Source organism: Acinonyx jubatus, chromosome B4 (genome assembly GCF_027475565.1).
Source record: "Acinonyx jubatus isolate Ajub_Pintada_27869175 chromosome B4, VMU_Ajub_asm_v1.0, whole genome shotgun sequence".
Lineage (NCBI taxonomy): Eukaryota > Metazoa > Chordata > Mammalia > Carnivora > Felidae > Acinonyx > Acinonyx jubatus.
The window spans coordinates 42,036,449-42,097,396 of NC_069387.1; the positions used below are offsets into that span (position 1 = coordinate 42,036,449).

General features: G+C 44.1%; 1 protein-coding gene, 1 non-coding gene and 1 pseudogene across 2 annotated transcripts; 1 reads left to right on the forward strand and 2 right to left on the reverse strand.

The window, feature by feature from the left end:
- Positions 1 to 12,717: 12,717 nt before the first annotated feature.
- Positions 12,718 to 12,822, forward strand: LOC113603765 (U6 spliceosomal RNA). The gene has a single exon (XR_003425452.1). It is a non-coding gene; the product is annotated as a U6 spliceosomal RNA (small nuclear RNA).
- A 29,506-nt stretch (positions 12,823 to 42,328) lies between these two features.
- On the reverse strand, positions 42,329 to 47,305 carry DPPA3 (developmental pluripotency associated 3). Its single transcript, XM_015061505.3, has 3 exons — positions 47,162 to 47,305; positions 44,649 to 44,911; positions 42,329 to 43,739 (listed from the first exon to the last, which is right to left on the reverse strand). Exons 1-3 carry the CDS (start codon positions 47,244 to 47,246, stop codon positions 43,632 to 43,634), a joined length of 456 nt encoding a protein of 151 aa, XP_014916991.1. The 5' UTR covers positions 47,247 to 47,305; the 3' UTR covers positions 42,329 to 43,631.
- Positions 47,306 to 54,877: 7,572 nt separating this feature from the next.
- Positions 54,878 to 55,578, reverse strand: LOC106965427 (mitochondrial assembly of ribosomal large subunit protein 1-like; annotated as a pseudogene).
- Positions 55,579 to 60,948: the final 5,370 nt, after the last annotated feature.

The window sequence follows — 60,948 nt, forward strand, 5'->3', positions numbered from 1 at the left end:
ACATTTTCACTGTGATCATGTGTGAATAACAGAGACATGTGTTTGTTTTAAGGCTTAAGCCTTGAGAACAATTTTGTTTAGGAAATGCTATTTTCAAGAAACCGGTGTTTTGACTTTAGCGGCTCTAGTGCTCAAATCCTTGTGAAAATTTTCCTTCTGCTCTCCTTCCCTCCTTTCTTTCTTTCGTTCTTTAAAAAAAAAAATTTTTTTTTAATGTTTATTTAGTTTTGAGAGAGAGACAGAGTGTGAACGGGGGAGGGGCAGAGAGAGAGGGAGGCACAGAATCCGAAGCGGGCTCCAGGCTCTGAGCTGTCAGCACAAAACTGGATGTGGGGCTCAAACTCACCAACCATGAGATCATGACCTAAGCTGAAGTCAGACGCTTAACCGACTGAGCCACCCAAGCACCCCACTTTTTAAAAAAATACTCTCTACGCCCAACGTCTCGAACTCATGCCAGATATCAAGAGTCACACTCTCTACTGACTGAGCCAGCCAGGTGCCCCACATTTGTTCTAAGGTAGCTATTAGGGTTGGGTTGGGATCGTGATAGTCTATGGAACTAATAAGAAAATGCAACATACCACAATTTATTTCACTGTACATTGAGTTTAGGCAACTTGCAACAATATTGGGCTATTGCCACAAGTATTTAAACATGCTCAAAAGTCTCATCTGTTGAAAGTGCAATTCTCATCTCCCTCAAAGCACTGTAGCACTTTCTCCTTGCAATGCCCAGCTCCTCGGAGTGGTTTTCGCTCAGCCCCGCTTTTTCAGTTATTAGACTCGGGAGATTCGATTCAGTTTAGAAAGGTGAGTGAGGGATTTGGCTTCAAGGGGAAGAAACCCCTGATCTGAAGAAGATCAGTTAGAGGGTAATACTGAGGCTTTACTGAGACCAGGAGGTAGAAGGGATTGACAAGTTCGTCAAGAATGGAGGACAGGCAGAGATAAAGCACTGCACATCTTCTTTTCAATGAATGAATGAATGAATGAATGAATGATTTAGGCTCCATGCCTGAAGCGGGACTTGAACTCACCACCCCGAGTTTAAGAGTGGCGTGTTCCACCCAGTCAGCTAGCCAGGTGCCCTGCACTGCACATCTTAAAATAATTTGTGTTCTTTATTTGTTTTCGCATACCTTGATTCGTTAGAAAAATTACTGAAAGAAATAACTGCCTGAGAACTGGTATGCCCAGGTTGTGGCTGCAAAGTGGGGTGTGTTCAGTTATGGAATTATTTGAGGTAAAGACCAGGTCTAGGTCAGACAAGAGCTCTAAAAACAAGTAGTAACATATTTCTGGCTAATAAAATAATAAGTGGGTATTACAGGAAATGGGATTTGGAAATGGGAGGAACAAAAGGAAAAAAAAATTCTGTAATCACCTTTACCCCACTCAGATACAAAAATATTAATTCAGAAGTTCCTTTCTTTACATTGTTTTTATTATTTATCTATGTATTTATTTATTTTTAATTTTATTTTTTATTTTTAAAAATTTACATCCAAATTAGCATATAGTGCAACAATGATTTCAGGAGTAGATTCCTTAGTGCCCCTTACCCATTGAGCCCATCCCCCTTCTCACAACCCTCTGATTGTTCTCCATGTTTATGAGTCTCTTATGTTTTGTCCCCCTCCATGTTTTTTATATTATTTTTGTTTCCCTTCCCTTATGTTCATCTGTTTTGTCTCTTCAAGTCCTCATATGAGTGAAGTCATATGATATTTGTCTTCCTCTGACTAATTTCACTTAGCATAATACCCTCCAGTTCCATCCACATAGTTGCAAATGGCAAGATTTCATTCTTTTTGATTGCCGAGTAATACTCCATTGTATATATTTACCACATCTTCTTTATCCATTCATCCACCCATGGACATTTGGGCTCTTTCCATACCTTGGCTATTGTGGGCTATTGTGGCTTTCCATACCTTTAAACATTGGGGTGCATGTGCCCCTTCGAAACAGCACATCTGTATCCTGTGGATAAATGCCTAGTAGTGCAATTGCTGGGTCGGAGGGCAGTTCTATTTTTAGTTTTTCAGGAACCTCCATCCTGTTTTCCAGAGTGCTGCACCAGCTTGCATTGCCACCAACAATGCAAAAGAGATCCTCTTTCTCCACATCCTCGCCAACATCTGTTGTTGCCCCAGTTGTTACAGTGAGCCATTCTGACAGGTGTGAGGTGATATCTCATCGAGGTTTTGATTTGTATTTCCCTGATAATGAGTGATGTGAAGCATTTTTTCATGTGTCGTTTGGCCATGTGGATGTCTTCTTTGGAGAAGTATCTATTCATGTCTTTTGCCCATTTCTTCACTGGATTATTTGTTTTTTGGGTGTTGGTTGAGTTTGATAAGTTCTTTATAGATTTTGGATACTAACCCTTTATCTGATGTGTCATTTGCAAATATCTTCTCCCATTCTGTCGGTTGCCTTTTAGTTTTGCTGATTGTTTCCTTCGCTGTGCAGAAGCTTTTTATTTTGATGAGGTCCCAGTAGTTCATTCTTGTTTTTGTTATCCCTTGCCTCCGGAGACGTGTTGAGTAAGAAGTTGCTGCGGCCAAGACCAAAGAGGTTTTTGCCGCTTTCTCCTCGACGATTTTGATGGCTTCCTGTTTTACATTTAGGTCTTTCATCCACTTTGAGTTTATTTTTGTGTGTGGTGTAAGAAAGTGGTCCAAGTTCATTCTTCTGCATGTTGCTCTCCAGTTTTCCCAGCACCACTTGCTGAAGAGATTGTCTTTATTCCATTGGATATTCTTTTTTTTTTTTTTTAATGTTTATTTATTTTTGAGACAGAGAGAGACAGAGCATGAACAGGGGAGGGGCAGAGAGAGAGAGGGAGACACAGAATCTGAAGCAGGCTCCAGGCTCTGAGCAGTCAGCACAGGGCCCGACACAGGGCTTGAACTCATGGACTGCGAGATCATGACCTGAGCCGAAGTCAGCCGCTTAACCGACTGAGCCACCCAGTCATCCCTCTATTAGGTATTCTTTCCTGCTTTGTCAAAAATTAGCTAACCATACGTTTTTGGGTTTTATATTATTTTTAATATATATACACTCGTTGGTATGCACAATATAAGCAAAGTTCTGAAAACCATGTATATGCTTTTTTGTATACTGCTTTTTGAGAATATTTTCAATTCTTTTTTTGGGAATACTAGTGAGGGCTTACTTCTTTACTCTTTTAAACCCTCTAGCAATTTTCTCTTTTTTTTCACCTCTTACATCAAGTATATTTCCTATTAAACATTTTTCAAAATAGACGCGTTTTAATAGGAGCATAATAATTTATTGTGTAGATCTCTAGCATCGTCCATTAGTTCCTTATGATGACATATGTGTTATCTACAATTTTTAATAAACAATATAGTTACCTATCACATGCATTGCTGTCTATATTATACGAATTTATAATTCATTAAAAATTAAAAAAAATTTTTAACGTTTATTCATTTTTTGACAGAGAGCGAGCACGAGTGGGGGAGGGGCAGGGAGAGAAGGAGACACAGAATCCGAAGCAGGCTCCAGGCTCTAAGCTGTCAGCACAGAGACCGATGCAGGGCTCTAACCCATGGACCATGAGATCATGACTTGAGCTGAAGTCGGACGCCCAACCGACTGAGCCACCCAGATGCCCCTATAATTCATTTTTTAAATAAATATATATATATTTTAAGTAATCTCTACACCCAACCTGTGCTCGAACCACCATCCCAAGATCAAGAGTTGCACACTCCACTGATTAAGCCAGCCTGGCACCGCTATCTGAATCTGTAATTCAAATGAGAGGTGTTTTCTATGATTTGACAGCGTTCCTGGGCTTAACCATCACATTCTCTTAGACATGGTCCAAACTGACACAGGAGCGGGAACACTCCATACGCAGCTCATGTCATTGCATACCCTTGTTTCCCGGACTGAAGTGAAAACCTCAGAAAAGCCCGGGTGTAAACCAGATGCCAGGAAATGGCACGGCAACCAGCGTGCACAGGCCCTTGTGAGTGCTGCCTGTGTTGGCTGTATGATTATGACTGCCTTATGCTTCAAGAAGGTGCGGTCCACTGGGTTATCCTTGGTACTAGAACCTTTTTGCAGTGTCTTTGTCGTCTCGAGTCTCATTCCTGGTAGTTCGGGCAGGATAAGTCATAACGAACGCTTGCCCACGCAGTGAGGTTCTGCAGTTCATTTAGAAGAAGGCCTTGACTAGTCCTGATAGATTAGGACTGGGGACACAGTTGTGCAGGGCTTCACAGGAAGGAGGACGTGTTCTGTGAAATGAGTTAAAAATGGCAGAGGGACCCCTGGGGGGCTCAGTCGGTTAAAAGTCTGACTTCGGCTCAGGTCATGATCGCATGGTTCATGAGTTCAAGCCCCACGTTGGGCTCTGTGCTGGCAGCTGAGAGCCTGAAACCTGCTTCAGATTCTGTGTCTCCCTCTCTCTCTGCCCCTGCTCTGCTCACGCTCTGTCTCTCTCTCAAAAATAGAATAAACATTAAAAAAAATTTGAAAAAATGGCAGATAAGAGCTTGATAATATCAGATATTATCACTGGTTACTCATTCTATAACTTGATGAAAGTCATGGGGCAGGAGCAAGCAATTTCATATCTATAATTTAAAAAAAAATCTTAATCTCGTTTTCATATTTGGTGTGGCTCTCAAAATCATTAGTACAATAGTTAAGCCTTAGGGCCTTACTAACATTTGTGTTTATTAAGAGATTTGAGGGGGGCCTGGGTGGCTCATTCGGTTGAGCATCTGCCTTCAGCTCAGGTCATGATCTCACAGTCCATGAGTTTGAGCCCCGCGTTGGGCTCTGTGCTGACAGCTCAGAGCCTGGAGCCTGCTTCAGATTCTGTGTCTCCCTCTCTCTCTCTGCCCCTCCCCTGTTCATGCTCTGTCTCTCTCTGTCTCAAAAATAAAAATAAACGTTAAAAAAAATTTTTTTTTAAAAGAGTCAGTTAAGTGTCTGACTCTTGATTTCAGCTCAGGTCATGATCTTACGGTTTGTGAGATCGAGCCCTGCATTGGGCTCTGAGCTGACAGTGTAGGGCCTGCTTGGTATTCTCTTCTCTGTCCCTCTCTCTCTGCCCCTCCCCATGCACATGTGCTCTCTCTCAAAATAAGTAAATTAAATTCAAAGTTTTTTGGTTTTTTTTTTTTTTTAAAGTAAGCTTTACACCCAATGTGAGGTTTGAACTCACGACCCTAGGATCAATAGTCACATGCTCTACTGACTGAGCCAGCCAGTTATCCTGTCCCTAGTTTTATTTTTTATTTTTATTTTTTTTTAATTAAAAAAAGTTTTTTTAAAAAAATTTTTTAGAGAGAGAGAGAGAGAGAGAGAGAGCATGAGTAAGGGAGAGGGGCAGGGAGAGAGAGAGAGAGAATCTTCAGCAAGATCCATGATCAGTGAAGAGCCCACTATGGGGCTCCATCCCACGACCCTGGGATCCTGACTTGAGCTGAAATCAAAAGTCAGATGCTCTACAGACTGAGCCACCCAGATGCCCCTGTCCCCACTTTTTTTTTTTAAATTTTTAAAAAGTAGGTGTTGTGCCTACTTGATTTTGATAGATTTCCTCCCTTTGATTACACTCTCTTCACTTTTACTTAAAAATAAAGGAGGGGGGGGGGTGTTGGGGAGCTATCTCCCTTGTCTTTCCCAGCTTTGAATTCACAGAAGACAGGACCAGAAGCCTAGATCCCAAGCTGACCTAATTCTTTGAAAGGTCAAGACCCATTCTTTCCATCACATTTACCAAGGCCAACCTCACTGAAACAATGAGTGACAAAGTAAAAGAGCTACTTATCAAACACATTAGTTATGTTATTTCAATGTTGTTTTTATTCATTGCCTTAGATACAGTTAGGATTTAGAGTACACTTTTTATTTAGTATAAAAATGTTAATAGTTATGACTTGTTATAGACACATGCATTTGATTAAAAAAAAAGTGTATATATTTTGCTTATACACAAATTTCGTTTGTTTTATCCCACCAGGTAAAACTTGTAAAAGCAGACTGTTTAATGGCTCCTATTCCTTTTAATGCAGAGTTTCTCAGACCTATTGCATTTGCGCACCTGTCAAAGTTAATTTACTCCTTTGCGAGGAATCTCTCAAGGAGATAACAGTACCCGCTGTCGCGGTGACTTGGGAAAGAAGGTTTGCACACCTCAAGGAAGCTTCCCCACGATGTACGGATTATTATTGACTGCTGCTGTTTTATTTTTTTATAGTCATAAAGACGTCATGTCTTTTATTGCCTGACACCGATTGAATTTAGGACACAAGTTGGAGCTATCTTCCCAGAAATACCATTAGCAGAAATAGCAAGTAATGTATCTGAGAAGCAAGCCTCAAGCAAATTGATCTGCGGGTCTTCGTCAGTTCCAAGCAGCGAGGTTTGATCCCCTGCCCAGATGCTTGTTTTAGCCCAGAGAACACGAACACAGTGCCAAGGAGAATTGTGCTCGCGGAGGTGCAGAATCTTCCTTTTTTTCTCAATTATCGATAAATCGTCTCGGCATTCAGTGTAAAACGCAGAACCACCATTTTCTCGTTTCTCAGCGAGGGACGAACATTTTCTTTCTCCGTTCCGGTTGTTCAAACACTCTCTTCGATTTTAATTTTTTTTCCCTCTGGTCCGTTTTGAGTGTCTCAGAACTGCTTCTTTTCCTGCGTTCAGCTTGGAGACCGCAGGTCTTCCGAACAAGAAGTTAGGAAGGAAAATAGAAGAAAGAAAGAAAATAGAAATAGAAGAACGTATTCTTCTTCCCCTGAAACTACAAGAAAAGCTGCTACCGTTTGACATCATAAAACTGTCCTCGCTTGAAATATCCCTGCTCCTTTCTAAGGCCAGTACCTCCGAGTTTGTGCTTGATTTCATCTCTTGGACTGCTCACAGCTGTTACTCCGGGAATTCTTACCCTCTATTGCATCATTACTCTTTCTCTCAGTACTTGATCTTTCCCGTCAAGCCTGCAAACATACTACAAATGCAGAATTCTAGACCCGTCTGGGGACCTCTGATAGATCATTAAAACTCCTTAATCTATTTGTAAAGAACTTCCTCGTTGGCTCTAGAAAGCAAGAGCATTGAAATTCTTTTTGTTGTTGTTGTTGCTGTTTATTTATTTTTGAGAGAGAGAGAGAGAGAGAAAGAAAGAGAGCGTGTATATGCGCGAGCAAGGGGCAGGGAGAAAGGGAGACAGAATCCCAAGCAGGCTTTGCGTTGCCAGCGCAGAGCCCGATGTGGGACTCGAACCCACAAACCGTGAGATCAGGACCTGAGTTGAAACCAAGAGTCAGATGCTTAACCGACTGAGCCACCCAGGCACCCTGAGAATTGAAATTTTAATGGAACTGTGTTCATAAGAAACTCGGTCTCAAAATTGGCTCCCGTAGGGGCGCCTGGATGGCTCAGTCGGTTAAGCGGTCCACTTCGGCTCAGGTCATGATCTCGTGGTCTGTGAGTTCGAGCCCCGCGTCGGGCTCTGTGCTGACAGCTCAGAGCCTGGAGCCTGTTTCCGATTCTGTGTCTCCCTCTCTCTGACCCTCCCCTGTTCATGCTCTGTCTCTCCCTGTCTCAAAAATAAATAAATGTTAAAAAAATTTTTTTTTTTAAATTGGCTCCCGTCGAATAGCCACTGACGTAGAATCTACATTTTTTAGCAAGATCCCTATGTGCTGCAGAAAAGTTTGAAAAGCCCCAACGTAGACCAGTGGCTCTCAACACTGGAATCACTTGAGGAGCTTTAAGAGGTCCTGATGTCCAGGGCACATCCCAAACCAATTATTAAATCACAGTCTCTGTGGGAGTGGGTGGAGTCCATGGGCCGATATATTTTATAAGTAGGCTCGATGCCCAATGTGGGGCTTGAACCCCAAGACCAAGAGTTGTATGCTGTGCCAACTGAGCCAGCTAGGGCCCCAAGGAGTCACTATGTTTTTAAAGCTCCTTCCAGTGACACCAATGTGCAGCCAAATACGAGAACCACTGGAGTAGACAGAATTTTCTGTTTCCTGTGTGGTTGACTATCTGTGCAATGTCTTTTAGAGAAAGAGGATCCAAGTTGTGATGATTCCAGGAAAAGATAGAGACCTTTGTTGATATGTTAAATGATATTTCTTAAGATTGGCCCAGAGGAGGGTCAACAAGATTCAGCCTCAAAAATGAGAAGCTGAAAAACTAAACAAAATGAACTACAATATACTGTCATAAAGCCTAAGTATGCAATAAGAAAGATCTATACAGGGAAACAGATGACCAGATGAGGTGGGGAGGGGGTGGGGTGGGGTGGGGAGGAAGATCTCAGAGTAGATGGTGGCCACTGGGGTTGCAGAGGGGAATAACTACCCATCTCCTAGGGTGGTTTGCAAAGGTTAATAGATGACTGTTTCTCCTATGTCTATTTCACTTGCCCAAGAAATGGAGTGTTTCATGGAAGCTGCAGGATATAATGATTTTTTAATAACTATTCTACTTACTGCTCTTTTTTTTTTTTTTTAATTTTGAGAAAATGTTTCTTCACTTTTGAGAGACAGAGAGAGAAAGAGAGAGAGCGCGGAGGAGGAGCAGAGAGAGAGGGAGACACAGAATCCGAAGCAGGCTCCAGGCTCTGAGCTGCCAGCACAGAGCTCAGTTCAGGGCTTGGACTCATGAACCGTGAGATCATGAAGCGGACTCCCAACTGACTGAGCCACCCAGGCGCCCCTCTAGTTACTGCTTCTGACTCATCTGAAATATTAGTTTTAGTGAGTCAGGAAAGAATGAGAAATCGGACTACTCTTTGATCTTGAAGAAGATTGGTTGTTTCTTAGAGCTTGGCCTTGCTTAGAATCCTTGGTCCAGTAGCTCCACTACCCTGCCCAGTATCCAATCTAAAACCATGCATTGCATTTGTTTGTCACATCCCTTAAGACTCTTTTAATCTAGACCAGTCTTTTTTTCATGACACTGAAATGCTGAAGAGACTAGATCCTCTAGAATGTCTCCTATCCTTCTGTCTTTCTGTTCTTCTTTATAGATATTTTCTTCTCACCTCTCTTTCAGTGAACTAATTTCCTTTATCTTTTTTTTTTTTTTTTTTTTTTTAGGGAAGCTCTATGCCCAATGTGGGGCTCGAACTTACAACAGGGAGATGGAGTCACATGCTCTACCGACTGAGCCAGCCAGGCCCCCAATTAATTTCTTCTTCAGTTGTGTTTAATCTGTTGTGAAATTCATCTACTAAGTTCTTAATTTGTTGGGGTGCCTGGCTGGCTCAGTCGGTAGAGCATTCGACTCCTGATCCGGGGTTATGAGTTCAAGCCCCAACACTGGGCACAGAGTTAAAAAGAAAAGAAAAAGTTCTTTTTTTTTTTCAATTCTAAATATTTAACTTTTTTAGTTTCTAGTGCTCTGCTGAAACATAAAAAAAATTTTTTTTTAATCTTTATTTTTGAGAGAGAGAGAGAGAGAGAGAGAGAGAAACAGAGCATGAGCAAGGGAGGGGCAGAGAAGGAGACACAGAATCTGAAGCAGGTTCCAGGCTCTGAGCTGTCAACACGGAGCCTGACACAGGGCTCGAACTGATGGATCATGAGATCATGACCTGAGCTGAAGTCGGACGCTTAACCGACCGAGCCACCCGTGCTCCCCTAAAAATTTTCATCTTATTACTTATATTCTTAATTTTTTTTATGTTTATTTTTGAGAGAGAAAGAGAGAAAAAAAAGACAGAGTATGAGTAGGGGGAAAGGGGCAGAGAGAGAGGGAGACACAGAACCTGAAGCAGGCTCCAGGCTCGTAGCTGTCAGCACAGAGCCCAAAGCAGGGCTTGAACTCACAAACAGGAGATCATGACCTGAGCTGAAGTTGGACGCTTAACTTACTGACCCACCCATGAGCCCCTTATTACTTACATTCTTAAGCATATTAATCAGAGGTATTTTAAGTTTGATTCTAAAAACTCTAACTGCGCTTTATTAACCTGGGCTTTATTTTATTTTCTTTATTTTATTTTTTTAATTAATTAGTTAATTAATTTGATTTTCTGTTTTAGGTCAACTCTTGGTTTTTTTTGTATGTCCAATTATTGTCCATTGAATACTAGGTATTATGTATAAAAACTTAACTCCCCCTTCCTTAACTGTGGCTGTGAATGGTAACTTCTTTCCAATACAAAGGCGGAAAGAAGAGTAACTTTATAGTGGAGAGAACGGACAAACACAACCTCAGCGCCGTGATCAAGGTCTGCCATGACGGCAATGGCTTGTTGATGGTATGCACCCTTGATATGATATGATGAAAATGGCACTTTGCACCTGGCTTTGCTCCAAAAAAAACCCGCAACCCAATTTATCGGGAGAAATACGCCAGATTTTAATACAGGAACATTCTCCAAAATACATGACCAATATTCCTGGATGGTCATCGCCTGAAGAAGTTTAAGGAGACCTGATAACAGTGTCAGGTGGACAAAAATCTGGAACAAAAAAAAGAACGTTAGGTTACAAAATAAGAGAACTTGAATGAGGTATAGGTTTTAGTGAATAATAATGTGTCACTGGGGCACTAGGGTGGCTCGGTGGGTTAAGCGTCTGACTCCTGATCTCAGCTCGGGTTTTGATATCAGCCTCGTGGATTCGAGCCCTCATTGGGCTCCACACTGGGCATGAAGCCTACTTAAAATAGTAATAATGATAATGCATCACTACTGGGTCATTCGTTGTGACGAACGTACCATACTAACGTAAGATGTTAATAGGAGGGGAAACTGGTATGTGGTACAGACAGGGAACTCTCAGTACTATTTTCTCAATATAAATCTAAAACTATTCTAAAAATTAAGTTTATTTAGGGGAGCCTGGGTGGCTCAGTCGGTTAAGCGTCCGACTCTTGATGTCGGCTCAGGTCGTGATCTCAAGGCCCATGAGTTCCAGCCCCGTGTCAGGCCCTGTGCTGACAGCTCGGAGCCTGGAGCCTGCTTCGGATTCTGTGTCTCCCTCTCTCTCTGTCCCTCCCTCACTCATGCTCTGTCTCTCTCACCCTCAAAAATGAATAAATGTAAAAAAAAAAAAAAAAATTAAAAAAATAAAAGTTAAGTTTATTTAAAAAAAAATTGTAGAAACGTGTTGGCTCGTCTTACCTGTTTCCAGAGAAAACTTTACTTTTGTACCTGTGAGGTCAGAGTCTCGTTTTAGCCCTCCAACGTTCGTAGGGCTGTTCTGGGTGGGTCTGTCCCACACTCCAGTTTCCCCCTCTTGCCCTGTGAGTCTCCTAAAACTATGGAGCTTACCAGACGCCGATTGCCACTTTCTGAGACGAGACCCAGTCTTACAGGCGCTGCTAAGAGTCAGCAAATGTGTCCAAGCTTCCCTTCTCTGTGAGGTGTTGGCCTCTTAAATTCCCCACTGCATTGAAAGCTCTCTGATGCGGGGACCTGCGTGACTCAGTCCGTTAAGGGACTGACTCTTGATTTCAGCTCAGGTCATGACCTCAGGGTCATGAGATTGAGCCCTGAGTCGGGCTCCGTGCTGCCTCCTTAAGATTCTCTCTTCCTGTCTCTCTACTCCTCTCCAGAGTGCATGCACTTTCTCTCTTTCCCTCTGAAATAACAAAACATATTTTTTTTAAATTTTTTTAACATTTATTTATTATTGAGAGACAGAGAGAGCGTGAGCAGGGGAGGGGTAGAGAGAGGGGAGACACAGAATCTGAAGCAGGCTCCAGGCTCTGAGGTGTCAGCACAGAGCCCGACGTGGGTCTCGAACTCACGAACTGTGAGATCGTGACCTGAGCTGAAGTCAGTCGCCTAACCAACTGAGCCACCCAGGCGCCCAAACATATTTTTTAATCTTACAAAAAGTAAAACAGAAAGCTCTCTGATACTTCAGGTAGTTGTTTTTATGTTTATCTAGCTTTCCAGGTTCTCAGCAGGCAGTCAGCCTGACACAAGCTCTTCAGCCACAATCCAAACAGGAAGTTTCTGCTTCTCATTTTTGAGATTGCCTTTCGTTTCCTCACTGATTCCAAAATACTGAGACGCTCCTGTTTTCCATGAGTCCGGGTGCTTCTTCTTTGTGCTAGCCAATACTTTAGTAAAAAGCATTTTATTTCTTCTTATTTTTTTATTTATTTTTGCGAGAGAGAGAGAGTGTGTGAGTGGGAAAGGGGGGTGGGGCGGGGGACACAGGATCCGAAGCAGGTTCCGTGCTGACAGCAGGGAGGCCAATGTGGGGCTCCAACCCACAAACCGCAAGATCATGACCTGAACAGAAGTCAGATGTTTAATCGACTGAGCCACCCAGGCACCCCAGTAAAAAGCATTTCAAATATCAGGGAGATTTAAAAAATGACCTAGATGCTACAAATGAGTAAGAACTAATTAGGGAATGGGGCACCTAGGTGGCTCAGTCAGTTAAGCGTCCGGCTCCAGCACAGGTCCGACTTCAGTTCAGGTCATGATCTCACAGGTTCACAGATTTGAGCCCCGAGTCAGGCTCTGGGCTGACAGCTCAGAGCCGGGAGCCTGCTTCAGATTCTGTGTCCCCCTCTTTCTCTGCCCCTCCCCTGCTCGTGCTCTGTCTGTCTCTCAAAAATAAATAAATGTGAAAAAAAAATTAAAAAGAACTAATTAGGGAATTAGGAAGCAAAATAGGAAAAAGCCGAGTGACATTGACTAAAATTATCTTCTGGAAAGGTAACAAGTACTGTGCCTGCTTCAGCAGCGCAGACACTAAAATCGGAAAGATACAGAGAAGGTTAGCGTGGCCCCTGCTCAAGGATGATATGCAAATTTGTAGAGTGTTCCATATTAAAAAAAAAAAGAGTACCAGTAGCTGATAAATTCCGTTTGGCATATCCCGTTGTGATCTAGCTTTCTAACTGCACCAGCAGGAAAACAAAGTACTGAAACAAGAATTACCATGGATGGATTTACTTTCTGTAATTCCATAAATTATAGGTCAAGAGATGAGCCTAGGATATCTAGTGGTACCAGAAAGTAAGGAAACAGGAAATACTCAAAGAACGATGGCCACATGTCGAAAGGAGAGGGTATGAAGGTTGAGCTGGCTCTCACTGGCCACATGTGGGACAGTTTGAGTGTATTTCTCTAAATATTTTTTTTTTTTTACTTATTTATTTATATATTTATTTTTAGTAAATTTAACCACAACATGGGGCTCGAACTCGTGACCCTGCGATCAAGAGTCACATGTTCTTTTTCTTCTAATTTTTTTTCCCTTTTTTTTTAATATATGAAATGTATTGTCAAATTGGTTTCCATACAACACCCAGTGCTCATCCCAAAAGGTGCCCTCCTCAATACCCATCACCCACCCTCCCCTCCCTCCCACCCTCTAAATATTTATAAACTATTTATAGCACCAATAAATGATGAAGCTATGGTCTCATAAATTAAATTTCCTCCCAAATCAATCAGCTTTCTAGAAGCTGATACATTGGACTAACTTAATGGCTTTGCGTATTGTTAGAAGTCAATTCACAATCACATGATTATAAAGTTGATCGGTAATGTTATACCAAAACAAGTTAGTTATTTTAATATTACTTTTTTTATTGTGTTATTTTTTTTCCCCCAGAGTGAGAGTTAGGGCCAATAAAGTCTAGATCATTTCTCAGATCTATTTCCCACTCTCTTCTGCAATCAGAACATCATTAATCCTTCATTCCTATTTTCATATTAAGATTCTTTTTTTTTTTAATTCTTTTTAATGTTTATTCATTTTTGAGAGATGGGGAGAGACAGAGCATGAGCAGGGGAGGGGCAGAGAGAGAGGGAGACATAGACTCCAAAGCAGGCTCCAGGCTCCAAGCTGTCAGCACAGAGCCTGATGAGAGGCTTGAACCCACAGACTGCGACATCATGGCCTGAGCCGAAGTCAGACGCTTAACTGACTGAGCCACCCAGGGGCCCCAAGATTCTTTTTTTTTTTTTTTTTTTTTAAGTTTACTTGTTTATTCTGAGAGAGAGAGAGAGCAGAGCTGGGGAGGGGCAGAGAGAGGAGAGAAAGGATCCCAAGCAGGCTCCACACTGTTAGCGCAGAGCCTCATGTGGGGTTTGAACTCACGAACCTCGAGATCATGACCTGAGCCGAAATCAAGAGTCAGATGCTTAACTGACGGAGCCACCCCCATGCGCCCCTTCCGTTTCAAGATTCTTACATTTTGTATTTTTAAACACCAACTGAAGCTATCCTGAGTTATTTTAGGTTATTAATCATCTATCCAGTTATGAAGGCTTATGCTCTCAGTGCCTTTCAGAGATCAATGATTTTAGCTAAGTCGAATGATTCCATCCAGGGAAACTATCCTTGGCAAAGAAATTATCCCCAAACTCACACGTTTCATTGTGTTGGTATCTCATTCTTTGAACTGCTGGCTCTTTTCTAGTTTGCTTTAATTTTGCCTTTTTTTCCCCCCTCTCTCTTATTGGACCAGACCTACCTTTAACAGGAATATAATTCCTGAATTGGCAGCGTCCAGGAAAGAGAGTTCTATGTAGGTTGTGCTACACTGTCACAGCATCACGAGGACCAGCCAGTAACCCATCACCTTCGCCTGCAATTACAATTACCTGGTTATGAGCCGGTCATTCATCTTGCAGAAGAGCACAAGGGAAGACGCACAGGTCGTGCCCAGAAAACGGTCTGCAGCTTATGCTGCTGTTGGCCACCATCTGTGAGGAGCCTGTCCCCTTTGAAGTTTATACCTACATGTACTGGGACTCCCCAGCCAGAGAACATCTCAAACCTGTACTTGATTTTTAGTGGCAGAGTGGGGCTTTTTGCTTTAAAATGGTTTACATTTGGGGGGGGGGGGGTGCCTGGGTGGCTCAGTCGGTTGAGCGTCTGACTTCGGCTCAGGTCATGATCTCACGGTTTGTGAGTTCGAGCCCCCCGTCGGGCTCTGTGCTGACAGCTCAGAACCAGAGGCTTGCTTCGGATTCTGTGGCTCCCTCTCCTGTTCATACTCCGTCTCTCTCCCTCTCTCTCAAAAAATAAATAAACAGTAAAAAAAGAAAAGAGTTTTGCACTTGGGGCACCTGGGTGGCTCATTGGTTAAGCATCTGACTTCAGCTGGGGTCGCGATCCCAGTTTGTGGGTTTGGGCCCCACATCGGGCTCGCCCGCTTCTCAAAAATTGAAAATAAATAAATAAATAAATAAACTTTTACATTTTCTTCTATTTAAATTAATATTCAATTTATTGTGGTTGTACGTTTTTAAAACTTAGTTTTCTTACAACTTGAATCTCAAGGGGCGCCTGGGTAGCTCAGACAGGTAAGCATCTGATTCTTGATTTTTAGCTTGGGATTCTCTCTCTCTGCCCCTCCCCCGCCAAAATAAATAAATAAACTTAAAAAAAAACCCAGCTTGAATCTCAATGTACAAGTCATCTTATATTTATGTATTTGTTTATTTATTTTTAATCTTTTTAATGTTTATTTATTTTTTCTTGTATTTTTTTTCTTTTTAAAAAATTTTTTTTAACGTTTTTATTTATTTTTGAGACAGAGAGAGACAGAGCATGAGCACGGGAGGGGCAGAGAGAGAGAGGGAGACACAGAATCTGAAATAGGCTCCAGGCTCTGAGCTGTCAGCACAGAGCCCGACGCGGGGCTCGAACTCACGGACCGTAAGATCATGACCTGAGCTGAAGTCGGACGCTTAACCGACCAAGCCACCCAGGTGCCCCAACGTGTATTTATTTTTGAGAGAGAGAGAGGGAGAAAGAGAAAGCGTGAGCAAGTGGGGGAGGGGCAGAGACAGAGAGGGAGACACAGAATCCAAACAGGCTCAAGGCTCTGAGCTGTCAGCACAGAGCCCGATGAGGGGCTTGAACTCACTAACCGTGAGATCATGACCTGAGCTGAAAGCAGACGCTTAACTGACTGAGCCACCCAGGCGTCCCTTGTCATCGTATATTTATAAATTTAATACTTTTTATGATAAAATTTAAGACGTTCACTTTCCCTTGTTCCTTGACTAATGTTTAATTAGCACTTATTTATTTGGCTTAATTAGCTTTCAAATGATATGCTTTAAAGATCCCCTCAACCTTTAACTCTATTTACAAGCTTAATTAATGAAAATTCCTTAAATAAAGAAAGTGTTACGGAACCAGGCTGGAATGCTGGCAGAAGAACCAAGGGGCACTTGGAGATCTTGGAAGGCAGGAGGTTTATTTTATACCAGTGGGCTCAGAGGAGGTCATTCTCCAGAGGTCTGAGTCCCGAGCACAAGCGAGGGGGACAATTTATAGTCTGTTACTTCTGCGTTCTGCATTAGTAGTAATTTGGGCCACACAGCAAGCCGGGCAGGAAGAAGAACTCAGAGGAGGAGTCTCTAAGCTAGGAACTAGAGCTTATGTTAGTCCCTTCAGCCATTGTATGGTGCATAACTGTACTTATTTTCCCCAAAAAAAGGATCAGTATTTCTGACTTTCCCTTTCGCCGCAGGCTCCAATATGGCTCTGCTCGGCATTGTTACCGATCCTGTCTTTATCTACAATTTTTACATTTTGTTATCATCGTGTATTTTTGCATTAATTTCGATCTTTAAAAATAACCCTTTATTTTTATTTCTTTTTAAAGATTCTATTTTTTTAAAGTAATCTCTACACCCAACATGGGACTCAAACTCACAACCCTTAGATCAAGAGTCGCATGCTCTAGGGGTGCCTGGGTGGCTCATCGGTCAAGCACCTGACTTCAGCTGGGGTCCTGATCCCAGTTTGTGGGTTTGGACCCCACAGCGGGCTCTCTGCTGTCAGCAGGGAGCCTGCTTCAGACCCTCTGTCCCTCTGTACCCCCCTCTCTCTGCCCCTCCCCTGCTTGCCCTCCCTCTAGCTCTCTCAAATAAATAATATATATATATATTATTTATCATATATATATGATGTTTATATATACATATACGTATACGTATACGTATACATATACATATATATATATAAAGAGTCGCATACTCTACAGACTGAGCCAGCCAGGCACACCTAAAAATAACCCTTTAAAACATTTGTCTGGAATGCTGAGGTTTTAAGTGCCTTCTCCACGTGTCTTGCCTTTTACTAGTCCCTGTCCTTCCTCTCCTACTAGGTACCAGTAACACCCATTCGCATATGTACCTCAAATGTCTCCAGACATTGCCAAATGACCGGGGGCAGGGGGAGGAGGGGGGTGGTGGTGGGGGCCGGGGGCGGGGGGGGGGGGGGGACCTGCCCGTAGTTGAGAAGCACTCTCTAATGGTATTAGATATCACTTTCCTGGCTCACACTCTCCCCGAGTCTGTCTCTGGAATTCTGTTTCCCTCAACAGTCCCCTCTAAGCCTCCCTTTCCTTCAGATCATCCAGGTTCTTATCACTGGAAACTGCCTCTCTATTTGGTCCCAGGATTAGAAAAGGTGGATACGTTTCTCAGCTGCTGGAAGATGGCATCTGAAGAGTGGACAAACCCTTTTAATTTCCAAGAAGGAGAATTCGTAGCAGAGCCTCCTAATCACAGAAACAGTTGCGATGAGATTGTGTGGTATCACGTACCCAATCTGGACAAGATAGTGTCTGCACAACCCATCTCCTGACTTCCAAACACATATTTTAGAGGTTGTCTCAGAGAATGAATTTGTGTAGCATAATCTTTTTTAACAATCAGATCTGGTTTTAGTTTCTCTACTTCCTAGCTATGTGACTTAAGGCAAATGTTCCGGTTTTCGTTTTTCTTTTTCTTTTTTTTAAGCTTATTTATTTATTTATTTTGAGAGAGAGAGAAAGAGAGAGAGAGAGAACAAGCTAGGGAGGGGCAGAGACAGAAGAGAGAGAATCCCCAACAGGCTCTGTGCTGTCATTGTGGAGCCCGACGCCTGGCTTGATCTCACAAACTGAACCGTGAGATTGTGACCTGAGCGGAAAACAAGAGACAGACGCTTAACAGACTGAGCCACCCAAGCACCCCCAAACGTTCAGGTTTTCTAAGACTTAATCTTCAGGTGCACATCTGTATAATGGGCATGGTGATATTTACTGCACAAAGTATTGCATAGGACAAGTGATCTAATTTTTTTTTAATTTGCTTTTTAGAGAAGGGTCAGATCTTTTCAGCTTTTTAAAAAAAATTTAATGTTTCTTTATTTTTTTTAATTTTTTTTTAACATTTATTTATTGTTGAGACAGAGAGAGAAAGCATGAACAGGGGAAGGTCAGAGAAAGAGGGAGACACAGAATCTGAAACGGGCTCCAGGCTCTGAGCCATCAGCACAGAACCCGATGCAGGGCTTGAACCCACGGACTGCAAGATCATGACCTGAGCTGAAGTCAGATACTTAACCGACTGAGCCACCCAGGCGCCCCTAATGTTTATTTTTGGGAGAGACAGAGAGTGTGAGCAGGGGAGGGGCAAAGAGAGAGAGGGAGACACAGAATCTGAAGCAGGCTCCAGGCTCTGAGCCGTCAGCACAGAGCCCGACTCGGGGCTCGAACTAATGAGCCGTGAGATCATTGACCTGAGCCGAGGCTGGACACTTAACCGACTGAGCCACCCAGGCGCCCCAGAAGTGATCTAATTTTAAAAACTTTTCTGGACTCACCACTAGAATGTGTTCAACATCAAAGGAGTCTTCCAAAAATAAAAAATAAAAAATAAGCTATGAATATTGTGGTTCCAGTCAGTACCAGAGAACGATGGCATCATCATAAAGTAATGCTTAACGTTTACCAATAGTGTGTGTGTGTTGAGTAAGGGTGTTCCTAAATTCAGATCACATACCACTATTCTGTTAATAATGAATGAAGAGACAGAATGGATTTTAAAAAGGAAAATGAGAACAAAACAAAATAAAATCTGAATGTATCGTCTCGAACATATATCTTGAAATCTGACCAACTCAGACCCAGCTCTTTTGATCAGAGGTGGTTTTCTTCACTTTCAAGTCTCTCTTATTAATTTTTAAAAAATCTTTATTTATTTTTGAGAGAGAGAGAGAGTGTGCAAGCGGGGGAGGAACAGAGAGAGAGGGAAACATAGAATCTGAAGCAGGCTCCAGGCTCTGAGCTGTCAGCACAGAGCCCGATGTGGGGCTCGAACTCACGAACCGTGAGATCATGACTTGAGCTGAAGTGAGACGCTCAACCGACTGAATTCCCCGGGCGCCCCAAGTTCTCTCTTATTTAGAAACCTAAATAAACCCCCTTGCTTCTCCACAGTATGTGCAATGTACCCCAGCTTTTGTGTGCCTGGGAGCTGGACTTACCAGGATTGAAAATTCCTACCAGGTTTGACACATTAGAGTCAGGAACTCTGCCGCTTTCAATCATGAAAAGTCCCTTGCCTTCATCTCTTAAATCCTCATAAGAGAATAAAGTGCGTTTAGCGGTTTGCCACTGTTAAGTTGTACGTGTCTCACTGGCTCCATCTGCTGTCAGAAAGAGGAACATTACTTCATCCTTAAAAGTGGCGATTGGGAGCCTTGTGCCTCCTTCTGGGTCTGTTTTATCAGAATCTTCCCGGATTGAGGACTGAGTGAGTAACGTTTATGGCTCAGTGTTTGTCTATATTTTAAGTCTGCAACTGCTGTTATATTAATAGTACTCCAGGGGTCCCTGGGTGGCTCAGTCGGTTAAGTGGCCGACTTCGGCTCAGGTCATGATCTCACAGTTCGTGGGTTCAAGCCCTGCGTGGGGCTCTGTGCTAACAGTTCAGAGCCCGGAGCCTGCTTTGGATTCTGTCTCCCTCTCTCTCTGCCCCTCCCCTGCTTGTGCTCTCTCTCTCTCTCTCTCAGAAATAAACATTTAAAAAAAAAATAGTTCTCCAACCTGTTTTTTCCTTTGTGACAAGGTTTTACTTAGAGCTGTCTAAAAATACATACAGAACTCTCCATATTTTTCCCTTCTTCAGATATTATTGGTATGTTGTGATTTTGTAGGAAAACTTTCATTTTTATATACGTTTCAAGTTTACCAGGGTAAGGATTTACATAATCTCTTATTTTTTTTTTTCAGCTTTATTGAGCTTTAACTGTCATATAACATCATGTAAGTTTAAGGTGTACATGGGGATGATTGGCTACATTGTATATATTGCAAAATGTTTATGACAATGAGGTTATGACGATGACATCTCTCACCTCACATAATTATCATTTCATCGTTGTTGTTGTCGCTATGGTGGGAACATTAAAATTCTACTCTTAGAGCAAGGATTTCAATACAGCAATACTGTATTTCAAGGATACAATACAGTATCGTTAACCATACATAATGTTGTGCATTAGATCCCTGGAACTTACGACTGAAAGTTTCTACCCTTTGACCGACATCTCCCCATTTCTCTCCCCACCCCCAGCCCCTGGCAAACACCATTCTACTTGGTTGCCACACATGCGATCATATAGTATGTGTCTTTCTCTGACTGATCTCACTTAGCATAATGCCCCCAAGGTCCACTGATGGGAATCAGTGAGTCCACGGATGCTGAAAAATCACATTTATGTGTTTTTCCTTCCTCCTGTTACCTTCCTCCCATCCCAATCACAGGGAACTTGCAGGGTATTTATTTTTGTTGTGGTAACAACCCTGCGCCTTGTTTTTGTTTTTATAAAGATTTTCTGTTTTTTTTTCCAAGTAATTTCTACACCCAGTGCGGGTCTCGAACCTACAACCCCGAGATCAACAGGTGCACGCTCCATGGACTGAGCCAGCCAGGCGCCCCTGCCTTGTTTTTAATAAATACACTCTCACTGGGGAGCAAAAAACCCTGTCCTACCAGCGGTAGCAAATCAACATGTAACAAATGCCTTCAACATAAACTTTGCCTTCCCCTTGAAGTAAATGCATTTCATGTAACCGCAGAAAAATTTAAAAACATATAAAAAGAATGAAGAAGAAAATAACAATAAATAAATAAAATAAAAATCCCACCGCAGGAAATGAGTTACTGTGGATGTTTTTTCCTACAGCCCTTTAAAAATCCTCTCTCTTAGGGCTCCTGGGTGGTGCAGTCAATTGAGCGCCTGACTCTTGATCTCGGCTCAGGTCACGATCTCACGGTTTGTGGGTTCGAGCCCCAGCATCGGGCTCTGTGCTGATGGGGTGGGGCCTGCTTGGGATTCTGTCGCTCATCTCTGCCCCTCCCCCACTTGTTCTCTGTCTCTGTCTCTCTCTCTCAAAAATAAATAAATAAATAAACACTTAAAAAGTTAAAAAAAAATAAAATTCTCTCTCCTACCACGTGACCACAGGGGATGGGGAAGCAGAGCTGCTTCCAGGAGAGGGAGTCTGACAAAGAACTGCCAAGGCCAAAGGACGCAAGCAGGTGTGCAGATGACCCAGTCCAGACTGGGGGTGGGAGGGGCTGAAACCAACCATCCGAGAGTCTTTGAAGGTCTTGTAACTGGAATGAATCCACTGTACGTCCTTTAACGAGGCCCTCTTGGAGGACAGGTCTGGTGCCAGCAGCCACGGTAATTCTAGCTCGAACAGAGGATATTAAAGTTGCTGTGGTTAAAGCTCATACCCGGATCTCGGCAGCAGATAGGCTGTTGCGGTGAGGCAGAGGGGAGCCACTGCCCGCCCAGCCCCTGCCTCGTGGTGCCCCCTCGGGGCTCTTAGTCGACTGTCCCTGGGGCTCAAAGCGTTTGCTGTGCAAAAAAATAGAGTATTCAAAGCAGATCAGAGCCACCTGGATACCACAGCTAGAAATAGTGGTGTAGAACTGTAGTTCTCTTGTGTTGGCTTTCAGAACTGAGACCATGATTAAGAAGGATGGCGGGGGCCATTGGTAATGCGCTGCTAGGGGGGAAATTCTTGGACTGGCTTAAAAAAAAAAAAAAAAAAGTTTCTTATTAGAAAAGAACAGGAGGCACCTGGGCGGCTCCGTCGGTTAAGCGTCCGACTTCGGCTCAGGCCATGCTCTCGAGGTTTGTGGGTTCCGAGCCCTGCGTCGGGCTCTGTGCTGACGGCTCAGAGCCTGGAGCCTGCTTCGGATTCTGCGTCTCCCTCTCTCTGTCCCTCCCCCGCTCATGCTCTGTCTCTCTCTGTCTCTCAATGATAAATAAACATTAAAAAAATTAAAAAGAACCAACATTTCCTCTTAATATATGTGAATGATGCTTGTATGGCCTCATGCATTTTGGGATCGTCATGGGTGCCGTAGAGAAATAGCTGATACTCCGTCAGGTGCATTTGACACATCTAGGTAGCAGCACCTGGAGGGCTTGCTAACCTACAGATCGCTGGGTTCCACTCCCACCACCCCCCCACACCGAGTGTTAAGCCTGGGGTGAGGCCTGAGAATTTGCACGCCTGACCGGTTCCCAAGGAACTGATGCTGCTGGTCAAGCAGAAACTTCACCTTCAGAACCACTGAGCCGCACCATCCAGACTTTTTTTTTTTTAATTTTTTAATGTTTATTTATTTTTGAGAGAGATACAGAGTACGAGTGGGGAGAGGGCAGAGAGAGACACACACAGAATCCGAAGCAGGCTCCAGGCTCTACGCTGTCAGCACAGAGCCCGACGCGGGGCTCGAACTCACGAACCGCGAGATCATGACCCGAGCCGAAGACGGACACTCAACCGACTGAGCCACCCAGGCGCCCCGGCACCATCCAGTTCTAACCAAAAAGGATGCGTTCCAGAGATGCCTGGGTGGCTCCAGGGTCAGTTAAGCTCCCGACTCCTGATTTCGGCTCGAGTCACGATCTCACGGTTCATGAGCTCAAGTCCCTCATCAGGCTTTGCCCTGACAGCCTGGAACCTGCTTGGAATTCTGTCTTCTTCTCTCTCTGCCCTCCTTCCTCCTCGCCCCCCCCCCACCGCCAATAAATAAATAAATACCTTTGTTGTTGTTGTTGTTGTTCTTGTTTTTTAAAGGATATGTTCCAGAGTCAAGGAGAATTATGCGTTGTCCTCATGTATTGGTAGAGCCATGCATTTTGCATTTGGTCCAGTAACCCAGTGCCTCTCCCGTTACTAACGCGGGGAGTTTTCTCAGGAAACTACATGAGGCAATTTCAACAGTGAATGAGTTCCCGAAAGACTTTTTCTCCTTTCCGCATTCAGACCTTGGATTGAAGCTATTACAAAATTTTCCTTTTCCACTGGGAATAGCCCGGGGTCATCAAACCACCGGAGTTAGTCTCTCTTTAGAACAGTCTCAGCGAGTGCACCTGGCTGCTTTAGTCAGTAGAGCATGTGAGGTTATAGGTTCGAGCCCACGTTGGGCATAGAGATTACTTTAAAAAAAAAAAATGATCTCAGGGGATTCAGGTTGTAGTAATTCCTCAAACAGAAGTTCCCAGCATCTATAACACTGGGCACTTTTCACCAGCCGATGGGAAAACATGTCATCAGTGTTTCTGCTTTTAAGGGAAGCAGTGTTTCTGCTTCTTTAAAAAACAAAATTTTTTTTTTACGTTTATTTATTTTTGAGACAGAGAGAGACAGAGCATGAACAGGGGAGGGTCAGAGAGAGAGGGAGACACAGAATCTGAAACGGGCTCCAGGCTCTGAGCTGTCAGTACAGAGCCCGACACGGGGCTCGAACTCACGGACCACGAGATCATGACCTGAGCTGAAGTCGGATGCGCAACCAACTGAGCCACCCGGGTGCCCCTGGAGCCTGCTTCGGATTCTGTGTCTCCCACTCTCTCTACCCTTCCCCTGCTCACGCTCTGTGTCTCCCTGTCTCTCAATAATAAATAAATGTTAAAAAAAAAAGTTAAAAAAAAAAGATTTTATTGTCTTCATAATGTAACAAAATATGAAGCTTTGAACTGGATCCTTGGCTTTTTCTCTTCTTATCTCTCCTCCCAGTTCAAAATGCTTGCATCTCTTAATAGCCAGCATTCTCTTAGCTCTGCAGCTGCGCTCAACCCATTCAAACCTCAGCACAATCTTCTCTGCAGTTTTAGCCTTTTTCCAGAAAAAGCGGCTTAGTCTGCCCACCATAGCCCCTCTGCTTCCTCGCATAACGCCGCTTTCCCTGGGCACAAAGAGAATCTTTGCCTTCCTTGTACTGTGTCACTTTGTGGGGTTGGTGGTTGCCACACTTCTTGCCGAAAGTCGGCTGGGTTTTAGGAACGTCCACCATGGCTGCGAGAACACTGTCGGCATGGAAGGCTGAGGTTTTATTTTTAAGTAATCTCCACACCCAGTGTGGGACTTGAACTCTCAACCCTGAGATCAAGAGTCACATGCTCCACCGTCTGAGGCAGCCAGGTGCCCCTAGATTTGTCTAATTCTAGCAGCGTGCTATGGTTTTTTTCAGAACATTCAAACACAGGAAAAACCCCGTGTTCACTGGAATGTGGGGATTTGGGGCACTTGTATTTTGCTTGTGTCATAAGTTCCTAGAACAATGCCTGGTACATGACAAGTGCTCTGTAAATCTCTATGAAATAAATAATTAAAACCTAAACTTTACAAACACTGACAATTCACATTAGCATAGTCCCCGCTATCCGTGCATTCCATTCGACTGGTGTTGCTCCTGAAGTTATGGTTCTATTGCGTTCTAGGTGCAGATATGCTCCCTGTGGCTTCTTGTTAGGGGCACCACCTCGCTCTCCTAAGTAGAGCCTTTTGAAGGAATTTTTTTTTTAATGTTCGTTTATTTTTGAGAGAGAGAGAGTCAGAGCACGAGCAGGAGAAGGGCAGAGAAGGAGGGAGACACAGAATCTGAAGCAGGCTCCAGGCTCCGAGCTGTCAGCACAGAGCCCGACGCGGGGCCCGAACTCATGAGCTGTGAGATCATGACCTGAGCCTAAGACGGATGCCCAACCAGCTGAGCTACCCAGACGCCCCATAAGTAGAGCCTTCTCAACCAAGCATGACTCACTTACCCTAAACAGCCTATCCATTTACATAACTCCTATTGGGACGTGGGACGGAGTGTGGAGAAACAGGCTGGGAAAGATAGGTATTACCAGACCGCATGCGGTTAAGTCTATTCTCTTATTATACTGTCTTTGCTACTAAAAGAAAGACAAAGGAAGGGAAACATATTTGCCGGAAGCCGAGCTATCCAACCAGCCTGATGGCAGGGCCCAGGGGGTGGACGGATCGGGACTGCAAGGCGGCCCACGGACAGTGAAGCTTCTCGTACTCCCGCTTTTATGTAATTTGGCCTTAATAAAAGTACCTGGGGGATTGTCTGTTGGGGAATCGCCCTCGACAGCCCCCCCGGGGAAAAAGAACTGTTGGGGAAAGAAATAAGGTTCCGCAAGGAAATTGTGCGGCCCTGCATTTAGCCCTTGCCACCCCCTATAAAGACTCCTCTACCGAAAGGAAGGATAGCCCCATACATTTCCCAGCCAGGGAAGGAACAAATGGATTTGAAAGCCCCACTCCGGCAACAAAGGAGTGTATCTATGGGCACAAGTTACTCTGACCCCTAGGCCCGCTTGGCCCTCAGGAGGCATTCCAGATGATGATTGAACCTAGTCAGTTAAGGTAAACAGAATGGTTCATTGGTTCCTAGGTGCATTGGTTCCTAGGTGCCTCTGAGAAGGCAAAAGGCGTGGGTTCCTAAGGCCCTCTGGGCCCCCTCCTGGCACCTCGGACGGAGGCTAACACTTTTGTTCCTTAAACCACAAGTGGTTCAGGGAAACAACTAAGAGGTCATGTCCCTGTAACTGTTCCACCTGAGGTGTTGAGAGGTAGATGACCTTTCATGAAAACAGCAAAGCAAATGCTTTATGGATTATAAACGTAGATACATAATGAAAATAATGTAAGAAATTAATCAATAAGCAAGGGGCAGGAGGGAACGTTATGAGAAAATAACCATGTTATTCCTTACAGGGTGATCACACATAAGAACATTTTTAGAATTAGGGAATGCCAGAAAACATAGAAGAATTTACTAGCATAAGGAAATTGCTAGCAAATAGAATGCCACCTTTGCCACAATAAAGCGGCCAGTCCAACACACTGCTGTTGTCCGTGTCCATTTTTATTTTTGTTTTATTTTATTTTCACTCTTTCGCCGACGCCGTTCATCCTTCGGGAACCCCTGGACCTGCTGGGGCCGGACTCTGCCACATACTCAAAAACCTCTATGTCTCTCCACCAATGTGACACACTTACTAGATTGGTAGGGAGCAGATTAATTCTCCGGATCAGTGTGTCTCTGGGGAAATTCAGCAAACAGGGTATCAGCATTTGGCAAGATTTTGCTTCAATTAGAAAACGTTCAGAGACATCTTTTCTCCATGTTGCTAATCAATGTCGAAAAATGATGTGTTTGTTGCTTCTTTTCCTTTAATTTTTTTTTTTTTTTAAAGAGAGAGAGTGTGTGTTTACCAGCAGGGGAGAGGGGCAGAGTGGGGGAGAGAGAGAATCTCAAGCAGGCTTTGCGCTGAGCAGAGCTTGGATCCTGTGACCCTGGGATCATGACCTGAGCGGAAATCGAGAATCAGATGCTCAACGGACTGAACTACTTAGGCGCCCGTGTTTATTTACTGCTTCTAAGACTCTCGCTAAACCTTCTAGTTTTCTATTTCATATGTAGATGGATGTTATCCTTGAATATCGTCATAGGCGGACCCAGAAATGCTATGCCTCGTGAATTTCGGCATCCTGGAGCTGAACCCTCGAAGGGTGCCACCCCCAAATTCAGGATGGTCCACGATCCTCCTGAAACTCCTTCCACCCTCAGTTCCTTATCACCTCATGTCTTCCAGACCATGGGACCCTCCCAGTCTCTCTTCCTTCCTCAACTGGTCTGGATCCCAGAGTTGCACATCTGAACCTTTTACTTGAAGCATTACTTATTCCACATCTCAGTCTTTCCGTCCCACCTGCCTCACACTGTTCAGTTTAGAACTCACAGAGAAAGTCACATCACACTGAAGATGTATTTTACTATCAGTTCATGGCTTTCAACTTCATCTAGATTCTCAGACCTTCTAGTCCCACACTGTCCACTAGGATAGCCATTAGCCACATATCACTACTGGGTACTTGGAAGATGCTCACTTAGGGGCACCTTTGAGTGGCTCAGTCGGTTGAGTGTCTGACTTCGGCCCAGGTCATGATCCTGCGCTTCATGGGTTTGAGTCCTGCATCGGGCTCTGCGCTGACAGCTCAGAGCCTGGAGCCTGCTTCAGATTCTGTGAATCTCTCTCTATGCCCCTCCCTCACTCTGTTTATCTCCCCAAAATTAATAAACATTTAAAACAATTATTTTTAAAAAATGGGAATGCAAGCTGGTGCTTCCCTTCTGGAAAACAGTATGCAGGTTCCTCAAAAAACTAAAAACAGAACTACCCTACGACCCAGCAATTGCACTACTAGGTATTTATCCAAGGGATACAGGTGCGCTGTTTCGAAAGGACACATGCACCCCAGTGTTTATTGCAGCACTATCAACAAAAGCCAAAGTATAGAAAAAGCCCAAATGTCCATTGATGGATGCATGGATAAAGAAGATGTGGTATATATATATATATGGTAGATGTGGTATATATATGGTATATATATATATATATGTATATATATATACACACACACACACACACACACACACACACACACACACACAATGGAGTATTACTCGGCAATCAAAAAGAATGAAATCTTGCCATTCACAATAATGTGGATGGAACTAGAGGGTATTATGCTAAGCAAAATTAGTCAGAGAAAGACAGATATCATATGACCTCACTCATATGAGGATTTTAAGAGACAAAACAGATGAACATAAGGGAAAGGAAACAAAAATAATATAAAAACAGGGAGGAGGACAAAGCGTAAGAGACTCATAAGTATGGAAAACAAACAGAGGGTTACTGGAGGGAGTGTGGGAGGGGGGATGGGCTAAATGGGTAAGAGGCATTAAGGAATCTACTCCTGAAATCATTGTTGCACTATATGCTAATTTGAATGTAAATTAAAAAATAAAATAAAAAAAAAGACTTCTAATATAAATTACATATAAATATCAATTAAAAAAAAAGAAATATGCTCCCTCAAATTAAGATATACCAGGGGTACCTGGGTCATTCGGTTAAGCATCCAACTTTGGCTCAGGTCACGATCTCGCGGTTCATGAGTTGGAGCCCTGCGTCCGGCTCTGAGCTGACAGCTCGGAGCCTGGAGCCTGCTTTGGATTCTGTGTCTCCCTCTCTCTCTGCCCCTCCCCCGCTCATGCTCTCTCTCTCTCTCTCTCTCTCTCTTTCTCAAAAAACAAACATTAAAAATTTTTTAAAAACAAAAACAAACAAATCAAGACATACTACGAGGACGTCTGGCCAAGATGGAGTAACAGGGACCGGATTCCTTCTCCAACCTGAAACAATCAAGGACTCCACACAAGGACTCGCTGTGCGAACTTGGGCAAGCAACTTATCTCCTGTCCTCGTATGTGTGATGGGAATGGTAAGAGTTTCTACCGCAAAGGGCTGTGGCGATGAGTAAATGTGAAAATGTGCGTATAGCACCTAGCATAGGGCTTGGTACCCAGTAACACTGTATAACTATTAATTAGCAAGGATTATTACTGTGATTACCCGACACTTCTAATGTCAGCCACAGAATTGCTGTCTCCCTCACTCTCAGCAGATGACCTTTCTTCCACCTCACTGAGAAACGGGCCGTTGTGTGATTCCACGTAATGTATTTTCCTCTTGTTAATAAAGTCCTCTCTGGGGCGCCTGGGTGGGTCAGTCGGTTAAGCATCCGACTCCGGCTCAGGTCATGATCTCGCGGTCCGTGAGTTCGAGCCCCGCGTCGGGCTCTGTGCTGATGGCTCAGAGCCTGGAGCCTGTTTCAGATTTTGTGTCTCCCTCTCTCTCTGACCCTCCCCCGTTCATGCCGTCTCTTCCTGTCTCAAAAATTAATAAACGTTAAAAAAAAATTAAGAAAAACAACAACAAAGAAAGAAAGTCCTCTCTGCTCCCGTGTATCCCAACTCCTGCTCTCAAATCTCAAGGCTGAGACCCTCTACCTTTTCTTCTCCTCCTTTGGGGCCAAGCAGTCACCACAGCTCTGATGTTCCTCTTCCCCGTGGTCCAAAGACGTGAAGTCCTGGGTTGCCTGTGTGGCTCAGTTGGTTGAGCAATCGACTCTTGATTTTGGCTCAGGTCATGATCCCAGGATGGTGGGATTGAGCTCTGCTTTGGGCTCCACACTGATAGGGGAGCCTTCTTGAGATCCCCTCTCTGCCCCTCTCCCCTGCTCATGCCCTCTCTCTCTAAAGTAAAAACAAATAAATAAGTAAAACAAAATAACAAAGACTTGTGAATTCCTTCTTCCTTTCCTTTCCTTTTTTTAAATTTTGTTTAATGTTGATTAATTTTTTTTAACATTTATTTATTATTAAGAGACAGAGAGAGACAGAGCATGAGCAGGTGAAAGGCAGAGAGAGGAGGAGACACTGAATCTGAAGCAGGCTCAAGCCGTCAGCTCAGAACCCAATGCGGGGCTCGAACTCACAAACTGCGAGATCATGACCTGAGCCGAAGTCGGACGCTCAACCCACTGAGCCACCCAGGCGCCCCATAATGTTGATTCATTTTTGAGAGACAGAGAGAGACAGAGCACAAATCAGGGAGGGCTAAAAAGAGAGGGAGACACAGAATCTGAAGCAGGCTCTAGGCTCTGCACTGACAGGCTGATAACAGCGCGCCTGATGCGGAAATCGAACCCGCGAACCGTGAGATCGTGAGTTGAGCTGAAGTCGGACGCTTCACCAACAGAGGCCACCCAGGCAGCGCGAGTTCCTTTTTTCTAGTAACGTGCTCCAGTTCCTTCTCTTAGAACACCACCGGCAACCGAAATCCAAAACTTGGCAAATACCTTGCATCCTCCTATCATCTATAATACTCAAAAGTATGTTAATTTTGTTGCCTCAGTTTTCCTACAACTCCATAGAAACTGCTCAACTTCACATCACCGATGGTTATCTTAACATCATGAAGTCCCACAGGTACTTTTTAGCCCTTATCTTAAAGGCTCAGTGTGTCGACTGTGATGGGAGGCTACTGACCAGGAATCATCGGAGTTCAATGCCAAGGAGTCCACATCCTCAGCCCATTGTGGTGGGGTATAGGTGAGGTATTAATGGAGGCATAATTTCCCCTCCGAACCCCCGATAGTGCGGTCAGGGCAAAATCAGAGAATTCAAATGTTTGGATTCCTGTCTTCTTTGGTTACTGCACAGCCCTAGTATAAGAGGGAAGAGATTTGAAAGAAATACAGAAGCAGAACAAACTTAATCCTGGTTCCTTTCCCACAAACAGATGACACTGAGATGTGGAGGAAGGACTTGGGGTAGGAAGATAGAGATTTCTACATGTGTTTGAGGTACTTTATAGCCTGTCCCTTGTCTGAGGTCGGTTCCAACTGTGACAGTATAAAGGAATGTTCTTTTTTGGAGATCTGAGACTAGAGAGGAACCATGCCTGTTTTTTAACTTTTTTAAAAAATTTGTTTTAATGTTTATTTATTCTTGAGAGAGAGAGAGAGAGAGACAGAGCACGAGTGGGGGGTGGGGGCAGAGAGAGAGAGAGGGAGACCCAGAATCCGAAGCAGGCTCCAGGCTCTGAGCTGTCAGCACAGAGCCCGATGCGGGGCTCAAACCCATGGACTGTGAGATCATGACCTGAGCTAAAGTCGGATGCTTAACCGACTGTGCCACCCAGGCACCTCAAAAACCATGCCTGTTTTTAAAGAGACTTCCCAGGATGTGGCAAGGCCCATAGAGAATTCCTTCATGGAATCATTGCCATTGCTGGTAATTTGAACCGAGCCTTAGAAGTCTCTAGATATAAGACTGGACACACCTCTCTAGGCTTGTCTCTGGCCTAGAGTGGCCAGAATGACATTTAAAAGCTCTGGTGATTCGGGGCACCTGGGTGGCTCAGTTGGTTGAGCATCTGGCTTTGGCCAGATGTTGTATGTTGTATGTCCTAGTTTGTTTAAACTTCAGGGGTAGTTAGCTGCCTTAATTCATTATCCATACTTTAGTGACAATCCAGTTTATGTAAGAAAAGCCACATTCTAGAGACACCTATGAAAAAATGCTTCTGATATCCTTATCTTGATTAGAACCCAAGACTTGGTGAATTTGCAGAGTGACTATGACAAGTTGTGTTTTTATTGGTGACATTAGAGACTTGTTATAAATGGACCCAGTTGAAAGTAAAGGTATTTAAGATACATGCATTGGTAAAAATATTTTAGAGACTTCTCCTTTCTTGCATGAAGAGGGAATAAGAATTCTGCAAGAAGGGCGTCTGGGTGGCTCAGTTGGTTAAGTGTCTGACTTCGGCTCAGGTCATGATCTCGCAGTCCATGGGTTTGAGCCCCGCATTGGGCTCTGTGCTGACAGCTCAGAGCCTGGAGCCTGCTTCGGATTCTGGGTCTCCCTCTCTCTCTCTGCCCCTCCACCGCAAGCACTCATGCTCTCTCTCTCTCTCTCTTTCTCTCTCTGAAAAATGAAGAAATAAACTAAAAAAAAAAAAAAAAAAAGGAAGAATTCTGTAAGGCCTGAGGCCTTTGTGGCTTGAATACTAACTTTCCCTGTTTGACAGAATTTGTAATTGCCTCTGGAATGTTGTCACATCTGCCTGGCATGAACTTTTCATGAGAGGTATTAGTTCAGGGACCTAAAAAGACCGAAAGCTGAAACACCACTGGGTCTATAGAACAGTTTGTACGAAATGTTTTGTGTATCCTTATTAATGAATAAATGCCGAATGTCTGAGTATACCTCGGTATTTGGTCTGAAGCAGACTTTCCTTATAACCTGGTAGTGAGAACATGGTGAGCTAACCGGAAAACTTTCTCATGGCTTCTTTTATTTATCTGTTTCATCGTTATTTTCTCCCGGAATCTGGGGTACACACTTATGGATTAATCATAAACCTTGGTTTGTGACAATTCAAGCCATGCCCTTGTTAGTCTACAAATGGCCTGCCTTTATTTATTTATAATCAGCTCTGTCATTAGTTTTAATAATTCAAGGGGCACTCATGAAACCAGTGTTCAAAACAAATGCCGGGACCTTGACAGTAATCTACATTTCTCCCAGATTTCTTAAAAAAATTTTTTTTAATGTTTGCTTATTTTTGACAGAGAGAGACAGAGCATGAACAGGGGAGGGGCAGAGAGAGAGGGGGACACAGAATCTGAAGCAGGCTCTGGGCTCTGAGCTGTCAGCACAGAGCCCGACGCAGGGCTCGAACTCATGGACCGAGAGATCATGACCTGAGCCGAAGTGAGACGCCCAACTAACTGAGCCACCCAGGCGCCCCTCTCTCAGGTTTCTTTTCTTTTTTTTTTTTAACATTTATTTATTTTTGAGACAGAGAGAGACAGAGCATGAGCAGGGGAGGGGCAGAGAGAGAGGGAGACACAGAATCGGAAGCAGGCTCCAGGCTCCAAGCTATCAGCACAGAGCCTGATGCGGGGCTTGAACTCACAGACCGTGAGATCGTGACCTGAGCTGAAGTCGGACGCTTAACCGACTGCGCCACCCAGGCGCCCCTCTCAGGTTTCTTAATAGCAGCATTAGTAACATCTTGAGCCGGATAATTCTTTGTTGAGGGGCTGCCCTGTGCATTACAGAACATTTACCAGCATTCTTGACCTCTACCCAATAGATGCTGGTTGTACCCCCTGCTTTCAGTCATGACAAGCAAAAATGTCTCCAGACATTACTACGTTGGGGGACAAAATTGTCCCAGGTTGAAAACCAAGAGTTATTCCTATTGTCTCCTCCCCCTGTGTTATTGCTCTATTGTCGCTGCAACAAATCACCACAAACTTAGTGGCTTGAAAACACCATGAATTTATTATCTTGCAGTTCATTCTATAGGTCAAAATAGCCATTCTATAGCCAGCTCTTGCTGGCTAAAATCAAAGTACTGGCAGGGCTGGGTTTCCCTTCTAAAAGCTCTAGGGAAAAATCCCTTTCCTTGTCTTCTCCAACCGGTAGCAGCTACTGGCATTCCTTGGCTCCTGGCCCCCTTCCTTTGTCTTCAAAGCAAGCAACCACAGTGGGTTGGGTCCTTCTCACATCTCCTTCTAGCAAACTCTTTTCCGCTTCCCTCTTCCATGTTTAAAAACCCGTTTGATTCTATTGGGCCACCCAGATAATCCAGGATGATTTTAAAACAACAGTTGATTAGTGGGGTACCTGGTTGTCTCAGTCGGTTAAGCGTCTGCCTTCAGCTCAGGTCATGATCTCACGTTCGTGAGTTCTAGCCCCACATCAGGTTCTCTGCTGACATCTCAGGGCCCGTCTCAGATCCTCTGTCCACCCCCCCCCCCCCGCCCCTGCCCCATTTACACTCTCTCTCTTAAAAATAAGTAAATAAACTTGAAAAAAGAATGTTTTTGACAGGGGCGACTGGGTGGCTCAGTGGGTTAAGCATCTGACTCTTGATTTCGGCTCAGGTCATGATCTCACAGTTTGTGAGATTGAGCCCCACGTTGAGCTTTGTGCTGACAGTGCAGAGCCTGCTTGGGATTCTCTCTGAGACTTCTAGGTTAGTTAGACTTCTGTAGACCTTGAATTATGAACATTTCCATCATCCTAGCCTTATTGCTGATAAGGAAAGTTTGATGAGACTGTGACAGTGTATTGGCCTGAACACCAACCTAAGGAGAGAAAGATCATTCATCCCAATTACGTTCAAGGAGTAATGGAGTATTCTTTCCAGTAGGGGACATATGGCCCAGTTCTCACCCCTGGATTTCTATCCTTTTGCCCCATCGTGTAGTCCCGCTGGAGGACCCCATCCTCTAGTGCAGAATAGTCTTGGAAGGACACCTTTTAACGAGCTCTTCAGACATTTTGGATTATTGCCAGGACGGCGACTCAGCAGGACCCCTTCTGGCCCTACCCTTTTTTTTTTTCTCTAGGCCAGTCAAAATGTGCTCTACCATCAATCAGCAGCATCGCTATAACGTGGGAGCAGACCCAAAGTCAGACCTATTGAAAGATAACCTGTACCTTAGCAAGATCCTCAGGGGATTTGTGTGCACATTAAAATCTGAGAAACACTGCTGTCAGGCATTTAAGGCAGGCATTTGGCTTACCTAAAGCTTGCTGTGGAGGCTTTCAACTTGGAGCCCGGAGGAACTCATAAATCAGTTAGACTGGAACTCTGCTATGGCGCCAGGGTCGCCCCCTCTGGGTTAAGGTTGAACAGGAAAACCCGTTCCTTGAAAAAACCTCGGTTTTCCCAAATTGTCACATCGGGCTCAGGTTTTAGAGAAGTCAGACTCAGAAGTCTTTTTCTTTGTTAACGTTTATTTTTCAGAGAGAGCAAGCGCGCGGGGGAGAGAGAGGAGACAGAGGATCCAAAGTGGGCTCTTCACTGAGAGCAGAGAGCCCCCCTATGGCTCGAACTCACGGAACTCACCAACCGTGAGATCAGAACCTGGGCCGAAGGCAGATGTTTAACCAGCTGAGTCACCCAGGCGCCCCCTTTAAGTTTTTGAAATCATACTGTTTTCCCTAAATGAGTGAATAAATCAGGACATGAACATGGTAAGTCCTATTCCTCTGCTTTTTTATTTAGGAGATTTCTATTTCTCTCCTACCGTAAACTCAATAAATATGTAAAAACAACTCTGGATTATATATATAAGAGTACAACAGTGTATCAGTATCCATCAATGATCCCATCCCTTCCTCCCTCAACATAAATAAGCTTTTTCCCCCCCCCTTATCGTTCCTAAATTTAATCCTTAGTGATTATTCACTTTTCTATTTTTTTTTAGTGATTATTCACTTTCTAATCACACTATTAAATGTGTAAAAACAGAGTATGGGAAGTGTCAGGCTTTATTTCCCCAGGGAACATGAAGTTGTAAAACATTCTGGACTTAAGGACACTGATGAATACAATCATTGTTGACATTTTGTGTTAGATAATTCTTTGTTTTAGAGAGCTCTGCATTGCAGCGGTTTTGCAGCATCTCCGACCTTTACCCACTAGGTGTCAGCAGCACTCCCTTAGTTGGAGTCATCCAATAAAATGCCTCCAAACACTCCAGCCCGTGCCAGATGGGGTGGGGGTGGGGGTGCCGGGGGGAGAAGGGAATGCCTCCAGTTGAGAACTACTTACGGTGTTTATCATCCGTCTTGAGCTTTACTGCGTGCAGTTCTCAACGCCATACTGATTCTACCTTCTCAGTTGGAGAGATCTGGGGAGTAAAAAAAGTTTAAAGATTATAAAGTCCAAGGGATTGAGATATGCGACCTACATAGGCGGTTTCCCTTACAATCGCGGTTCCTTTCGTGAGAAGGAAATTCAGATGGGAAACTTCAGGTAGGGATGTCTTTACAGATACTGGCAGAGACTCAAGAGCAGTAGTTCCCAAACTTGATCGCATGTTAGAATCAGCTGGGGGGGGGGGGGGAGAGAAATATACATATATATATATATATATATATATATATATATACATACACACACATATATGTGTATATATATATATGTATATATTTATTTGCCTCTGCCTCTGCCTCAACCCTGCCCTGGAAAACTGAGATTTAATAGGTCTGGAGATGGGCCCAGATTAGGTATTGTTTAAAAGTGCCACGGGTGAGTCTAGGCAACCTCAGTTGAGAACCACTGATCTAGGAGTGTGATGGAACACTGATAGCAAACAATGATTATGCTTCCCATGCTTTTCGCATGGATAAAACTTGTTCGGGCGAAGGATGATTTTCAGGGGGAAAAAAAAATGAAAAGAATGGTTTTTCCGGCAGCTTCAAGTATCTGAAATACGGATGCGTCTCGTCTGAATACAGACAAGTTTGGATTTCTTTCTAAGTACCTAAAGTGGGAGATCTTTAGTATCTAAAGTGGGAGATCTTTATGTATTCTAGTTGTACATCTGCAATGTTATTTCTTCTTGGGGGTTAGTATTGAGGGGGAAACAGATGTTTGGGCTGAGAAATAAACTTTTTTGCTGAAAGTATATCCTCAAAGTTTTAAGTAAGCAGCAGAAAGGCATGATAGGTAAACTGAGGCCTAGAGTCGCTACCCCATTCCCATGCCTGCCACCACATTCCAAACCAAATTCCTGTCCCAAACCAAATTACAATAGGGGAGGGAACTATTCTACTCTATTTTGCTCGTTGGGGATCTATACAGGAGATGGAGGGGCAGCCACAAGTCCCCAAGAGCGAGGGGGCATAAGTCCATGCATCCTACTGTCTGTCTGAGGTACAACCCCCAAGGCTCTTATGCAAGGGTAGAAAGTAGCTACAGGGACTCGATTTGTCTCTGGGCCCCTTCCGGAGTTTTTCTGCCCCGCTGTCCCAAACGATGGCAAGTCAAGCGAAGACCAAAGCCACGCCCACGACAGACCCTTTCAGATTTCCAGAAGTAAGTGATGTTCCACCAGAGCAGAGCGGCAGCTTTTCAATTCATTCCTCTTTGATGAACTGCATGTACTTTTCTCCACATACCCTGTGGAACCACACTCGGGGCGGGGGTCGTGGTTAGCCTGGAAATTAGAGCATGGAGCACATGCTTCTGCCACTACAAACTCTTGCAACAGCCAGCCCGGCGAATTGGAGGCGCTCACTGATAGCTTCTGCGCCGGCACAGGAGCCTCCGATTGGCAGGGGTTGAAGGTGCAAGCCGCCGAGCAACCTGCCCTGGGGGAGGCCACGCCTCCCTGCGCCCCTAGGCTTAGAGGGCTCCGTCTGAGCCGTCAGGACAGAGGGACCTTCTGGACTGGCCTCCCGCCTCGTCCAGGGCTCACTTACTCTGCAGCCGGTGGGAGGCTCCAGATCCGGGCTGAGAAACACCAGCAGTGCCTATCAGGGCAAAGGCTTTATCGGGATGTCCCCTTGGCCGCAGCAAGAAAAGCCAACACGCATTTGTTGGATTGGGCTGTGGGCTCACTTCTTTGGACCCTGACAAGCCTCGGGAAAGGCCGTCTCTAGGTCCCTGCGGGAGATTTCTTGCCCTGCGGAAGACGCCCGGCCCAATCTTCAAAATGTAAGAAAAATATTAATCATTGAAATCAGTTTCCAAATTGGATTTCGGGTGGCTTAAAATAAGATATGTATTTACAATAAACCAGCTTAGGTAGAAAGAGAATATCTTACCTTGAAAAAGAGAAAAGAACTAACACACTAACTAGTGGCTCTATCTCTAGTAACTAGGCTTAAACATTAAATTTAGCACCCGTCTTCCCTGTCTGCAGGGCAAAAAGGGAAACAGTGACGTATTCATTAGGTAGTTTCATAAGAGAACGTAATAGTTCCTCAAGAAAATTAAAAATTTTTCTGGTGGCAAATTGAAACAGGAGGTTATTAAGAAATGTAATTTTTATCATATTGCTATCTCAGTTTTCTTTGACAAATCCATACTGTGAAATTACTTACTTTTTAAATGTTTAAAGCCTTGAGACTTACAGCATCACCTGGATTCCGTGTCCGATGGCCTTCGCAGGAATTAGGCATGAACCCTGCCGCTGTTTCTTTGGGCCCCAGTTACCTTTCTCAAATTACTCTGGTGTTCTCTGCTTTGCACACATAAGCCTGTGTCTCGCTTTGACAGAATTGTTTCATCTTGAACAAATATACCTTCTTTTTATTTTTTTCACCTTCAGTTTTAAGAAGAGCTGTGTGGGCCCTTTGGTTTCAGAGACACTACTTATAACCAGCAAAATTGGCCTTAGCCCGGAGCCTTCCAGACATTTGGTTTAGACGTCCTGTCACTGGCAGGCCTCCATGGCTTCTAAATAGTGGAAAGAGCCTTACACTATTATCTTCTTATTTTTTGGAGAAAGAGTGCGGGCAGGGGAGAAGGGCAGTGGGAGAGGGAGGGAGGGAAAGAGAGGGAGAGAGAGTGAGAGAGGAAGGAAGGAAGGAAGGAAAGAAGGAAAGAAGGAAAGAAGGAAGGGAGGGGAGGGGGAGGGGAGGGGGAGGGGAGGGGAGGGGGAGGAGAACGGGAGGGGAGGGGATTTGACTAAAACTTGAGGGGGAGGGGAGGGGAGGGGGAGGAGAAGGGAAGGGGAGGGGAGGGGAGGGGGAGAAGGGGAGGGGAGGGGGAAGGGGAGGGGAGGGGAGGTGGAGTAGAAGGGGAGGGGAGGGGAGGGGAGGGGAGGGAAGGGGATAGGATCCCAATCAGGCTCCATGCTCAGCACAGAGCCAGATAGGAGGCTCAATCCCACAACACTGGGACCCGGGCCTGAGCTGCAATCAAGAGTCAGATGCTTAGCCAACTGAGCCACCCAGACACCCCAGAACATGGGATTCTGGATCTTGGGATCATGAATTTGAGCCCCACGTTGGGTGTAGAGACTACATAAAAATATAACACTTAAAAAAAGTGGAGTAAATACCAAAGAAAAGGAAAGCAATTCCAGAATTCACTATCCTGAGCACTGAATTCTATTCTGAAGACCAGGTAACTCCTTTTGATATCACCCAAATATGGAGACTAATAGTTGCGTTTCAAATCATTTTTGTCTTCCTTAGTAATAGACTCTATTTTTAGCTGGGCCTATTACTGCTCAGCTAACTAAGTACATTTCCAAACCACTCGTATGATCAGATACGGCCGTGGGATTAAGCACCAGCTAAAGAGAGACAAGCAGGTGTGTTGTTGTAGGAGGCTTCCCAAAAGGGTCTTTAAAAGGAATGGATTGATGGATGGATTAATGGATAAACAAATTGTGGTCCATACTCCTACAACATAGAGGAGCTGGAAAACATCCTGAATGAGATACTCCAGACGCAAAGAGACAAATATTATATGATTACACTTATAGGAAGCAGGTAGAATATGGAGATTTCTGCACAGCAATGTGAAACTACTTTATGACAGTGAACTGTGTCACTAAAAATGGTTAAAATGGTAAACTTTATGGTATTTTGACCACAGTAATAAAACAAGGAGTGGGGTGGATTTGACTAAGGTATGGAATTTGGTGGAGGAAGGATTGCCTTTTGAAAAAATGCTGCTAGAGAAGTTGGCTCTCTACAGGCTAAAAAATGAACCTCTACGTAAGTTTCAGACCTAATAGAAAAATTAACTGAAAATGAATCAACTTACATTTAAAACAGAAAACTCAGCAACAGAAGAAAAATCTTCAGCCTGTAGAGCTAGGCAGAGTTCTTAAGAGTTGACACTATAAGCATGATCCATAAAAGGAAAAAATCCATAAATTGGATCTCGTTAAAATCAAGAACTATTACTCCATGAAAAACCTTGTTAGGAGAATAAAAAAAAAAAACTAGAATGGGGAAAAATACTTTCAAACCACATATTTTCAATGCAGGTGAAATAGGCCTCTACTGGAAGATGCCATCTAGGACTTTCGTAGCTGGAGGGAAGTCATGCTTCAAAGGACAGGCTAATGCAGCTGGTAACCAATTTGAAGCCAATCCTCATTTACCATTCTGAAAACCCTAGGGCCCTCAAGAACTTTTCAATCTACTCTGCCTGCGCTCTATAAATGGAACAACAAAGCCTGGATGACAGAATTAACTGTTTATATGGTTAACTGAATATTTTAAACCCACCGTTGAGACCTACTGCTCAGAAGATTTGTTCCAAACTATGACTGTTCGTTGACCATGCACCTGGTCACCCAAGAGCTCTGATGGAGATGTCCAACAAGATTCATGCTGTTTTCATGCCTGCTAACACAACAGCCATTCTGTAGCTCATGGAGCAAGGAGTAATTTCAACTTTTAAGTCTTATTTTAGGGTTTTTAAGTCTTATTAAGAAAGACCTTTTGTAAGGCTGTATAGCTGCCATTGATCGTGATTTCTGATAGATCTGGGCAAGGTACATTGAAAACCTCTGGAAAAGATTTGCTATTCTAGATGCCACTATCTATTCTTCAAGGTAAGAGGTCAACATAGTAACATTAACAGAAGTTTGGAAGAAGTGGACTCCAACCCTCATGGAGGACTTTTAGGGGTTCAAGACCTCAGTAGAGAAAGTCACTGTAGATGTGGCTGCAATAGCAAGAGAATGAGAATTAGATGTGGAGCCTGAAGTGACTGAATGGCTACAATCTCATGATAACATTTGAATGGATGACGAGTTTCTTCTTACAGATGAGCAAAGAAAGTGGTTTATTGAAACGGCAATCTAGTGCTGGCGACCATGCCATGAAGACTGTTGAAATGACAACAAAGGATGTGAAATTTTACATAATCTTGGGGCACCTGGGTGGTTCAGTCAGTTAAGCGTCCAACTTCAGCTTAGGTCATGATCTCACGATTCATGGGTTCAGGCCCCGTATTGGGCTATCTGCTGTCAGTACAGAACCTGCTTCAGATCCTCTGTCCCCCTGTCTCTCTGCCCCTTCCCAGCTCATGCTCTCTCTCTCTCTCAAAAATAAACATGAAAAACACTCAGAATATTACATGATCTTAGTTGATAAAGCAGCAGCAGCGTTTGAGAGGATGGACTCCAGTTTAGAAAGAAATTCTACTGCAGGTAAAATACCAAACAGCACTGATGCATGTTGCACAGAAATTGTCCTTGCAAGGAAGAAGCAATCAATGCAGCACAAACTGTCATTGTTGTCTTAAAGAAACTGCCCCAGCCACACCAGCCTTCAGCAACCACTACCCTCATCAGTCGGCAGCCATCAACAGGGAAGCCAGACCCTCCACCCATAAAAAGATGATGCTTAGTATTTTCTAGCAATCAAGTATTAAGGCATCTACATTTTTTAGACATAATGGTTTTGCACACTTAATAAACTACAGTATAGAATCGCTGCTTGGCCTTTTGGCTAAGATCAAGTGTAATAAACTACAGTATAGTATAAACCTAACTTTTGTGGGTACTGGGAAACCAAAAAATTCATTTGATTCCCTCTCTTGTGATATTTACTTCATTGCGGTGGTCTGAAACCAAACCCACAAGGATCTCTGAGGTATGCCCGAAAGTGGAAGATAGAAAGTGGAATAACAAAGAAAGTTAATTATATAAATTATAATTTATAGGATTGGAAATAATTATACAAATTGGAAATAATTATTTAAAAAGGAGTCTAGAAAAAGATACAGAGAAGATAAGCAAAGGCCATTCAAAATACACAGAACTGGTCTCCCCAGAGAAAACAAAAATAATGGAACAGAACATTTCACAAGAATACTAAATGAAACTGAGAGCACACACCATGTTCAAGAGGAAATGGTGATCCAGAATGGTCAAAACAAGAGAGCTATTTGAAGAGCTATCTTCAAAGATAAAAGGCCCTTTTATTTATTTATTTTTTCAACGTTTTATTTATTTTTTTTGGGACAGAGAGAGACAGAGCATGAACGGGGGAGGGGCAGACACAGAATCGGAAACAGGCTCCAGGCTCTGAGCCATCAGCCCAGAGCCTGACGCGGGGCTTGAACTCACGGACCGCGAGATCGTGACCCGGCTGAAGTCGGACGCTTAACGGACTGTGCCACCCAGGCGCCCCTAAAAGACCCTTTTAAAGTCAGGCAGAAGGACACTTAAGGGGTTAGGGAGGGGGGTGCCGGGTGGGGCGGGGAGGGGGGGATCAAGCTGGCCTCAGTTCTCATTAACATTCAGCATTTGCAACAGTAGGATACTTTAATGTTTATTTTTGAGAAAAGCACAAGCAGGGGAGGAACAGAAGAGAGGGAACAGAGGATGGGAGGCAGGCTGTGCTCACAGCAGTGAACCCGATGAGGGGCTCAAACTCACGAACCGTGAGATCACGGCCAAAACCATGAGATCGTGACCAAAGTCAGCCGCTTAACTGACTGAGCCAGAACAATACTTTTAATATCCTTGAGCAAAAGGAGTTAAGACAAGCAGTCTTTCAAGAAATAAGAGAACAATTCTGGACATGAAAGAACTCGGGGCATAGAGTTCTTTCTGAAGAAAGCACTAGAGAACAGAACAAGTCAGGTGAGAAGTAACTTTATTCACTACAGAAGAGAGATAGTGATGAGCATTACATATATGGAACTGTAGGGAAAAAAATACTTTAAAAAGGGTGCAGAAAAGAGTAACAGAGTAAGCAGTGTTAATCGAATCATGTAGAAATGACAATGAAAAAGTTGAGAGGAAGAAGGGATACCATGAGAGTAGATAGAATTGACCCCTATGTAGTTGAGATTGTAAAGCTATTCAAACCTGGGGGCACCTGGGTGGCTCAGTGGGTTGAGCATCCGACTTTGGCTCAGGTCACGATCTAGAGGTCTGTGGGTTCAAGCCCTGCGTCAGGTTCTGTGCTGACAGCTCAGACCCCGGAACCATCTTCAGATTCCCTGTCTCCACCTCTCTGCCCCTCCCATGCTCATGCTGTCTCTCAATAATAAGACGTTAAAAAAAAAAAAAAGGTACTAAAACATGCTTAATTTTATTACAAGTTTGGTAAAACTTCAAGACAGCCCCACACTTATCCATGTTGGTAGGCTATAATAGTTTGACTAGTTCTTAGAGTAATTTCTGAAGACCTAATTTGGCAGTGAGATGTTAATATTTAATATCCCTCTCTTACCACTGTTGAACTTGCCATGTTACAACCAATCCTCCCAAGTTTATGCATTGTTTCTGCCTCCACTCCATACTGAAGACCAGATTATTGTTCCTTACCTGTGTACTTATCAGCATGGCATAGATTTCTTCACCCCAGGTCTCTAGTAGCTTCGCTTAGGTACCTAATTCATTTCAGTGAACAAAGCATTTGGGACACATGCTCCACACTTCCCTTCCAGCTCCCTCCCATTTCTTTGAGATCTCTTCCAGAAGTTGGATGTACAAGGATGTGTCCTTGCTTCCTAACCTCACCCAAATGTGTGAAGTTCCTTCCCAAGACAGTATCACACATTATTAGAATGCCAAGTGTGGACATTCTAGGAATGTCATCGTTCACTGAACACACAGCGGGCAAAAACACATTAAAAAAAACAAGACTCTTTGAAACGTATTCAAATAAGCCTCAATTTTAATAAGATCATCTGCATACACATTTGCTACTGAAAATTGAACTACCACAAAAAACTTTTATTACAACTCTAATTTTTGAAAACCAGAAAACCTAGCCTATGCACCCTGCCATAATTATAATTATGCTCTCCAGCCAAACCACCCAATATTCTCTATGTATTCCTCCCTGCACAAGTTACGTGGCTTCCAATTTGATGTTAGGGTTTCTTTTAAATGTTTTTATTCGAGAGCACGAGTGGGGGAAGGGCAGAGAGAAATACACACACACACACACACACACACACACACACACACACACACAGAATCTGAAGCAGGCTCCAGCCTCCCAGCTGCCAGCACAGAACCCTACTCTACAGAGCTCTAGTCGGATGCTTAACCCAACTGAGCCACCCAGGAGCCCCACGTTAGGTTAACCGATCTTCATGACTTCAGGTTTCTCAAACACCCAGGCTACACTCAAAACCCACTAGTGCTTCCTTGGGTCATATCAAAAAGTGGAACTAAAGTATATTGAGGTCACTCAAATGCAAAACACCGGATTCCTCACAAATTATTGTTATCAAGGTAGAAAAGACAGAGCTAATATAGATTATCAAAATATTATACTTTGTCTATAATAGAGCAGCCTTCCCAAGGTGCTGCATAATGATTCTAAAATTACTAGCAAGGAAAACACCATATAATAAGGTTTATGTTTACATAGACTCCATGTCATAATTATTCTCCATGCTGGTATCCTCGGGAGGTCTATGATACAGGCAATAATGACATCTACATCTAAATCTTTCTACTCTGGATTCATCCTGGAAAAAAAAAAAAGAGAGATGAATTGCATTAATTTAAATAAAATGGATTAATTGCACCACTAATTGAACTGTAACAACCCTCAAATCTAGGACTGGTTATTAGAATAGCCTTTGAAATACACTTGTGGGGCAAAGAGGAGGCAAGATTGAAATGTATGGGTACTAAAGAATGCCAGATTGCAGATCATTTTGTAATTGTAACATCTGAGCGTCAAAAATATATTCTAAGGTCATTCTCTGAATGCCTTAAATGTTAAGTCCTCCTAGATTCTGTACTCATGTTATTGCCCTCTTACTACAGAGTACATTGTACATCTACCATAAGATAAAAGTTGGAGAATCTTAGTTTTAAAAAATATTTTTGAGGGGCACCTGGGTGGCTCAGTTGGTTGAGCGGCCGACTTTGGCTCGGGTCATGATCTCGCGGTCCGTGAGTTCGAGCCCCGCGTCGGGCTCTGTGCTGACAGCTCAGAGCCTGGAGCCTGTTTTGGATTCTGTGTCTCCCTCTCTCTGACCCTCCCCCGTTCATGCTCTGTCTCTCTCTCTGTCTCAAAAATAAATAAACATTAAAATAAATAAATAAAAAATAAAAACAAAATAAAAATATTTTTGAGACAGCGAGTGGCTGAGGGGCAGAGAGAGAGGCAGAATCCCAAGCAGGCTCTAGGCTGGTCAGCATAGAGCCCAATGTGGGGCTCGAACTCAGGACCCAAGCCGAAATCAAGAGTCAAGATGCTTAACCCACTGAGCCACCCAGGTGATCTAAAAGTTAAAGAATCTTAAAAACACAAGTGTTATTCACATCCTGCACTCATGAGTGACCGCTGCTCATCATTCTTAACATCCTAATTGACATTGGGTGCCCAGAGTTAGGCAGTGCTGTCAGCCCAGATCACATGAACCTACCGTGGAACGCTGGTTGAAGTAGCGATGATTTTTAATAAACCACATCAGCCTTTCCATCCTTTCTTTCCGAGCAGTTAACAAAGTCCTTACTCCACCCCTCCTCCTGTTGCTGAGTATTCGGTCCACAAGTCCCTGTGGTTTCGTCTCTGTGTCCTGCTGTTGGGGTGGATATTCTGGTAGAGGGGAAGGAAGTTTGATACTAGGGTCGAGAGTCAATTGACTAAGGTTCTTTATTAATACTTCAGAGATGGTTTGAGAGGCAGCTGAAAGACAAAAGAAAGTTAAGATCCATTAGGGTGAATTGCAATATCCAGAAGTCACTTGTCTCTTGCTCAAAGTAGGTGTGCCTGTTAAAACAGGTTAACAATAAACATTGGGAGGTTCTTCAGGGTTAAGATCACACACAGACATTACCTACTGTGTTAGTGTAACACACTTCAAATGGTGAGATCATACATTTGAAAATGTGTTTAAGAATCCACTGATAGGGGTGCCTGGGCGGCTCAGTTGGTTAAGTGGCTGACTTCGGCTCAGGTCATGATCTCTCGGTCCGTAAGTTCGAGCCCCGCATCGGGCTCTGTGCTGATAGCTCGGAGCCTGGAGCCTGCTTCTGTTTCTGTGTCTCCCTCACTCTCTGCCCCTCCCCATCCGTGCTCTGTCTCTCTTTGCCTTTCAAAAATGAATAAATGTTAAACAAAAATGAAAAAGAATCCACTGTGATAGAGGGCACCTGGGTAGCTCAGTAAATTAAGCATCTGATTCCAAGAGTTGGTTTCGGCTCAGGTCGTGATCTCAAGTTCCGTGGAGTTTGAGCCCTACGTTGGGTTCTGTGCTAACAGTGGGGAGCCTGCTTGGGATTCTTGCTCTCCTTCTCTGCCCCTCCCCTGCTCCCTCTGCCTCTTGAAATAAATCAACTTAAAAAAGCTAAAAATTAAATAAATAAATAAGAACCCACTATAATGGAAAGGTGCTCATTCTCACAATTTCCCCCTCTTCCTCTTATCGGCAGTTCTGAGGTTAGATTTTTTTCCCCCAGTGTCAAAGATACCTTATGTATAGGATTCCAACTGGGAAAAAATATGGGGCAGAAATCAGGTATTGGCAGTTCTGTTTTCATGTGTGTGAATTTTTAACAGCGGGGTGGGGAGGGGAAGCAAAGCATTAATGCAAGTCAAAATTAGTAAACAAGTTTCAGCAGTTCACCTTGATAATTATAAAAAACCTCTGAAATTTTCCTAGGGGGAAGGTGGGTGGGAGAAAACACTCACCCAGTGAAATAGACAAAGCAACCCGAAATGTAACAGTCTCTCTCCTTAAGCAGAACTAGAGGTCAACTGGCTGTTTCCCCTTCACTCCTACCCAGCCTTTTCCTGGTGTTAATTCTCTCCACTCAAACTCATTTGTTTTGGGAAATCAGCCACTCACTTGCCTCTTTCCGAACCATGATGCATACCCCATACGCACTCCCATCTCATAGAAGGCAGTTAACCTTAATCTTTCCTGTGTGAAGGCATTAAATATAAAAGTCAGTTTCCATCTGACTTCTAGGGACTTGTGCACATGTAAATAAAGATCCCTAGCTGCAGAACCGTCAGGGTCTATGGCAGATTTGAGGAAAAGCAAAGATCAGATCGAATAGACCTTACAAATGTCCCCTTCATTAATTTCCCCCCTTGTGTATGTCCACTCAGGCTCTTCCCTCAAAGACGCAGGGTGGGGTGGCGGTGTGGACTGGTGAGGGGGCGGGGAGGAGAGTGGTGCCTGGCAGGGGATGTTGATGGTAGCAGAATATAAAATGTCAGGCTTCCCTTCCAGCTGGGGCCCACCTACCACCATCAGCCTACGCCACCCAGCCCCACCATTAGGGTATTAAGGTTTCAAATCCCAAGGGTCTGGTTCTCCAAGGCCAAGCCTGGGATTGGGTGGAGCTCCAAGAGCTTCTCGGGTAGGAGAAGAACCCAGGAAGGAGAGGGCCTAATTAGCACTATCCCTGGAGCAGCGTTCCCAAGAAAGCCCTCCAGAATGCATCCTACTAATTTACATTACACTCACTGGCTTTTATCGATGGGCCCCCTCCTTCAATTTCCTCCGCAAAGCCATTTCCCTGTTTATTAACATTCCTAAAGGGGAAATTTAGCTGGAAAACTAATTCAGAAAAGGTTGGGGAGATTCAAAAAGCCCATAGGTTACCTTGGGAGTTTAGGCTTCTAATGTATGGGGTTTTTTTTTTTTTCTTTCCTTTTTACCATTCCTGACACGTATTGCGGATAGGCAGACATTTTCAGGCACGGCCTAGGAGTATTCTGGATTGCTTTTCCCCAGAAACTGGGCAGAAAGGATTGAAGTATTCCTGAGCCCAGCAAGCAAGCAATGCATTTCTTCCCCTTCCCCAGCTTCTAGCTCTTCCCGTTTCTTCACCAGAGGGACCTACATACACAACGTGGCCCTCCCGCAGGGAAGTGGTTTACTTCTCTGCATTCCTGTGTGTTCCGAAAAGGCACTATCTGGCTTACCTGAGCCTCCCTGGGAATTTTCTTCACTGGCCATCTGAGAAGGTTCTGGGCCACAGGACGGGTAAAGCTTCGTTGGCGAATCCATCGAAAGCCAAGTCTCAGTCCTTCTAGACCTCTGGATTCCAGTGGAAAGCAATGGGCTCAAGTAGCCTGGAAAGAACGAGATAGCCCAGAAAGGGCGAGAAAAACGGAGGCTCCAACAAACCGTGGCGAGAGAAAAAGAACAAACCTCAAAGTTTCCATCTGGTTTCCTCTTAAAACTACAGATAAGCCAATCAGCGGGCCTATTTTAATGTAAATGCTAATGGTTAAAGGGTAAGGTGAGTGGGCGTCATCCTATTAGTGGAATAAGAGGATAATTCTTCATCTGCTCTGCATTAAAGCAATCATACTCTGTCATGTAGGCTGGAAATTTTTACAAGAACCTCGGGTTGTGTCTCCCTAAGGTTGCCTTAAAAATCTTTTTTTGTTTGTTTGTTTTTTTCAAACTACTTCGGGAGATGGCTCCTGGTTTGTGAACTGGGCTTTAAGGTATTCTCGTGCAGAGAGGTGAAGGGTGGTTTTCCTCCCAACCGCTGATTAATTCCCAATTAAACTGACTGAGGAAGTTTCCTTAAAGTTTTCCTTGCCTCGCATCTTAAACCTGGGGTTGCTGGTAAGGGAAAGTAGAGGAGAAATAAAGTGTCTGTTATAAACACTTTACTAGCTTGATATTTGATGGATGTGTATCTTGGATCGCTTTTTTTGTTTGTTTATTTTTTTTTAATTTTTTTAACGTTTATTTATTTTTGAGACAGAGAGAGACAGAGCATGAACGGGGGGGGGGAGGGGGGGCAGAGAGAGGGAGACACAGAACTGGAAAGCAGGCTCTAGGCTCTGAGCCATCAGCCCAGAGCCCGATGCAGGGCTCGAACTCACGGAGTGTGAGATCGTGACCTGAGCTGAAGTCGGACGCCTAACCGACTGAGCCACCCAGGCGCCCCTGTTTGTTTATTTTTGAGAGACGTAGAGAGAGAACCTGAGCACGCCAGCAGGGGAGGGGCGGGGGGGGGGGGGGGCAGGTAGCAGATCCAAGAGAACTCTGCACTGACAAAGGCAACCCTGAACTGGGGCTCGAACTCACGAACAGTCAGATCGTGACCTGAGCCAAAGTCAGACACTCAATGTACTGAGCCACCCAGGGGTCCCTGTAATTTTACTTTGTTTTATAGGCTATTAGTTGAATCACATTTAACATTTGTGAGCAGCTGAAATTAACTAAATTTATAAATCCCCTTCCTGCCTCCCCCCATTTGTGCTGAACTCTGGCCAAGAGCACCAATATTAACTGCTGATTTTCTGCTGGAGCTGGGAGAACGAGTCCCCAGCTGTCCCACCCTCTCCCCCCCCTCAATGTGCAGCTTCCCCCACTCCCCTTTTAGCTGGAAATCATGAGAAAATACTCAAAAGCAATCTTGCTTGTTTTTAGTAAAAAAGCAAGTCAAGGTTCTGATCAAGAAATATTTGTATAGGTGATGAGGAACAGCCCTAAGTACATGTTTGGTCACAATACTTGATTCAAGCGTTTCTGGAAAAGTGCAGCCTCCAGATAGCCAGCATCAACAGCACCTGGTAACTTGTTAGATATGATTAGAAAGCACCGAGCTCCAACCCACATCTACCGAATCAAAGACCACGGCCCAGCCATCATCGATGTAGTGATTCTGAGGTGTGCTAACGTTTAAGAAGCTCTGCTTAATGGCATTCTTGACTCTCCACGCCTGTTGTTCTCGTCTGTTTCCTCCCTTGCCCTGGATACTGGTCCCATGGCAGTCTCTCAAAATTCCGTTGGGAGAGGTGAGGGCAAAAATCAGATTACAGGAGGTACAAGATTAAGAAGGCAGTGAAAAAGGCCGGTACAGACTCCCAAGAAATCCAGGTTTAGGACAAAGGGGAGAGAGCCTTGGCTGCAAGAAGGTGCAGGATATGAATGGTGGAGGTTCAGTTTGCTTCAACATGACAGAAGCTGAGACAAAAGCAAAGGAAAGTAAAAATACGGAGAGACGGGATAGTTGGGGAAACACCCTCCCAAAATATGCTTTAAACAATCAGATTAAAAAAAAAAAAGTCTTATTTATTTATGAGAGAGAGAGAGAGAGAAGGCACGAGCCTGAGAAGGGGAGAGACAGAGAGAGAGGAAGAGAGAGAATCCCAAGCAGACTCTCACTGTTAGTGCAGAGCCCATTATGGGGCTTGAACTCATAAACCCTGAGATCATGACCTGAGCCAAAACCAAGAGTCAGATGCTTAACCAACTGAGCCACCCAGGTGCCCCGAGATTAAAAAAATCTTTCAGGGGGCACCTGGGTGGCTCAGTTGGTTAAACGACCGAGTTCAGCTCAGGTCATGATCTCATGGCTCATGAGTTCGAGTCCCATGTCAGGCTCTGTGCTGACAGCTCAGAGCCTGGAGCCTGCTTTGGATTCTGTGTCTCCCTCTCTCTGCCCTTCCCTTGCTCACTCTCTGCCTCTCTCTCAAAAATAAATAAACATTAAAAAAAAAAATCTTTCAAAATTATGACACATTTATATTTAACATGTTTTTTTTTCTTTATAGTATGAAAGATGAGGTAAAAAGCCAAACAGACTAAAGCAACTTGGAGAATAAAAAAAGACTGTAAAAGCATACATCAAGGAAACTATCCCTAATTTCTCCAGAGATAAGAAATCATATAACAGGGGCACCTGGCTGGCTTAGAAGAGTATGTAGCTCTTGATCACAGGGTCGTGAGGTCAAGCCCCACAGTGGCTGTAGAGATTACTTAAAAATAAAATGTTTTTTTTTTTTTAAAAATCATATAACATATAATGCTATATAACATATAAACAGGATGCCCTTTTTAAAGAAGGAAAACAGCGAAAATAGAATACCTGGAAATGAGAAATTTGATGTTAGAAACTAAAAAAAAACATGGTTTGAAGAAGAAATCAAAGATATTCCTTCAATAATTAAAGCAGAACCACAAACAGACGTAAAATAGGAGAAGAGATATAAGAAAATGAAAATTTAAGATCAGGAAGTATAATGGCTTTCAGATTCTTCAACAACAACACCGAAGGCTAGAGGATAGTGGAGAAATCCCTTCCAAATTCTGAAGGAAAATGCTTTCCAACCTAGAATTCTGCATTAGTCAAACGACTGAGCCAGTGTGGAACATCCTCAAACATTCAGTTTCTCAAAAAATGTCACCACTGGCATAGTTTCCTTAGTCTTGTGGCAAATTAACTTGATATGAGAACACTACCACGTAAGTATTCCTAAGGTCATGAAACAGGCTCACAGACCATACTAAAAAGCTCATTAAAATTTTTTTTTTTTTATTTTTGGGACAGAGAGAGACAGAGCATGAACGGGGGAGGGGCAGAGAGAGAGAGAGAGAGACACAGAATTGGAAACAGGCTCCAGGCTCTGAGCCATCAGCCCAGAGCCTGAAGCGGGGCTCGAACTCCCGGACCGCGAGATCGTGACCCGGCTGAAGTCGGACGCTTAACCGACTGCGCCACCCAGGCACCCCAAAATTTTTTTTTAATTAAAAATCAAAACACTCCTATCTTGCCAGTTTTTTAAAGTCAATTTAACGAGCACAGCAAAAAGCAAAGCAAAAGGAAGGGGGCAGACAGAACGTTAAAAACAAGACGATAGGCCCAAAATGGAGTCGCTCATGCTAAGCCCCATGTCACCAAATTGAAATTGAATTGAATTACAATGTTGGCTCTCCCAGCATGCAATTTGAAACCAGTTAATCAGAATCTCCACATCAATACTAGTTAGGTAATCTGTGCAACTAATAGACCCCTGCCATGCCCTAAAGGAAAGTACCCTTGCAATAACCAATCTGCTTTCTTGCCTAGAACAACTTCCTGAATCCTGCTCCTTTCTGCCTATAAACTCTCTTTTCTTGTGTAGCTCTTTAGAATTTCTTTCTATTTGCTATACTGGATGCTGCCCAATGCATGAATCGTTGAACAAAGCCAATAAGATCTTTAAAATTTACTCCCCTGAATTTTGTTTTCTAGAAATAGGATACAATCTAGATGAATGGATCTTAATTCCGAAGTTATGGGATATGCAGTTGATAGGGTTCATACACGCTTCCCTAAAATATGACATCTTGGGGCCCCTGGGTGGCTCAGCTGGTTAAGCCACCTATGTGAGTTTGGGAGTTAGAGCCCCACGTTGGGCTCTGTGCTGGCAGTGCAGAGCCTGCTTGGAATTGTCTCTCCCCAACTCTTTCTGCGCCCCCCCCCCCCCCCCCCCCCCCCCCGTGCTTACAGCTCGGATCCTGGAGCCTCCTTCAGATTCTGTGTCTCCCTCTCTCTCTGCCCCTTCCCCGCTCATGCTCTGTCTCTCAAAAATGAATAAACTTTAAAAAAAATAAAATAAGTAAACTTAAAAAATGAACACATAAAATATGACGTCTTGGCATATTGACTATTTCAAGCTGAGAGGTGCTCTTCCCATACCTGGAAGGGAACGTCTTCATCGCCTGCTAAATTCCCGCCCCCCCCTCCCCCCCCACTCCTTAACCTACGATATCCTTCCACGACCGTCTCCTCTTCCTCAAACCTAGCATAAAAACGCTCAGGTTTAACTCTTCGTTCAGGTCTTCATTTCCTCCTGGAGGCTCCTGTAAGGAAAACTTGCGATGAGTAAATGTGTGTGCTTTTCTCCTGCTAATCTGCCTTGGTCAGTTTAATTTTGAGACCCAGCCAGGGACCTTCACGGGGTCAAGGAAAGCTGCTTCGTTCCCCACACCGTGTTTATATGTTTGTCTCTCTACAGCTCCTCCTTCCGCTTTGACGGGGTGGTCATGAGAACCAGAGTTGAGGTTTGAGGAAAGTGCCGAAGGAGCAGGTGCTAGGTACCAATAACGTACACTGATTCCACCAGTGAAATAGGCCTGGCCATAGCTATAGCTTGCCGAGTAGCCTGGTGAGCAACCATGAATTTTATTTGCATTTTAAAGGCAGACCGCAACGGGATAAAAGTGGGTGCCACTAACCGGTGGCTGATTTAGGGATCAGGCAGTTGCCAGTCCGCAGGTGATATGATCATAGCTTGTTCTTTCCCTACCTTTCTTTCTGCAAGTAATAACTTTTTTTAAATCTTATTGGTTGCTATTTGACTTACTGTATATATTTATATTTTAACTTACTGTATATTTGGGGGCGCCTGGGTGGCTCGGTGGGTTGGGCGACCGACTTCCGCTGGGGTCATGATCTCGCTGTTGGTGACTTGGAGCCCCGCGTTGGGCTCTGTGCCGACAGCTTAGAGCCTGGAGCCTGCTTTGGATTCTGTGTCACCCTCTCTCTCTCTGCCTCTCCCCTGCTCGTAGAGTAAATAAATCCCCTGTCTCTCAAAAATAAACAGGGGCGCCTGGGTGGCTCAGTCGCTTAAGCGGCCGACTTCAGCTCAGGTCACGATCTCACGGTCCGTGAGTTCGAGCCCCGCGTCAGGCTCTGGGCTGATGGCTTGGAGCCTGGAGCCTGCTTCCGATTCTGTCTCCCTCTCTCACTGCCCCTCCCCAGTTCATGCTCTGTCTCTCTCTGTCCCAAAAATAAATAAACGTTAAAAAATTAAAAAAAAAAAACATTAAAAATCAAAAATATATTACAAAAATAACTTACTGTATATTTAAACACCCAATGAACTCTACGAATACCTCATGTGCTACTTATTTAGTGAGTATCCACACTTAACTATGAGTTATCTCCTAAGTACTAACTTACAGCCGGGCTTAACATTTAAGAGTATCTCCATCCTATTTCTTCTCTCCCTCTATTGCAGAATCGAATATTCTCAAATAACACTTCAAATGCATGTTGTACCTTTTAACAGCAATGTTGATCTAACTAAAACAGAAAATAACCGAATCAGAAGAATGAGGAGATTGGAAATATGTGAGTGTGAGGTACAGGAGAAGAAAGGACTAAATCTGTGTGTCAGAATTCGATACTAATGTCTAACACCAAAAAACAAAAATAAAAATAAAGACGTATCATTGTAAGCTTGCTATTTTGAAATGAGGAGACAAACGGGGTGCCTGGGTGACTCAGTCGCTTAAGCATCTAACTGGCTCAGGTCATGATCTCGCAGTTCGTGAGTTCGAGCCCCGTGTTGGGCTCTGTGCTGGCAGCTGGGAGCCTGGAGTGTGTTTCCTTCTCTCTCTCTCTCTCTCTCTCTCTCTCTCTCTCGGCTCCTCCCCGCCCACTCTCTCTCTCAAAAATAAATAAGCATTAAAAAAAAAAAATCTAGTCTCTTAGCAACTGTTGAAGTTTATAATACAAAGTATACTTTGTATTTTGAAGATTATAATACTATAATCACTATTTTGTGCATCAGAACTCGAGAACTTACATCCAAGCTGCACATGATTTCCTCTTCTAGTACCTTAGTGCTTTGTACTTGTTTCTTCATGTTGTTCTCTGCTACCCTCAGTAGAAGACAAAGGAGGACGGACCCAGGAGGTGGACCGAGTGGTTGACAGGAAAACCTTTAAGGAAACAGTCCAAGGAGCTCAAACTTTTTCTATGTGTTGGGGAAGACTGCCATTATTTTTCCTTCCGTCGTCCAACACTCAGGTCTAGCTTGCACAGCAGGGAGGTTTTTAGGCAATCCTGAAGATACCACTAGAAAAGACAGGCTCTTTAGATTTTCCAGTAAAATTGTAGAAGCTGTAGTTTTTGTGAGAGAATTGAAATTGGAAGCGTATCTGTTCTAATTCAATTTCGGTACCACCCACCTGATTCTCTCCGTCAACGGTTCATTTATTTTTAAATGGCTGCCAGATAGGCTTATTTGATAGGCTCAAAGGAGGTAAGCATTGACTTTCCAAGTCAGTTCCACCTACCATTTTATTGGAAGTCTGGCTCTAATTGATCTGAATTTCTTTTCAGATCCTCTTAAAGCCATTTGGAAGCCTTAAATGTCACCTTTGTTTCCAGACGCAGAGATCTAGGAGGAAACTTCAAGCTGTGGCTAGAGCTCCACGGACTGACCACAGAAGTTTACCCTGAACTAGAGTATTCACCCAAGACCAGGGGAGAAAATTAACAGGAAGACAGGCCAAGTAACCCCCTTTTGTTTTCCCCTTTCTTGATAAGAGGAAATTTCAGATTCTTTGTATTAATTTCCAGCCTTTGAAGAGGCAATATAATTTTTTAATTGTTTATTTATTTTTGAGAGAGAGAACGTGCAAGCTGGGGAGAGGCAGAGAGTGAGGGGGACAGAGGATCCGAAGCAGGCTTGGTGCTATCAGCAGAAGTGGGAGGCTTAACCAACTGAGCCATCCAGGTGCTTCGAAGGAGAAATGTAATTAAGCAAAGTTCCTCAAACCAGAAGAGGCAGGAGGGTGGGACCCTCCGGGGGCAAGACAGGAAAGCGAAGGGAAAGTCTATAAGGGGGAGCTGCATTGTTAAACTACGTCGACATTGCATTCTTAAAAACAAGGTAACAGTCCCCAAGTGGAATCCCTTTGCTAAGCCCCACATCACCAAACCAAGAATTAATTACAGTTTGGCTCTCCCAGAAATGGAATCTTAAGCCAGTCATTCAGGGATCACCTGATCAGCACTAGTTAGATAATCTGATCGACCCCTGCCATCCCCTAAAGTGACATAACCTTGCCATAACCAGCCTGCTTTTTGCCCACGTATAATGGCTTAGTTCCCGCTCCTTTCTGCCTTAAAAATCTTTCATGTTGCACAGCCCCTTGGAGCTTCTTTCTATCTGCTAGATTGGATGCTGGCCTATTCGAATTGATTTTGCTCAAATAAACTCTTGACACGTTTTAATACGCCTAAGTTCACGACGTGTTTTTGTTTTTCCTAAAGCAGTCCATATAATTTTATTCACATTTGAACTCCACTGGAGTCAGGGATGAAGTGTCATCTTTCATCCCAAGAATGAAGTCTTCAGGTAACGTCTCAAGGGCTATCTGAGCTAAGCGGTCATCATAAGAAGGTAGGGTCCCTGATTTCTCTAATTCACAGGTTTCTGCTTTCTGGAGGCCTCCAGTGAATCACCATGCTGCCAAAGTCCACACAGAGCCAGTCATCATCGTCCTTCCTTTCTATCTTAACAGGAGGTCCACTTTTACGTCTCGGGTATTTTACATTTTCACCACGTGGTCGGCGATGGCATGTGAGCGTCTCGTGCAAGCAAGTTCCACTATCAGTCACAGAGGAATCTGTATGTTTCACTTCTGGAGGAACCTTAATCACACAAACGTCTCTTGCATTTTCTAGCCTCAAAAGTGAAACCAGCATATCGATGTCTAACTTGGGGCCAGAACGATCTGCCGGGCCTGACTCCAGGCGCCGGACGCCCGCTGCCCCTCGGCCACGCGCCGCAGTGGACGTCACGCCGAAGTCCAGGAGTCAGGCAGGCCGGGCCGAGCGCTGGTCCCTCCTTCAGGCGCCAGGGGCCAGCATCCCAAGCCCCGCCAGGCACCTGCTGCCACCCTGCGCCACAGCAGCGTCCCAGCCGCCTCCCCACACGGACCGCCTGCATAAATTAATCTCTTAACAGCCCAGAACCCCCTAGTCCCTGGACTCATTTCTGCAAAGGGGAATGTTAGCGCAATGGCTTAATCTGCTGGAGGCCGGAGGAGGAGGAAAGTCTTTAAAATCGGATGAGTCTAATCTGCCCCGGGGGTGTGAACGGATGGTGTCAGAATCCTGGCTCTACTTTTTTTTTTTTTTTTTTTTTTTAATCTGTGGAGCCCACGTTTTTTCCCCCCGGGTGGGTTCTCCGGTTTGAAAATGTTTTCCATTCAACTGTGCCAGGTTGGTTTCGGTCTGGGCAACAGAGCCGCAGGCAAAATAAACGTGTTGCCCTCAGGGAGCAAATATTCTGGCGGGTAGGGACGACAAACCAGAGATCCAAAATACAGGGTGGGTCGTGAAAAGTATTCCAAAGAGAGGCCAAACCTGGTAAAGGAGAGGGGAAGGCGGCTGTTGTCGAAATGCTCCCAAACACAATTAGTGAACTCCCTCCGCTGCCTGGCTCACCCGCCGGCCCCACCCCGGCCTCCCAGCCCCGCAGGTGTTGTCCCCCTTTGCGCCCACTCAGTTCTCGACGGCGCCTTGGGTCGAGAAGTGTTTCCCCCGCGTCCCAGGCCATCTGCCCCGGATTCGGGCCTGGAGGCCCGATGAGCGGGGTGGGGGACGAGCTGCCTGGCACCTGGGACCAGCAACGGCCTGGGGACCAGTGGTCGCTGCGGCCCCCGCGCCTGTGCGCGGAACTGCCCCTCGCTTTGCCCCTTCTCTCCCCGCACCGCCTGCACTTGCCTTCCTTTCCACCTCAGTTCTTGAAATTGCACAGCGGAGAATCAATGCTCCCAGGGGTCGAATCCTGCGTCTGCGAGCAGTTATTGGACAGCTTAGTGGAAAACGCTGAATGACTTTGAGAATGTGAGAGCCCGCTGAAGAGCGGCGTGCGGGACGGGGTTCTGATGGGAAGAGCTCAGGATTGGCCGGTGGATTTCCAACATTGGAGGTTTGAGTGAAGAATCTGGAACCAGGGAGGTAACTGGTTAACTAGTCAATCAGGCCGACCAGAGGAGAGTAGCAAATATTGTCAGCATTCCCAGGTTTGCTAAAAGGTGAGATTTCAGGAAAGGCTTTTCTTTTTTTGGTAAGGCTCGGCAGAACACGCAGTAGATAATCCTGGTGAGAGGCACAGCCCGAGTGGAACTTTCTATTTCAGCTTTGGAAACCCAGTCCAGAGATCAGAGGAATGCCTTGTGTCTTTGCCCCTGTTTCATTAACCTTCTGCCTTGGCTTCTCTTTTTTATTATTTATTTATGTAAAAAATTTTGTTTTAATGTTTATTTATTTTTGAGAGAGAGACAGAGACAGAGTGTGAACGGGAGAGGGGCAGAGAGAGAAGGAGACACAGAATCCGAAGCAGGCTGCAGACTGAACTGTCAGCACAGAGCCTGACACGGGGCTCGAACCCACGAACTATGAGATCATGACCTGAGTCGAAGTCAGACGCTTAACTGACTGAGCCACCCAGGCACCCCTTTGGCTTTTTTTTTTTCTTTTGAGAAAAGAAACCCAGACACAAAGTCTCCGGGTCTTTCCTTTTTCTCCCCCTGAAGAACTTCCAGGCAGTCCTCTGTTCACTTGTTAAAGAGGGTGTCTAATTTGGGAGGGACAAGGGACTTTCAGAGGATGCTGTTCACCCTAATAGTTCTTATGTGCTTTGCTTTCACCAGCCTCCCGCTCCTCAGAAATGCTGGCAGAGGGCCTCAGCCCTGGTACCAAGCTCCCATCCTTTTTACAGGAAGGACAACAGGGCAAGAAGTTTGGACACCTATGCTTTTCAACTCCCCACATTACAGTGTCCATGATCCCCTTGTCTTTTCCCTCCAGCTTTGTCGTTCCCATGTCATTATCCTCATTTTGTAAGCTAGCTATATAATTTGAAAGCTTTTCTGACTTCAATTTGCCATTGTTGCATTTTATTTATTGGCTGCAAGAAGAAGCATTAGGACTCAGGGGCTGCAAATATTATCGAATTCTAACATCAGTAAATTGAGATGAGGGGAGCCTGGGTGGGTGGCTCAGTCAGTAAGGTGTTCGACTTTTTTTTTTTTTTTTTTATGTTTATTTATTTTGAGAGAGAGAGAGAGAAAACATGAGCAGGGGAGGGCCAGAGAGAGAGGTAGACGGAGAATCCCAAGTAGGCTCTGCTGTGATCTCAGAGCCTAACTCGAGGCTTGAACTCAGGAACCTTGAGATCATGACCTGAGCCAAAATCAAGAATCAGACACGTAACTGACGGAGCCACCAGGCACCCCAGTTAAGTGTTCGACTCTTGATTTTTGACTCAGGTCATGATCCCAGGGTGTTGGGATCAAGCCCTGGGTCCGGTTCCACTGCTGGGCACGAAGCCTGCTTGAGATTCTTTCTCTCTCTCCCTCAGCCCCTCTTCCCTCAATTGTGCACTCTCTTGCTCTCTAAAAAAATTTTTTTTTAATTTTTACAAATTAAAAGAAGAAATTAACAATTATTATATTATATGCATATTTTATACCCCTCACACAAAAGCTGAGCATATATGTGAAGCACTGCTATCAATTTTTTTAATTTTTTTAATTTATTTTGAGAGAGAGAGACAGAGCACAAGTGAAGAAGGGGCAGAAAGGAGAGATAGAGGGGCACCTGGGTGGCTCAGTCAGTTAAGCATCTGACTTCGGCTCGGGTCATGATCTCGCGGTTCGTGAGTTCGAGCCCCGCCTCGGGCTCTGTGCTGACAGCTCAGAGCCCGGAGCCTGCTTCAGATTCTGCGTCTCCCCCTCTCTCTGTGTCTCCCCCACCACTCACACTCTGTCTCTCCCTCAAGAATAAACAAACATTAAAACAATTTTTTTTATATGATCCCTCACTTTCTTCAGCCTACATATTCAATCACCAATTCTACTTAATTCTATGTGTTCATGTTTCTCTCTTCAATCCTCATTGCCAGCATTATTTGCAGTCTGAATCACTGAGACAGTCTCCTGGCTAACCTCCTTGTATTATCTAGTCCTCTGCAATCCATTTCTTTTTTCTAATTTTTTTTTTTTCAGTTTATTTCTTTTGAGAGAGATACAGCACAAGTGGGTTAGGGGCAGAGAGGGGAGAGAGAGAATCCCAAGCAGGCTCTGCACGAACCCTGACCGCCGAAACCAAGAGTTGGTTGCCTAACCAACTGACCCACTCAGGCGTCCCTCCATTTCTTTTCTCATTGAGGGTATATTTTGCAGAAAGGTGATGGGGAAATCCAGCCCGTGCCCTACCATGGAGGTCTATTAGTCCAGAAGAAGGTGCATCTAAAACACTGTCCGGGGAGGAAGGCTTTAAAAAACATATATGCACTAGGGCGCCTGGGTGGCTCAGTTGGTTAAACATTGACTTGATTTCGGATCAGGTCATGAGCTCACAGTTTGTGAGCTCGAGCCCCTCATCGGGCTCTGCACTGATAGTGTGGAGCTTGCTTGGGATTCTCTCTCTCTCTCTCTCTCTCTCTCTCTGTTTCTCCCCCACTTGTGCTCTCTCTGTCTCAAAGTAAATAAACCTAAATTTTTTTTTAAAATAAAACAACAAACAAAAACAGAGATTCAAAAAGAATTATATATAATAATATTTATTTATTTTTGAGAGAGAGACAGAGACAGAGCGTGAGTGGGGAAGGGGTAGGGAGAGAAGCAGGCTCCTGGCTCTTAGCTGAGACTGATGCAGGGCTCAAACTCATGAACTGCGAGATCATGACCAGAGCTGAAACCAAGAGTCAGACACTTAACTGAGTCACCCAGGCACCCCCTGCTCTATTCTTAACCTCATCATAAGTCCTATGTGCCAGCAGGCCTCACACCAGGGGACACGTGGGCACTTCTCACTCCTGCCCATCCCCAATCCTGTGATACTAAAGGCAGACATTTGTTAAGACTGGGTCAGGCTGAGTGCCTTACTTTTATTATGTCAGTTAATCCTTGCAGCGTTCCTACAGGAACGTTTTTCAGATTAAAAAACTAGGACATAAAAATAAAATAAAATAAAATAAAAATAAAAATAAAATAAAAAACTAGGACATAGAGGTTATGTAATTTGCACAAAGTCAGACGAGAAATAATGTTGGAGCCCCGGTAGGATCCAAGCAGTCCGTCTTCAGAATACATGTTCTTAGCTGCTCCTCTAGTCTTGACTGAAATGTCACTTCTTCCAGGAAGCAGCCCGGAAGCCTCATTTCTAGGTGAAGTGCTTTTCACACTGCTGCCTCAGGATGCTGTACTCACCCTATCGCATCATCACTGTTAGTTTCCTTTTCAGTCACCTCACCAGAGTATAAACTTCATGAAAGAAAGGAGCTGTTCAAGAATGTCATTAGTGTGGTGGCATAAAGAAAGGAGAAATATACCCCATATAAAATTTTAAAAATAAAATAAATTTAAAGCCCCCCCCACCCCAAACAAGAGAAAAGAAATATACCCAGTAACAGATCCAGATAAATATTAACAGCATTAACAGAATTTTTAGCCAGTGTATAATGCACTCCGATATTGTCTACGTTTTTGTTTTTTACTTTTTTTTTTTTTCATTTCACTATTCATTAATGAGTCAAAACAAAGCTTGAAGAACACTCATCTAGGGCAGGGCCTGGAACAAAATTAAGACATCATAATATCTGTTTAATCATTCATTCATTCAGTGTTAAATCAATGGACATGTATATTTCACACTCATATATAGTAAGTCACAAGTATTCACAGAATGAGTACATTTGTTTTCAAGGTTGTTTTGATTTTTTGTTCTTTTTTCCTCTCCCTTAAAATTTGAAAATTCTGCCACTATTATTGAAAAGGCAAGAATAAACTTAGAGCTCCTGAATCTCAGCAGAGGTTAAAGAGGTTAATCCTAAGGGTAAAGGTCAAAAGCAACATCTTTTCTATTGTCTTCTGACCCTCTTAAGCAAGAACACTTTTAAGAATTTGTTATCTAAGAATGCAAGGCTTACAAAACATTGTTATCCAAGGCAATAAAAATGACCCCATCAATCCTTATCAACTACAAATGTATATATATACCCTTGGAGGGAAGGAGGTCTATTTTTTGTTTTCCTTGCTCTGTGCCCAGACATTCAGGGTTCTGCTTTAGATAAGATAGACAATTTAGACGTAGCATTAATATTTTATTTTCCTTGGCTTTGTAGAAACCAAAGAGATTCACTAGCTGTTACCCAGAAGAGAAGTTGTTCACAAA

Coding starts and splice junctions, on each gene's coding strand:
- DPPA3 (XM_015061505.3), bottom strand. CDS start 47,246: ATGGATTCGCCAACGAAGCTTTACCCGTCCTGTGGCCCAGAACCTTCT. Junction 44,912..47,161: donor AAATTCCCAGGGAGGCTCAG/GTAAGCCAGATA, acceptor TTTGTCTTTCAG/CTGCCTCTCAAACCATCTCT. Junction 43,740..44,648: donor ACTTCAACCAGCGTTCCACG/GTAGGTTCATGT, acceptor TTTTTTTTCCAG/GATGAATCCAGAGTAGAAAG.